The following is a 72089-nucleotide window of genomic DNA, read 5'->3' on the forward strand; positions in this document are numbered from 1 at the left end:
TTTGATATTTTATTTACAGTATATAATATACATTTGGTGTAATTTTTGATATTTTATGTACAGTATATTAAATATAATTACTGTAGTTTTTGACAGTTTATTTACAGTATATATAACACATATTTGGTGTACTTTTTGATATTTTAAGTACAGTGTGTAATATATATTTATTGTACTTTTTGATTTTTTTACAGTATATAAAATGTAGTTGGTGTACTTTTAGTTAATATTATATGTACAATATATGAAATATATTTGCTGTACTTTTTGATATCTTATGTATAGTATATAATATATAGTTGGTGCACTTTTGATATATTATGTAAATTATATAATATATAATTGGTGTAGTTTTTGATATTTTACGTAGAGTGTGTAATATACATGTACTATCCTTTTTGATATTTTATTTACAGTATATAATATACATTTGGTGTAATTTTTGATATTTTATGTACAGTATATTAAATATAATTACTGTAGTTTTTGACAGTTTATTTACAGTATATATAACACATATTTGGTGTACTTTTTGATATTTTAAGTACAGTGTGTAATATATATTAACTGTACTTTTTGATTTTTTTACAGTATATAAAATGTATTTGGTGTACTTTTAGTTAATATTATATGTACAATATATGAAATATATTTGCTGTACTTTTTGATATCTTATGTTTAGTATATAATATATATTTGGTGTACTTTTGATATATTATGTAAATTATATAATATATAATTGGTGTAGTTTTTGATATTTTACATAGAGTGTGTAATATACATGTACTATCCTTTTTGATATTTTATTTACAGTATATAATATACATTTGGTGTAATTTTTGATATTTTATGTACAGTATATTAAATATAATTACTGTAGTTTTTGATAGTTTATTTACAGTATATATAACACATATTTGGTGTACTTTTTGATATTTTAAGTACAGTGTGTAATATATATTTAGTGTACTTTTTGATTTTTTTTACAGTATATAAAATGTATTTGGTGCACTTTTAGTTAATATTATATGTACAATATATGAAATATATTTGCTGTACTTTTTGTTATTTTATGTACAGTATATAATATATATTTGGTGTACTTTTGATATATTATGTAAATTATATAATATATAATTGGTGTAGTTTTTCATATTTTACATAGTGTGTGTAATATATATCTACTATCCTTTTTGATATTTTATTTACAGTATATAATATACATTTGGTGTAATTTTTGATATTTTATGTACAGTATATTAAATATAATTACTGTAGTTTTTGACAGTTTATTTACAGTATATATAACACATATTTGGTGTACTTTTTGATATTTTAAGTACAGTGTGTAATATATATTTACTGTACTTTTTGATTTTATTTACAGTATATAAAATGTATTTGGTGTACTTTTAGTTAATATTATATGTACAATATATGAAATGTATTTGCTGTACTTTTTGACATTTTTTGTACAGTATATAATATATATTTGGTGTACTTTCGATATATTATGTAAATTATATAATATATAATTGGTGTAGTTTTTGATATTTTACATAGAGTGTGTAATATGTATGTACTATCCTTTTTGATATTTTATTTACAGTATATAATATACATTTGGTGTAATTTTTGATATTTTATGTACAGTATATTAAATATAATTACTGAAGTTTTTAACAGTTTATTTACAGTATATATAACACATATTTGGTGTACTTTTTGATATTTTAAGTACAGTGTGTAATATATATTTACTGTACTTTTTGATGTTTTTACAGTATATAAAATGTATTTGGTGTACTTTTAGTTAATATTATATGTACAATATATGAAATATATTTGCTGTACTTTTTGATATCTTATGTATAGTATATAATATATATTTGGTGTACTTTTGATATATTATGTAAATTATATAATATATAATTGGTGTAGTTTTTGATATTTTACATAGAGTGTGTAATATACATGTACTATCCTTTTTGATATTTTATTTACAGTATATAATATACATTTGGTGTAATTTTTGATATTTTATGTACAGTATATTAAATATAATTACTGTAGTTTTTGATAGTTTATTTACAGTATATATAACACATATTTGGTGTACTTTTTGATATTTTAAGTACAGTGTGTAATATATATTTAGTGTACTTTTTGATTTTTTTTTTACATTATATAAAATGTATTTGGTGTACTTTTAGTTAATATTATATGTACAATACATGAAATATATTTGCTGTACTTTTTGTTATTTTATGTACAGTATATAATATATATTTGGTGTACTTTTGATATATTATGTAAATTATATAATATATAATTGGTGTAGTTTTTCATATTTTACATAGTGTGTGTAATATATATCTACTATACTTTTTGATATTTTATTTACAGTATATAATATACATTTGGTGTAATTTTTGATATTTTATGTACAGTATATTAAATATAATTACTGTAGTTTTTGACAGTTTATTTACAGTATATATAACACATATTTGGTGTACTTTTTGATATTTTAAGTACAGTGTGTAATATATATTTAGTGTATTTTTGATGTTTTTACAGTATATAAAATGTATTTGGTGTACTTTTAGTTAATATTATAAGTACAATATATGAAATATATTTGCTGTACTTTTTGATATCTTATGTATAGTATATAATATATATTTGGTGTACTTTTGATATATTATGTAAATTATATAATATATAATCGGTGTAGTTTTTGATATTTTACAGAGTGTGAAATATACATGTACTATCCTTTTTGATATTTTATTTACAGTATATAATATACATTTGGTGTAATTTTTGATATTTTATGTACAGTATATTAAATATAATTACTGTAGTTTTTGATAGTTTATTTACAGTATATATAACACATATTTGGTGTACTTTTTGATATTTTAAGTACAGTGTGTAATATATATTTAGTGTACTTTTTGATTTTTTTTTACAGTATATAAAATGTATTTGGTGCACTTTTAGTTAATATTATATGTACAATACATGAAATATATTTGCTGTACTTTTTGTTATTTTATGTACAGTTTATAATATATATTTGGTGTAATTTTGATATATTATGTAAATTATATAATATATAATTGGTGTAGTTTTTCATATTTTACATAGTGTGTGTAATATATATCTACTATCCTTTTTGATATTTTATTTACAGTATATAATATACATTTGGTGTAATTTTTGATATTTTATGTACAGTATATTAAATATAATTACTATAGTTTTTGACAGTTTATTTACAGTATATATAACACATATTTGGTGTACTTTTTGATATTTTAAGTACAGTGTGTAATATAATTTACTGTACTTTTTGAATTTATTTACAGTATATAAAATGTATTTGGTGTACTTTTAGTTAATATTATATGTACAATATATGAAATGTATTTGCTGTACTTTTTGACATTTTTTGTACAGTATATAATATATATTTGGTGTACTTTTGATATATTATGTAAATTATATAATATATAATTGGTGTAGTTTTTGATATTTTACATAGAGTGTGTAATATGTATGTACTATCCTTTTTGATATTTTATTAACAGTATATAATATACATTTGGTGTAATTTTTGATATTTTATGTACAGTATATTAAATATAATTACTGTAGTTTTTGACAGTTTATTTACAGTATATATAACACATATTTGGTGTACTTTTTGATATTTTAAGTACAGTGTGTAATATATATTAACTGTACTTTTTGATTTTTTTACAGTATATAAAATGTATTTGGTGTACTTTTAGTTAATATTATATGTACAATATATGAAATATATTTGATGTACTTTTTGATATCGTATGTATATTATATAATATATATTTGGTGTACTTTTGATATATTATGTAAATTATATAATATATAATTGGTGTAGTTTTTGATATTTTACATAGAGTGTGTAATATACATGTACTATCCTTTTTGATATTTTATTTACAGTATATAATATACATTTGGTGTAATTTTTGATATTTTATGTACAGTATATTAAATATAATTACTGTAGTTTTTGATAGTTTATTTACAGTATATATAACACCTATTTGGTGTACTTTTTGATATTTTAAGTACAGTGTGTAATATATATTTAGTGTACTTTTTGATTTTTTTTTACAGTATATAAAATGTATTTGGTGCACTTTTAGTTAATATTATATGTACAATACATGAAATATATTTGCTGTACTTTTTGTTATTTTATGTACAGTATATAATATATATTTGGTATACTTTTGATATATTATGTAAATTATATAATATATAATTGGTGTAGTTTTTCATATTTTACATAGTGTGTGTAATATATATCTACTATCCTTTTTGATATTTTATTTACAGTATATAATACACATTTGGTGTAATTTTTGATATTTTATGTACAGTATATTAAATATAATTACTGCAGTTTTTGACAGTTTATTTACAGTATATATAACACATATTTGGTGTACTTTTTGATATTTTAAGTACAGTGTGTAATATATATTTACTGTACTTTTTGATTTTATTTACAGTATATAAAATGTATTTGGTGTACTTTTAGTTAATATTATATGTACAATATATGAAATGTATTTGCTGTACTTTTTGACATTTTTTGTACAGTATATAATATATATTTGGTGTACTTTTGATATATTATGTAAATTATATAATATATAATTGGTGTAGTTTTTGGTATTTTACATAGAGTGTGTAATATGTATGTACTATCCTTTTTGATATTTTATTTACAGTATATAATATACATTTGGTGTAATTTTTGATATTTTATGTACAGTATATTAAATATAATTACTGTAGTTTTTGACAGTTTATTTACAGTATATATAACACATATTTGGTGTACTTTTTGATATTTTAAGTACAGTGTGTAATATATATTTACTGTATTTTTGACGTTTTTACAGTATATAAAATGTATTTGGTGTACTTTTAGTTAATATTATAAGTAGAATATATGAAATATATTTGCTGTACTTTTTGATATCTTATGTATAGTATATAATATATATTTGGTGTACTTTTGATATATTATGTAAATTTTATAATATATAATTGGTGTAGTTTTTGATATTTTACATAGAGTGTGTAATATACATGTACTATCCTTTTTGATATTTTATTTACAGTATATAATATACATTTGGTGTAATTTTTGATATTTTATGTACAGTATATTAAATATAATTACTGTAGTTTTTGATAGTTTATTTACAGTATATATAACACCTATTTGGTGTACTTTTTGATATTTTAAGTACAGTGTGTAATATATATTTAGTGTACTTTTTGATTTTTTTTTACAGTATATAAAATGTATTTGGTGCACTTTTAGTTAATATTATATGTACAATACATGAAATATATTTGCTGTACTTTTTGTTATTTTATGTACAGTATATAATATATATTTGGTGTACTTTTGATATATTATGTAAATTATATAATATATAATTGGTGTAGTTTTTCATATTTTACATAGTGTGTGTAATATATATCTACTATCCTTTTTGATATTTTATTCACAGTATATAATATACTTTTGGTGTAATTTTTGATATTTTATGTACAGTATATTAAATATAATTACTGTAGTTTTTGATAGTTTATTTACAGTTTATATAACACATATTTGGTGTACTTTTTGATATTTTATGTACAGTGTGTAATATATATTTAGTGTACTTTTTGATTTTTTTTACAGTATATAAAATGTATTTGGTGCACTTTTAGTTAATATTATATGTACAATACATGAAATATATTTGCTGTACTTTTTGTTATTTTATGTACAGTTTATAATATATATTTGGTGTAATTTTGATATATTATGTAAATTATATAATATATAATTGGTGTAGTTTTTCATATTTTACATAGTGTGTGTAATATATATCTACTATCCTTTTTGATATTTTATTTACAGTATATAATATACATTTGGTGTAATTTTTGATATTTTATGTACAGTATATTAAATATAATTACTGTAGTTTTTGACAGTTTATTTACAGTATATATAACACATATTTGGTGTACTTTTTGATATTTTAAGTACAGTGTGTAATATATATTTACTGTACTTTTTGATTTTTTTTTACAGTATATAAAATGTATTTGGTGCACTTTTAGTTAATATTATATGTACAATACATGAAATATATTTGCTGTACTTTTTGTTATTTTATGTACAGTATATAATATATATTTGGTGTACTTTTGATATATTATGTAAATTATATAATATATAATTGGTGTAGTTTTTCATATTTTACATAGTGTGTGTAATATATATCTACTATCCTTTTTGATATTTTATTTACAGTATATAATATACATTTGGTGTAATTTTTGATATTTTATGTACAGTATATTAAATATTATTACTGTAGTTTTTGACAGTTTATTTACAGTATATATAACACATATTTGGTGTACTTTTTGATATTTTAAGTACAGTGTGTAATATATATTTACTGTACTTTTTGATTTTATTTACAGTATATAAAATGTATTTGGTGTACTTTTAGTTAATATTATATGTACAATATATGAAATGTATTTGCTGTACTTTTTGACATTTTTTGTACAGTATATAATATATATTTGGTGTACTTTTGATATATTATGTAAATTATATAATATATAATTGGTGTAGTTTTTGATATTTTACATAGAGTGTGTAATATGTATGTACTATCCTTTTTGATATTTTATTTACAGTATATAATATACATTTGGTGTAATTTTTGATATTTTATGTACAGTATATTAAATATAATTACTGAAGTTTTTAACAGTTTATTTACAGTATATATAACACATATTTGGTGTACTTTTTGATATTTTAAGTACAGTGTGTAATATATATTTACTGTACTTTTTGATGTTTTTACAGTATATAAAATGTATTTGGTGTACTTTTAGTTAATATTATATGTACAATATGTGAAATATATTTGCTGTACTTTTTGATATCTTATGTATAGTATATAATATATATTTGGTGTACTTTTGATATATTATGTAAATTATATAATATATAATTGGTGTAGTTTTTGATATTTTACATAGAGTGTGTAATATACATGTACTATCCTTTTTGACATTTTATTTACAGTATATAATATACATTTGGTGTAATTTTTGATATTTTATGTACAGTATATTAAATATAATTACTGTAGTTTTTGATAGTTTATTTACAGTATATATAACACATATTTGGTGTACTTTTTGATATTTTAAGTACAGTGTGTAATATATATTTAGTGTACTTTTTGATTTTTTTTTACAGTATATAAAATGTATTTGGTGCACTTTTAGTTAATATTATATGTACAATACATGAAATATATTTGCTGTACTTTTTGTTATTTTATGTACAGTATATAATATATATTTGGTGTACTTTTGATATATTATGTAAATTATATAATATATAATTGGTGTAGTTTTTCATATTTTACATAGTGTGTGTAATATATATCTACTATCCTTTTTGATATTTCATTTACAGTATATAATATACATTTGGTGTAATTTTTGATATTTTATGTACAGTATATTAAATATAATTACTGTAGTTTTTGACAGTTTATTTACAGTATATATAACACATATTTGGTGTACTTTTTGATATTTTAAGTACAGTGTGTAATATATATTTACTGTATTTTTGATGTTTTTACAGTATATAAAATGTATTTGGTGTACTTTTAGTTAATATTATAAGTACAATATATGAAATTTATTTGCTGTACTTTTTGATATCTTATGTATAGTATATAATATATATTTGGTGTACTTTTGATATATTATGTAAATTATATAATATATAATTGGTGTAGTTTTTGATATTTTACATAGAGTGTGTAATATACATGTACTGTCCTTTTTGATATTTTATTTACAGTATATAATATACATTTGGTGTAATTTTTGATATTTTATGTACTGTATATTAAATATAATTACTGTAGTTTTTGATAGTTTATTTACAGTATATATAACACATATTTGGTGTACTTTTTGATATTTTAAGTACAGTGTGTAATATATATTTAGTGTACTTTTTGACTTTTTTTTACAGTATATAAAATGTATTTGGTGCACTTTTAGTTAATATTATATGTACAATACATGAAATATATTTGCTGTACTTTTTGTTATTTTATGTACAGTATATAATATATATTTGGTGTACTTTTGATATATTATGTAAATTATATAATATATAATTGGTGTAGATTTTCATATTTTACATAGTGTGTGTAATATATATCTACTATCCTTTTTGATATTTTATTTACAGTATATAATATACATTTGGTGTAATGTTTGATATTTTATGTACAGTATATTAAATATAATTACTGTAGTTTTTGACAGTTTATTTACAGTATATATAACACATATTTGGTGTACTTTTTGATATTTTAAGTACAGTGTGTAATATATATATACTGTACTTTTTGATTTTATTTACAGTATATAAAATGTATTTGGTGTACTTTTAGTTAATATTATACGTACAATATATGAAATGTATTTGCTGTACTTTTTGACATTTTTTGTACAGTATATAATATATATTTGGTGTACTTTTGATATATTATGTAAATTATATAATATATAATTGGTGTAGTTTTTGATATTTTACATAGAGTGTGTAATATGTATGTACTATCCTTTTTGATATTTTATTTACAGTATATAATATACATTTGGTGTAATTTTTGATATTTTATGTACAGTATATTAAATATAATTACTGTAGTTTTTGACAGTTTATTTACAGTATATATAACACATATTTGGTGTACTTTTTGATATTTTAAGTACAGTGTGTAATATATATTTATTGTACTTTTTGATTTTTTTACAGTATATAAAATGTAGTTGGTGTACTTTTAGTTAATATTATATGTACAATATATGAAATATATTTGCTGTACCTTTTGATATCTTATGTATAGTATATAATATATAGTTGGTGCACTTTTGATATATTATGTAAATTATATAATATATAATTGGTGTAGTTTTTGATATTTTACGTAGAGTGTGTAATATACATGTACTATCCTTTTTGATATTTTATTTACAGTATATAATATACATTTGGTGTAATTTTTGATATTTTATGTACAGTATATTAAATATAATTACTGTAGTTTTTGACAGTTTATTTACAGTATATATAACACATATTTGGTGTACTTTTTGATATTTTAAGTACAGTGTGTAATATATATTAACTGTACTTTTTGATTTTTTTACAGTATATAAAATGTATTTGGTGTACTTTTAGTTAATATTATATGTACAATATATGAAATATATTTGATGTACTTTTTGATATCGTATGTATATTATATAATATATATTTGGTGTACTTTTGATATATTATGTAAATTATATAATATATAATTGGTGTAGTTTTTGATATTTTACATAGAGTGTGTAATATACATGTACTATCCTTTTTGATATTTTATTTACAGTATATAATATACATTTGGTGTAATTTTTGATATTTTATGTACAGTATATTAAATATAATTACTGTAGTTTTTGATAGTTTATTTACAGTATATATAACACCTATTTGGTGTACTTTTTGATATTTTAAGTACAGTGTGTAATATATATTTAGTGTACTTTTTGATTTTTTTTTACAGTATATAAAATGTATTTGGTGCACTTTTAGTTAATATTATATGTACAATACATGAAATATATTTGCTGTACTTTTTGTTATTTTATGTACAGTATATAATATATATTTGGTATACTTTTGATATATTATGTAAATTATATAATATATAATTGGTGTAGTTTTTCATATTTTACATAGTGTGTGTAATATATATCTACTATCCTTTTTGATATTTTATTTACAGTATATAATACACATTTGGTGTAATTTTTGATATTTTATGTACAGTATATTAAATATAATTACTGCAGTTTTTGACAGTTTATTTACAGTATATATAACACATATTTGGTGTACTTTTTGATATTTTAAGTACAGTGTGTAATATATATTTACTGTACTTTTTGATTTTATTTACAGTATATAAAATGTATTTGGTGTACTTTTAGTTAATATTATATGTACAATATATGAAATGTATTTGCTGTACTTTTTGACATTTTTTGTACAGTATATAATATATATTTGGTGTACTTTTGATATATTATGTAAATTATATAATATATAATTGGTGTAGTTTTTGGTATTTTACATAGAGTGTGTAATATGTATGTACTATCCTTTTTGATATTTTATTTACAGTATATAATATACATTTGGTGTAATTTTTGATATTTTATGTACAGTATATTAAATATAATTACTGTAGTTTTTGACAGTTTATTTACAGTATATATAACACATATTTGGTGTACTTTTTGATATTTTAAGTACAGTGTGTAATATATATTTACTGTATTTTTGACGTTTTTACAGTATATAAAATGTATTTGGTGTACTTTTAGTTAATATTATAAGTAGAATATATGAAATATATTTGCTGTACTTTTTGATATCTTATGTATAGTATATAATATATATTTGGTGTACTTTTGATATATTATGTAAATTATATAATATATAATTGGTGTAGTTTTTGATATTTTACATAGAGTGTGTAATATACATGTACTATCCTTTTTGATATTTTATTTACAGTATATAATATACATTTGGTGTAATTTTTGATATTTTATGTACAGTATATTAAATATAATTACTGTAGTTTTTGATAGTTTATTTACAGTATATATAACACCTATTTGGTGTACTTTTTGATATTTTAAGTACAGTGTGTAATATATATTTAGTGTACTTTTTGATTTTTTTTTACAGTATATAAAATGTATTTGGTGCACTTTTAGTTAATATTATATGTACAATACATGAAATATATTTGCTGTACTTTTTGTTATTTTATGTACAGTATATAATATATATTTGGTGTACTTTTGATATATTATGTAAATTATATAATATATAATTGGTGTAGTTTTTCATATTTTACATAGTGTGTGTAATATATATCTACTATCCTTTTTGATATTTTATTCACAGTATATAATATACTTTTGGTGTAATTTTTGATATTTTATGTACAGTATATTAAATATAATTACTGTAGTTTTTGATAGTTTATTTACAGTTTATATAACACATATTTGGTGTACTTTTTGATATTTTATGTACAGTGTGTAATATATATTTAGTGTACTTTTTGATTTTTTTTACAGTATATAAAATGTATTTGGTGCACTTTTAGTTAATATTATATGTACAATACATGAAATATATTTGCTGTACTTTTTGTTATTTTATGTACAGTTTATAATATATATTTGGTGTAATTTTGATATATTATGTAAATTATATAATATATAATTGGTGTAGTTTTTCATATTTTACATAGTGTGTGTAATATATATCTACTATCCTTTTTGATATTTTATTTACAGTATATAATATACATTTGGTGTAATTTTTGATATTTTATGTACAGTATATTAAATATAATTACTGTAGTTTTTGACAGTTTATTTACAGTATATATAACACATATTTGGTGTACTTTTTGATATTTTAAGTACAGTGTGTAATATATATTTACTGTACTTTTTGAGGTTTTTACAGTATATAAAATGTATTTGGTGTACTTTTAGTTAATATTATATGTACAATATATGAAATATATTTGCTGTACTTTTTGATATCTTATGTATATTATATAATATATATTTGGTGTACTTTTTGATATTTTAAGTACAGTGTGTAATATATATTTACTGTACTTTTTGATTTTATTTACAGTATATAAAATGTATTTGGTGTACTTTTAGTTAATATTATATGTACAATATATGAAATGTATTTGCTGTACTTTTTGACGTTTTTTGTACAGTATATAGTATATATTTGGTGTACTTTTGATATATTATGTAAATTATATAATATATAATTGGTGTAGTTTTTGATATTTTACATAGAGTGTGTAATATGTATGTACTATCCTTTTTGATATTTTATTTGCAGTATATAATATACATTTGGTGTAATTTTTGATATTTTATGTACAGTATATTAAATATAATTACTGTAGTTTTTGATAGTTTATTTACAGTATATATAACACATATTTGGTGTACTTTTTGATATTTTAAGTACAGTGTGTAATATATATTTACTGTACTTTTTGATTTTTTTACAGTATATAAAATGTATTTGGTGTACTTTTAGTTAATATTATATGTACAATAAATGAAATATATTTGCTGTACTTTTTGATATCTTATGTATAGTATATAATATATATTTGGTGTACTTTTGATATATTATGTAAATTATATAATATATAATTGGTGTAGTTTTTGATATTTTACATAGAGTGTGTAATATACATGTACTATCCTTTTTGATATTTTATTTACAGTATATAATATACATTTGGTGTAGTTTTTGATATTTTATGTACAGTATATTAAATATAATTACTGTAGTTTCTGATAGTTTATTTACAGTATATATAACACATATTTGGTGTACTTTTTGATATTTTAAGCACAGTGTGTAATATATATTTAGTGTACTTTTTGATTTTTTTTTACAGTATATAAAATGTATTTGGTGCACTTTTAGTTAATATTATATGTACAATACATGAAATATATTTGCTGTACTTTTTGTTATTTTATGTACAGTATATAATATATATTTGGTGTACTTTTGATATATTATGTAAATTATATAATATATAATTGGTGTAGTTTTTCATATTTTACATAGTGCGTGTAATATATATCTACTATGCTTTTTGATATTTTATTTACAGTATATAATATACATTTGGTGTAATTTTTGATATTTTATGTACAGTATATTAAATATAATTACTGTAGTTTTTGACAGTTTATTTTCAGTATATATAACACATATTTGGTGTACTTTTTGATATTTTAAGTACAGTGTGTAATATATATTTACTGTACTTTTTGATTTTATTTACAGTATATAAAATGTATTTGGTGTACTTTTAGTTAATATTATATGTACAATATATGAAATGTATTTGCTGTACTTTTTGACATTTTTTGTACAGTATATAATATATATTTGGTGTACTTTTGATATATTATGTAAATTATATAATATATAATTGGTGTAGTTTTTGATATTTTACGTAGAGTGTGTAATATGTATGTACTATCCTTTTTGATATTTTATTTACAGTATATAATATACATTTGGTGTAATTTTTGATATTGTATGTACAGTATATTAAATATAATTACTGTAGATTTGGTAGTTTATTTACAGTATATATAACACATATTTGGTGTACTTTTTGATATTTTAAGTACAGTGTGTAATATATATTTAGTGTACTTTTTGATTTTTTTTTACAGTATATAAAATGTATTTGGTGCACTTTTAGTTAATATTATATGTACAATACATGAAATATATTTGCTGTACTTTTTGTTATTTTATGTACAGTATATAATATATATTTGGTGTACTTTTGATATATTATGTAAATTATATAATATATAATTGGTGTAGTTTTTCATATTTTACATAGTGTGTGTAATATATATCTACTATCCTTTTTGATATTTTATTTACAGTATATAATATACATTTGGTGTAATTTTTGATATTTTATGTACAGTATATTAAATATTATTACTGTAGTTTTTGACAGTTTATTTACAGTATATATAACACATATTTGGTGTACTTTTTGATATTTTAAGTACAGTGTGTAATATATATTTACTGTACTTTTTGATTTTATTTACAGTATATAAAATGTATTTGGTGTACTTTTAGTTAATATTATATGTACAATATATGAAATGTATTTGCTGTACTTTTTGACATTTTTTGTACAGTATATAATATATATTTGGTGTACTTTCGATATATTATGTAAATTATATAATATATAATTGGTGTAGTTTTTGATATTTTACATAGAGTGTGTAATATGTATGTACTATCCTTTTTGATATTTTATTTACAGTATATAATATACATTTGGTGTAATTTTTGATATTTTATGTACAGTATATTAAATATAATTACTGAAGTTTTTAACAGTTTATTTACAGTATATATAACACATATTTGGTGTACTTTTTGATATTTTAAGTACAGTGTGTAATATATATTTACTGTACTTTTTGATGTTTTTACAGTATATAAAATGTATTTGGTGTACTTTTAGTTAATATTATATGTACAATATGTGAAATATATTTGCTGTACTTTTTGATATCTTATGTATAGTATATAATATATATTTGGTGTACTTTTGATATATTATGTAAATTATATAATATATAATTGGTGTAGTTTTTGATATTTTACATAGAGTGTGTAATATACATGTACTATCCTTTTTGACATTTTATTTACAGTATATAATATACATTTGGTGTAATTTTTGATATTTTATGTACAGTATATTAAATATAATTACTGTAGTTTTTGATAGTTTATTTACAGTATATATAACACATATTTGGTGTACTTTTTGATATTTTAAGTACAGTGTGTAATATATATTTAGTGTACTTTTTGATTTTTTTTTACAGTATATAAAATGTATTTGGTGCACTTTTAGTTAATATTATATGTACAATACATGAAATATATTTGCTGTACTTTTTGTTATTTTATGTACAGTATATAATATATATTTGGTGTACTTTTGATATATTATGTAAATTATATAATATATAATTGGTGTAGTTTTTCATATTTTACATAGTGTGTGTAATATATATCTACTATCCTTTTTGATATTTCATTTACAGTATATAATATACATTTGGTGTAATTTTTGATATTTTATGTACAGTATATTAAATATAATTACTGTAGTTTTTGACAGTTTATTTACAGTATATATAACACATATTTGGTGTACTTTTTGATATTTTAAGTACAGTGTGTAATATATATTTACTGTATTTTTGATGTTTTTACAGTATATAAAATGTATTTGGTGTACTTTTAGTTAATATTATAAGTACAATATATGAAATTTATTTGCTGTACTTTTTGATATCTTATGTATAGTATATAATATATATTTGGTGTACTTTTGATATATTATGTAAATTATATAATATATAATTGGTGTAGTTTTTGATATTTTACATAGAGTGTGTAATATACATGTACTGTCCTTTTTGATATTTTATTTACAGTATATAATATACATTTGGTGTAATTTTTGATATTTTATGTACTGTATATTAAATATAATTACTGTAGTTTTTGATAGTTTATTTACAGTATATATAACACATATTTGGTGTACTTTTTGATATTTTAAGTACAGTGTGTAATATATATTTAGTGTACTTTTTGACTTTTTTTTACAGTATATAAAATGTATTTGGTGCACTTTTAGTTAATATTATATGTACAATACATGAAATATATTTGCTGTACTTTTTGTTATTTTATGTACAGTATATAATATATATTTGGTGTACTTTTGATATATTATGTAAATTATATAATATATAATTGGTGTAGTTTTTCATATTTTACATAGTGTGTGTAATATATATCTACTATCCTTTTTGATATTTTATTTACAGTATATAATATACATTTGGTGTAATGTTTGATATTTTATGTACAGTATATTAAATATAATTACTGTAGTTTTTGACAGTTTATTTACAGTATATATAACACATATTTGGTGTACTTTTTGATATTTTAAGTACAGTGTGTAATATATATATACTGTACTTTTTGATTTTATTTACAGTATATAAAATGTATTTGGTGTACTTTTAGTTAATATTATACGTACAATATATGAAATGTATTTGCTGTACTTTTTGACATTTTTTGTACAGTATATAATATATATTTGGTGTACTTTTGATATATTATGTAAATTATATAATATATAATTGGTGTAGTTTTTGATATTTTACATAGAGTGTGTAATATGTATGTACTATCCTTTTTGATATTTTATTTACAGTATATAATATACATTTGGTGTAATTTTTGATATTTTATGTACAGTATATTAAATATAATTACTGTAGTTTTTGACAGTTTATTTACAGTATATATAACACATATTTGGTGTACTTTTTGATATTTTAAGTACAGTGTGTAATATATATTTATTGTACTTTTTGATTTTTTTACAGTATATAAAATGTAGTTGGTGTACTTTTAGTTAATATTATATGTACAATATATGAAATATATTTGCTGTACCTTTTGATATCTTATGTATAGTATATAATATATAGTTGGTGCACTTTTGATATATTATGTAAATTATATAATATATAATTGGTGTAGTTTTTGATATTTTACGTAGAGTGTGTAATATACATGTACTATCCTTTTTGATATTTTATTTACAGTATATAATATACATTTGGTGTAATTTTTGATATTTTATGTACAGTATATTAAATATAATTACTGTAGTTTTTGACAGTTTATTTACAGTATATATAACACATATTTGGTGTACTTTTTGATATTTTAAGTACAGTGTGTAATATATATTAACTGTACTTTTTGATTTTTTTACAGTATATAAAATGTATTTGGTGTACTTTTAGTTAATATTATATGTACAATATATGAAATATATTTGCTGTACTTTTTGATATCTTATGTTTAGTATATAATATATATTTGGTGTACTTTTGATATATTATGTAAATTATATAATATATAATTGGTGTAGTTTTTGATATTTTACATAGAGTGTGTAATATACATGTACTATCCTTTTTGATATTTTATTTACAGTATATAATATACATTTGGTGTAATTTTTGATATTTTATGTACAGTATATTAAATATAATTACTGTAGTTTTTGATAGTTTATTTACAGTATATATAACACATATTTGGTGTACTTTTTGATATTTTAAGTACAGTGTGTAATATATATTTAGTGTACTTTTTGATTTTTTTTACAGTATATAAAATGTATTTGGTGCACTTTTAGTTAATATTATATGTACAATATATGAAATATATTTGCTGTACTTTTTGTTATTTTATGTACAGTATATAATATATATTTGGTGTACTTTTGATATATTATGTAAATTATATAATATATAATTGGTGTAGTTTTTCATATTTTACATAGTGTGTGTAATATATATCTACTATCCTTTTTGATATTTTATTTACAGTATATAATATACATTTGGTGTAATTTTTGATATTTTATGTACAGTATATTAAATATAATTACTGTAGTTTTTGACAGTTTATTTACAGTATATATAACACATATTTGGTGTACTTTTTGATATTTTAAGTACAGTGTGTAATATATATTTACTGTACTTTTTGATTTTATTTACAGTATATAAAATGTATTTGGTGTACTTTTAGTTAATATTATATGTACAATATATGAAATGTATTTGCTGTACTTTTTGACATTTTTTGTACAGTATATAATATATATTTGGTGTACTTTCGATATATTATGTAAATTATATAATATATAATTGGTGTAGTTTTTGATATTTTACATAGAGTGTGTAATATGTATGTACTATCCTTTTTGATATTTTATTTACAGTATATAATATACATTTGGTGTAATTTTTGATATTTTATGTACAGTATATTAAATATAATTACTGAAGTTTTTAACAGTTTATTTACAGTATATATAACACATATTTGGTGTACTTTTTGATATTTTAAGTACAGTGTGTAATATATATTTACTGTACTTTTTGATGTTTTTACAGTATATAAAATGTATTTGGTGTACTTTTAGTTAATATTATATGTACAATATATGAAATATATTTGCTGTACTTTTTGATATCTTATGTATAGTATATAATATATATTTGGTGTACTTTTGATATATTATGTAAATTATATAATATATAATTGGTGTAGTTTTTGATATTTTACATAGAGTGTGTAATATACATGTACTATCCTTTTTGATATTTTATTTACAGTATATAATATACATTTGGTGTAATTTTTGATATTTTATGTACAGTATATTAAATATAATTACTGTAGTTTTTGATAGTTTATTTACAGTATATATAACACATATTTGGTGTACTTTTTGATATTTTAAGTACAGTGTGTAATATATATTTAGTGTACTTTTTGATTTTTTTTTACAGTATATAAAATGTATTTGGTGTACTTTTAGTTAATATTATATGTACAATACATGAAATATATTTGCTGTACTTTTTGTTATTTTATGTACAGTATATAATATATATTTGGTGTACTTTTGATATATTATGTAAATTATATAATATATAATTGGTGTAGTTTTTCATATTTTACATAGTGTGTGTAATATATATCTACTATACTTTTTGATATTTTATTTACAGTATATAATATACATTTGGTGTAATTTTTGATATTTTATGTACAGTATATTAAATATAATTACTGTAGTTTTTGACAGTTTATTTACAGTATATATAACACATATTTGGTGTACTTTTTGATATTTTAAGTACAGTGTGTAATATATATTTAGTGTATTTTTGATGTTTTTACAGTATATAAAATGTATTTGGTGTACTTTTAGTTAATATTATAAGTACAATATATGAAATATATTTGCTGTACTTTTTGATATCTTATGTATAGTATATAATATATATTTGGTGTACTTTTGATATATTATGTAAATTATATAATATATAATCGGTGTAGTTTTTGATATTTTACAGAGTGTGAAATATACATGTACTATCCTTTTTGATATTTTATTTACAGTATATAATATACATTTGGTGTAATTTTTGATATTTTATGTACAGTATATTAAATATAATTACTGTAGTTTTTGATAGTTTATTTACAGTATATATAACACATATTTGGTGTACTTTTTGATATTTTAAGTACAGTGTGTAATATATATTTAGTGTACTTTTTGATTTTTTTTTACAGTATATAAAATGTATTTGGTGCACTTTTAGTTAATATTATATGTACAATACATGAAATATATTTGCTGTACTTTTTGTTATTTTATGTACAGTTTATAATATATATTTGGTGTAATTTTGATATATTATGTAAATTATATAATATATAATTGGTGTAGTTTTTCATATTTTACATAGTGTGTGTAATATATATCTACTATCCTTTTTGATATTTTATTTACAGTATATAATATACATTTGGTGTAATTTTTGATATTTTATGTACAGTATATTAAATATAATTACTGTAGTTTTTGACAGTTTATTTACAGTATATATAACACATATTTGGTGTACTTTTTGATATTTTAAGTACAGTGTGTAATATAATTTACTGTACTTTTTGAATTTATTTACAGTATATAAAATGTATTTGGTGTACTTTTAGTTAATATTATATGTACAATATATGAAATGTATTTGCTGTACTTTTTGACATTTTTTGTACAGTATATAATATATATTTGGTGTACTTTTGATATATTATGTAAATTATATAATATATAATTGGTGTAGTTTTTGATATTTTACATAGAGTGTGTAATATGTATGTACTATCCTTTTTGATATTTTATTAACAGTATATAATATACATTTGGTGTAATTTTTGATATTTTATGTACAGTATATTAAATATAATTACTGTAGTTTTTGACAGTTTATTTACAGTATATATAACACATATTTGGTGTACTTTTTGATATTTTAAGTACAGTGTGTAATATATATTTACTGTACTTTTTGATTTTTTTACAGTATATAAAATGTATTTGGTGTACTTTTAGTTAATATTATATGTACAATATATGAAACATATTTGCTGTACTTTTTGATATCTTATGTATAGTATATAATATATATTTGGTGTACTTTTGATATATTATGTAAATTATATAATATATAATTGGTGTAGTTTTTGATATTTTACATAGAGTGTGTAATATACATGTACTATCCTTTTTGATATTTTATTTACAGTATATAATATACATTTGGTGTAATTTTTGATATTTTATGTACAGTATATTAAATATAATTACTGTAGTTTTTGATAGTTTATTTACAGTATATATAACACATATTTGGTGTACTTTTTGATATTTTAAGTACAGTGTGTAATATATATTTAGTGTACTTTTTGATTTTTTTTTACAGTATATAAAATGTATTTGGTGCACTTTTAGTTAATATTATATGTACAATACATGAAATATATTTGCTGTACTTTTTGTTATTTTATGTACAGTATATAATATATATTTGGTGTACTTTTGATATATTATGTAAATTATATAATATATAATTGGTGTAGTTTTTCATATTTTACATAGTGTGTGTAATATATATCTACTATCCTTTTTGATATTTTATTTACAGTATATAATATACATTTGGTGTAATTTTTGATATTTTATGTACAGTATATTAAATATAATTACTGTAGTTTTTGATAGTTTATTTACAGTATATATAACACATATTTGGTGTACTTTTTGATATTTTAAGTACAGTGTGTAATATATATTTAGTGTACTTTTTGATTTTTTTTACAGTATATAAAATGTATTTGGTGCACTTTTAGTTAATATTATATGTACAATACATGAAATATATTTGCTGTACTTTTTGTTATTTTATGTACAGTTTATAATATATATTTGGTGTAATTTTGATATATTATGTAAATTATATAATATATAATTGGTGTAGTTTTTCATATTTTACATAGTGTGTGTAATATATATCTACTATCCTTTTTGATATTTTATTTACAGTATATAATAAACATTTGGTGTAATTTTTGATATTTTATGTACAGTATATTAAATATAATTACTGTAGTTTTTGACAGTTTATTTACAGTATATATAACACATATTTGGTGTACTTTTTGATATTTTAAGTACAGTGTGTAATATAATTTACTGTACTTTTTGATTTTATTTACAGTATATAAAATGTATTTGGTGTACTTTTAGTTAATATTATATGTACAATATATGAAATGTATTTGCTGTACTTTTTGACATTTTTTGTACAGTATATAATATATATTTGGTGTACTTTTGATATATTATGTAAATTATATAATATATAATTGGTGTAGTTTTTGATATTTTACATAGAGTGTGTAATATGTATGTACTATCCTTTTTGATATTTTATTTACAGTATATAATATACATTTGGTGTAATTTTTGATATTTTATGTACAGTATATTAAATATAATTACTGTAGTTTTTGACAGTTTATTTACAGTATATATAACACATATTTGGTGTACTTTTTGATATTTTAAGTACAGTGTGTAATATATATTTACTGTACTTTTTGATGTTTTTACAGTATATAAAATGTATTTGGTGTACTTTTAGTTAATATTATATGTACAGTATATGAAATATATTTGCTGTACTTTTTGATATCTTATGTATAGTATATATTATATAGTTGGTGTACTTTTGATATATTATGTAAATTATATAATATATAATTGGTGTAGTTTTTGATATTTTACATAGAGTGTGTTATATACATGTACTATCTTTTTGATATTTTATTTACAGTATATAATATACATTTGGTGTAATTTTTGATATTTTATGTACAGTATATTAAATATAATTACTGTAGTTTTTGACAGTTTATTTACAGTATATATAACACATATTTGGTGTACTTTTTGATATTTTAAGTACAGTGTGTAATATATATTTAGTGTCCTTTTTGATTTTTTTTTACAGTATGTATAATGTATTTGGTGCACTTTTAGTTAATATTATATGTACAATACATGAAATATATTTGCTGTACTTTTTGTTATTTTATGTACAGTTTATAATATATATTTGGTGTAATTTTGATATATTATGTAAATTATATAATATATAATTGGTGTAGTTTTTCATATTTTACATAGTGTGTGTAATATATATCTACTATCCTTTTTGATATTTTATTTACAGTATATAATATACATTTGGTGTAATTTTTGATAATTTATGTACAGTATATTAAATATAATTACTGTAGTTTTTGACAGTTTACTTACAGTATATATAACACATATTTGGTGTACTTTTTGATATTTTAAGTACAGTGTGTAATATAATTTACTGTACTTTTTGATTTTATTTACAGTATATAAAATGTATTTGGTGCACTTTTAGTTAATACTATATGTACAATATATGAAATGTATTTGCTGTACTTTTTGACATTTTTTGTACAGTATATAATATATATTTGGTGTACTTTTGATATATTATGTAAATTATTTAATATATAATTGGTGTAGTTTTTGATATTTTACATAGTGTGTGTAATATACATGTACTATCCTTTTTGATATTTTATTTACAGTATATAATATACATTTGGTGTAATTTTTGATATTTTATGTACAGTATATTAAATATAATTACTGTAGTTTTTGATAGATTATTTACAGTATATATAACACATATTTGGTGTACTTTTTGATATTTTAAGTACAGTGTGTAATATATATTTACTGTACTTTTTGATTTTATTTACAGTATATAAAATGTATTTGGTGTACTTTTAGTTAATATTATATGTACAATATATGAAATGTATTTGCTGTACTTTTTGACATTTTTTGTACAGTATATAATATATATTTGGTGTACTTTTGATATATTATGTAAATTATATAATATATAATTGGTGTAGTTTTTGATATTTTACATAGAGTGTGTAATATGTATGTACTATCCTTTTTGATATTTTATTTACAGTATATAATATACATTTGGTGTAATTTTTGATATTTTATGTAAAGTATATTAAATATAATTACTGTAGTTTTTGACAGTTTATTTACAGTATATATAACACATATTTGGTGTACTTTTTGACATTTTAAGTACAGTGTGTAATATATATTTACTGTACTTTTTGAGGTTTTTACAGTATATAAAATGTATTTGGTGTACTTTTAGTTAATATTATATGTACAATATATGAAATATATTTGCTGTACTTTTTGATATCTTATGTATAGTATATATTATATAGTTGGTGTACTTTTGATATATTATGTAAATTATATAATATATAATTGGTGTAGTTTTTGATATTTTACATAGAGTGTGTAATATACATGTACTATCCTTTTTGATATTTTATTTACAGTATATAATATACATTTGGTGTAATTTTTGATATTTTATGTACAGTATATTAAATATAATTACTGTAGTTTTTGACAGTTTATTTACAGTATATATAACACATATTTGGTGTACTTTTTGATATTTTAAGTACAGTGTGTAATATATATTTAGTGTCCTTTTTGATTTTTTTTTACAGTATGTATAATGTATTTGGTGCACTTTTAGTTAATATTATATGTACAATACATGAAATATATTTGCTGTACTTTTTGTTATTTTATGTACAGTTTATAATATATATTTGGTGTAATTTTGATATATTATGTAAATTATATAATATATAATTGGTGTAGTTTTTCATATTTTACATAGTGTGTGTAATATATATCTACTATCCTTTTTGATATTTTATTTACAGTATATAATATACATTTGGTGTAATTTTTGATATTTTATGTACAGTATATTAAATATAATTACTGTAGTTTTTGACAGTTTACTTACAGTATATATAACACATATTTGGTGTACTTTTTGATATTTTAAGTACAGTGTGTAATATAATTTACTGTACTTTTTGATTTTATTTACAGTATATAAAATGTATTTGGTGCACTTTTAGTTAATACTATATGTACAATATATGAAATGTATTTGCTGTACTTTTTGACATTTTTTGTACAGTATATAATATATATTTGGTGTACTTTTGATATATTATGTAAATTATTTAATATATAATTGGTGTAGTTTTTGATATTTTACATAGTGTGTGTAATATACATGTACTATCCTTTTTGATATTTTATTTACAGTATATAATATACATTTGGTGTAATTTTTGATATTTTATGTACAGTATATTAAATATAATTACTGTAGTTTTTGATAGATTATTTACAGTATATATAACACATATTTGGTGTACTTTTTGATATTTTAAGTACAGTGTGTAATATATATTTACTGTACTTTTTGATGTTTTTACAGTATATAAAATGTATTTGGTGTACTTTTAGTTAATATTATATGTACAATATATGAAATATATTTGCTGTACTTTTTGATATCTTATGTATAGTATATAATATATATTTGGTGTACTTTTGATATATTATGTAAATTATATAATATATAATTGGTGTAGTTTTTGATATTTTACATAGAGTGTGTAATATACATGTACTATCCTTTTTGATATTTTATTTACAGTATATAATATACATTTGGTGTAATTTTTGATATTTTATGTACAGTATATTAAATATAATTACTGTAGTTTTTGATAGTTTATTTACAGTATATATAACACATATTTGGTGTACTTTTTGATATTTTAAGTACAGTGTGTAATATATATTTAGTGTACTTTTTGATTTTTTTTTACAGTATATAAAATGTATTTGGTGTACTTTTAGTTAATATTATATGTACAATACATGAAATATATTTGCTGTACTTTTTGTTATTTTATGTACAGTATATAATATATATTTGGTGTACTTTTGATATATTATGTAAATTATATAATATATAATTGGTGTAGTTTTTCATATTTTACATAGTGTGTGTAATATATATCTACTATACTTTTTGATATTTTATTTACAGTATATAATATACATTTGGTGTAATTTTTGATATTTTATGTACAGTATATTAAATATAATTACTGTAGTTTTTGACAGTTTATTTACAGTATATATAACACATATTTGGTGTACTTTTTGATATTTTAAGTACAGTGTGTAATATATATTTAGTGTATTTTTGATGTTTTTACAGTATATAAAATGTATTTGGTGTACTTTTAGTTAATATTATAAGTACAATATATGAAATATATTTGCTGTACTTTTTGATATCTTATGTATAGTATATAATATATATTTGGTGTACTTTTGATATATTATGTAAATTATATAATATATAATCGGTGTAGTTTTTGATATTTTACAGAGTGTGAAATATACATGTACTATCCTTTTTGATATTTTATTTACAGTATATAATATACATTTGGTGTAATTTTTGATATTTTATGTACAGTATATTAAATATAATTACTGTAGTTTTTGATAGTTTATTTACAGTATATATAACACATATTTGGTGTACATTTTGATATTTTAAGTACAGTGTGTAATATATATTTACTGTACTTTTTGATTTTTTTTTACAGTATATAAAATGTATTTGGTGCACTTTTAGTTAATATTATATGTACAATACATGAAATATATTTGCTGTACTTTTTGTTATTTTATGTACAGTTTATAATATATATTTGGTGTAATTTTGATATATTATGTAAATTATATAATATATAATTGGTGTAGTTTTTCATATTTTACATAGTGTGTGTAATATATATCTACTATCCTTTTTGATATTTTATTTACAGTATATAATATACATTTGGTGTAATTTTTGATATTTTATGTACAGTATATTAAATATAATTACTGTAGTTTTTGACAGTTTATTTACAGTATATATAACACATATTTGGTGTACTTTTTGATATTTTAAGTACAGTGTGTAATATAATTTACTGTACTTTTTGAATTTATTTACAGTATATAAAATGTATTTGGTGTACTTTTAGTTAATATTATATGTACAATATATGAAATGTATTTGCTGTACTTTTTGACATTTTTTGTACAGTATATAATATATATTTGGTGTACTTTTGATATATTATGTAAATTATATAATATATAATTGGTGTAGTTTTTGATATTTTACATAGAGTGTGTAATATGTATGTACTATCCTTTTTGATATTTTATTAACAGTATATAATATACATTTGGTGTAATTTTTGATATTTTATGTACAGTATATTAAATATAATTACTGTAGTTTTTGACAGTTTATTTACAGTATATATAACACATATTTGGTGTACTTTTTGATATTTTAAGTACAGTGTGTAATATATATTTACTGTACTTTTTGATTTTTTTACAGTATATAAAATGTATTTGGTGTACTTTTAGTTAATATTATATGTACAATATATGAAACATATTTGCTGTACTTTTTGATATCTTATGTATAGTATATAATATATATTTGGTGTACTTTTGATATATTATGTAAATTATATAATATATAATTGGTGTAGTTTTTGATATTTTACATAGAGTGTGTAATATACATGTACTATCCTTTTTGATATTTTATTTACAGTATATAATATACATTTGGTGTAATTTTTGATATTTTATGTACAGTATATTAAATATAATTACTGTAGTTTTTGATAGTTTATTTACAGTATATATAACACATATTTGGTGTACTTTTTGATATTTTAAGTACAGTGTGTAATATATATTTAGTGTACTTTTTGATTTTTTTTTACAGTATATAAAATGTATTTGGTGCACTTTTAGTTAATATTATATGTACAATACATGAAATATATTTGCTGTACTTTTTGTTATTTTATGTACAGTATATAATATATATTTGGTGTACTTTTGATATATTATGTAAATTATATAATATATAATTGGTGTAGTTTTTCATATTTTACATAGTGTGTGTAATATATATCTACTATCCTTTTTGATATTTTATTTACAGTATATAATATACATTTGGTGTAATTTTTGATATTTTATGTACAGTATATTAAATATAATTACTGTAGTTTTTGATAGTTTATTTACAGTATATATAACACATATTTGGTGTACTTTTTGATATTTTAAGTACAGTGTGTAATATATATTTAGTGTACTTTTTGATTTTTTTTACAGTATATAAAATGTATTTGGTGCACTTTTAGTTAATATTATATGTACAATACATGAAATATATTTGCTGTACTTTTTGTTATTTTATGTACAGTTTATAATATATATTTGGTGTAATTTTGATATATTATGTAAATTATATAATATATAATTGGTGTAGTTTTTGATATTTTACATAGAGTGTGTAATATGTATGTACTATCCTTTTTGATATTTTATTTACAGTATATAATATACATTTGGTGTAATTTTTGATATTTTATGTACAGTATATTAAATATAATTACTGTAGTTTTTGACAGTTTATTTACAGTATATATAACACATATTTGGTGTACTTTTTGATATTTTAAGTACAGTGTGTAATATATATTTACTGTACTTTTTGATGTTTTTACAGTATATAAAATGTATTTGGTGTACTTTTAGTTAATATTATATGTACAGTATATGAAATATATTTGCTGTACTTTTTGATATCTTATGTATAGTATATATTATATAGTTGGTGTACTTTTGATATATTATGTAAATTATATAATATATAATTGGTGTAGTTTTTGATATTTTACATAGAGTGTGTTATATACATGTACTATCCTTTTTGATATTTTATTTACAGTATATAATATACATTTGGTGTAATTTTTGATATTTTATGTACAGTATATTAAATATAATTACTGTAGTTTTTGACAGTTTATTTACAGTATATATAACACATATTTGGTGTACTTTTTGATATTTTAAGTACAGTGTGTAATATATATTTAGTGTCCTTTTTGATTTTTTTTTACAGTATGTATAATGTATTTGGTGCACTTTTAGTTAATATTATATGTACAATACATGAAATATATTTGCTGTACTTTTTGTTATTTTATGTACAGTTTATAATATATATTTGGTGTAATTTTGATATATTATGTAAATTATATAATATATAATTGGTGTAGTTTTTCATATTTTACATAGTGTGTGTAATATATATCTACTATCCTTTTTGATATTTTATTTACAGTATATAATATACATTTGGTGTAATTTTTGATATTTTATGTACAGTATATTAAATATAATTACTGTAGTTTTTGACAGTTTACTTACAGTATATATAACACATATTTGGTGTACTTTTTGATATTTTAAGTACAGTGTGTAATATAATTTACTGTACTTTTTGATTTTATTTACAGTATATAAAATGTATTTGGTGCACTTTTAGTTAATACTATATGTACAATATATGAAATGTATTTGCTGTACTTTTTGACATTTTTTGTACAGTATATAATATATATTTGGTGTACTTTTGATATATTATGTAAATTATTTAATATATAATTGGTGTAGTTTTTGATATTTTACATAGTGTGTGTAATATACATGTACTATCCTTTTTGATATTTTATTTACAGTATATAATATACATTTGGTGTAATTTTTGATATTTTATGTACAGTATATTAAATATAATTACTGTAGTTTTTGATAGATTATTTACAGTATATATAACACATATTTGGTGTACTTTTTGATATTTTAAGTACAGTGTGTAATATATATTTACTGTACTTTTTGATTTTATTTACAGTATATAAAATGTATTTGGTGTACTTTTAGTTAATATTATATGTACAATATATGAAATGTATTTGCTGTACTTTTTGACATTTTTTGTACAGTATATAATATATATTTGGTGTACTTTTGATATATTATGTAAATTATATAATATATAATTGGTGTAGTTTTTGATATTTTACATAGAGTGTGTAATATGTATGTACTATCCTTTTTGATATTTTATTTACAGTATATAATATACATTTGGTGTAATTTTTGATATTTTATGTACAGTATATTAAATATAATTACTGTAGTTTTTGACAGTTTATTTACAGTATATATAACACATATTTGGTGTACTTTTTGATATTTTAAGTACAGTGTGTAATATATATTTACTGTACTTTTTGATGTTTTTACAGTATATAAAATGTATTTGGTGTACTTTTAGTTAATATTATATGTACAGTATATGAAATATATTTGCTGTACTTTTTGATATCTTATGTATAGTATATATTATATAGTTGGTGTACTTTTGATATATTATGTAAATTATATAATATATAATTGGTGTAGTTTTTGATATTTTACATAGAGTGTGTTATATACATGTACTATCCTTTTTGATATTTTATTTACAGTATATAATATACATTTGGTGTAATTTTTGATATTTTATGTACAGTATATTAAATATAATTACTGTAGTTTTTGACAGTTTATTTACAGTATATATAACACATATTTGGTGTACTTTTTGATATTTTAAGTACAGTGTGTAATATATATTTAGTGTCCTTTTTGATTTTTTTTTACAGTATGTATAATGTATTTGGTGCACTTTTAGTTAATATTATATGTACAATACATGAAATATATTTGCTGTACTTTTTGTTATTTTATGTACAGTTTATAATATATATTTGGTGTAATTTTGATATATTATGTAAATTATATAATATATAATTGGTGTAGTTTTTCATATTTTACATAGTGTGTGTAATATATATCTACTATCCTTTTTGATATTTTATTTACAGTATATAATATACATTTGGTGTAATTTTTGATATTTTATGTACAGTATATTAAATATAATTACTGTAGTTTTTGACAGTTTACTTACAGTATATATAACACATATTTGGTGTACTTTTTGATATTTTAAGTACAGTGTGTAATATAATTTACTGTACTTTTTGATTTTATTTACAGTATATAAAATGTATTTGGTGCACTTTTAGTTAATACTATATGTACAATATATGAAATGTATTTGCTGTACTTTTTGACATTTTTTGTACAGTATATAATATATATTTGGTGTACTTTTGATATATTATGTAAATTATTTAATATATAATTGGTGTAGTTTTTGATATTTTACATAGTGTGTGTAATATACATGTACTATCCTTTTTGATATTTTATTTACAGTATATAATATACATTTGGTGTAATTTTTGATATTTTATGTACAGTATATTAAATATAATTACTGTAGTTTTTGATAGATTATTTACAGTATATATAACACATATTTGGTGTACTTTTTGATATTTTAAGTACAGTGTGTAATATATATTTACTGTACTTTTTGATTTTATTTACAGTATATAAAATGTATTTGGTGTACTTTTAGTTAATATTATATGTACAATATATGAAATGTATTTGCTGTACTTTTTGACATTTTTTGTACAGTATATAATATATATTTGGTGTACTTTTGATATATTATGTAAATTATATAATATATAATTGGTGTAGTTTTTGATATTTTACATAGAGTGTGTAATATGTATGTACTATCCTTTTTGATATTTTATTTACAGTATATAATATACATTTGGTGTAATTTTTGATATTTTATGTACAGTATATTAAATATAATTACTGTAGTTTTTGACAGTTTATTTACAGTATATATAACACATATTTGGTGTACTTTTTGACATTTTAAGTACAGTGTGTAATATATATTTACTGTACTTTTTGAGGTTTTTACAGTATATAAAATGTATTTGGTGTACTTTTAGTTAATATTATATGTACAATATATGAAATATATTTGCTGTACTTTTTGATATCTTATGTATAGTATATATTATATAGTTGGTGTACTTTTGATATATTATGTAAATTATATAATATATAATTGGTGTAGTTTTTGATATTTTACATAGAGTGTGTAATATACATGTACTATCCTTTTTGATATTTTATTTACAGTATATAATATACATTTGGTGTAATTTTTGATATTTTATGTACAGTATATTAAATATAATTACTGTAGTTTTTGACAGTTTATTTACAGTATATATAACACATATTTGGTGTACTTTTTGATATTTTAAGTACAGTGTGTAATATATATTTAGTGTCCTTTTTGATTTTTTTTTACAGTATGTATAATGTATTTGGTGCACTTTTAGTTAATATTATATGTACAATACATGAAATATATTTGCTGTACTTTTTGTTATTTTATGTACAGTTTATAATATATATTTGGTGTAATTTTGATATATTATGTAAATTATATAATATATAATTGGTGTAGTTTTTCATATTTTACATAGTGTGTGTAATATATATCTACTATCCTTTTTGATATTTTATTTACAGTATATAATATACATTTGGTGTAATTTTTGATATTTTATGTACAGTATATTAAATATAATTACTGTAGTTTTTGACAGTTTACTTACAGTATATATAACACATATTTGGTGTACTTTTTGATATTTTAAGTACAGTGTGTAATATAATTTACTGTACTTTTTGATTTTATTTACAGTATATAAAATGTATTTGGTGCACTTTTAGTTAATACTATATGTACAATATATGAAATGTATTTGCTGTACTTTTTGACATTTTTTGTACAGTATATAATATATATTTGGTGTACTTTTGATATATTATGTAAATTATTTAATATATAATTGGTGTAGTTTTTGATATTTTACATAGTGTGTGTAATATACATGTACTATTCTTTTTGATATTTTATTTACAGTATATAATATACATTTGGTGTAATTTTTGATATTTTATGTACAGTATATTAAATATAATTACTGTAGTTTTTGATAGTTTATTTACAGTATATATAACACATATTTGGTGTACTTTTTGATATTTTAAGTACAGTGTGTAATATATATTTACTGTACTTTTTGATTTTATTTACAGTATATAAAATGTATTTGGTGTACTTTTAGTTAATATTATATGTACAATATATGAAATGTATTTGCTGTACTTTTTGACATTTTTTGTACAGTATATAATATATATTTGGTGTACTTTTGATATATTATGTAAATTATATAATATATAATTGGTGTAGTTTTTGATATTTTACATAGAGTGTGTAATATGTATGTACTATCCTTTTTGATATTTTATTTACAGTATATAATATACATTTGGTGTAATTTTTGATATTTTATGTACAGTATATTAAATATAATTACTGTAGTTTTTGACAGTTTATTTACAGTATATATAACACATATTTGGTGTACTTTTTGATATTTTAAGTACAGTGTGTAATATATATTTACTGTACTTTTTGATTTTTTTACAGTATATAAAATGTATTTGGTGTACTTTTAGTTAATATTATATGTACAATATATGAAATATATTTGCTGTACTTTTTGATATCTTATGTATAGTATATAATATAGAGTTGGTGTACTTTTGATATATTATGTAAATTATATAATATATAATTTGTGTAGTTTTTGATATTTTACATAGAGTGTGTAATATACATGTACTATCCTTTTTGATATTTTATTTACAGTATATAATATACATTTGGTGTAATTTTTGATATTTTATGTACAGTATATTAAATATAATTACTGTAGTTTTTGACAGTTTATTTACAGTATATATAACACATATTTGGTGTACTTTTTGATATTTTAAGTACAGTGTGTAATCTATATTTAGTGTCCTTTTTGATTTTTTTTACAGTATATAAAATGTATTTGGTGCACTTTTAGTTAATATTATATGTACAATACATGAAATATATTTGCTGTACTTTTTGTTATTTTATGTACAGTATATAATATATATTTGGTGTACTTTTGATATATTATGTAAATTATATAATATATAATTGGTGTAGTTTTTCATATTTTACATAGTGTGTGTAATATATATCTACTATCGTTTTTGATATTTTATTTACAGTATATAATATACATTTGGTGTAATTTTTGATATTTTATGTACAGTATATTAAATATAATTACTGTAGTTTTTGACAGTTTATTTACAGTATATATAACACATATTTGGTGTACTTTTTGATATTTTAAGTACAGTGTGTAATATATATTTACTGTATTTTTGACGTTTTTACAGTATATAAAATGTATTTGGTGTACTTTTAGTTAATATTATAAGTACAATATATGAAATATATTTGCTGTACTTTTTGATATCTTATGTATAGTATATAATATACATTTGGTGTACTTTTGATATATTATGTAAATTATATAATATATAATTGGTGTAGTTTTTGATATTTTACATAGAGTGTGGAATATACATGTACTATCCTTTTTGATATTTTATTTACAGTATATAATATACATTTGGTGTAATTTTTGATATTTTATGTACAGTATATTAAATATAATTACTGTAGTTTTTGATAGTTCATTTACAGTATATATAACACATATTTGGTGTACTTTTTGATATTTTAAGTACAGTGTGTAATATATATTTAGTGTCCTTTTTGATTTTTTTTTACAGTATATAAAATGTATTTGGTGCACTTTTAGTTAATATTATATGTACAATACATGAAATATATTTGCTGTACTTTTTGTTATTTTATGTACAGTATATAATATATATTTGGTGTACTTTTGATATATTATGTAAATTATATAATATATAATTGGTGTAGTTTTTCATATTTTACATAGTGTGTGTAATATATATCTACTATCGTTTTTGATATTTTATTTACAGTATATAATATACATTTGGTGTAATTTTTGATATTTTATGTACAGTATATTAAATATAATTACTGTAGTTTTTGACAGTTTATTTACAGTATATATAACACATATTTGGTGTACTTTTTGATATTTTAAGTACAGTGTGTAATATATATTTAGTGTACTTTTTGATTTTTTTTTACAGTATATAAAATGTATTTGGTGCACTTTTAGTTAATATTATATGTACAATACATGAAATATATTTGCTGTACTTTTTGTTATTTTATGTACAGTATATAATATATATTTGGTGTACTTTTGATGTATTATGTAAATTATATAATATATAATTGGTGTAGTTTTTCATATTTTACATAGTGTGTGTAATATATATCTACTATCCTTTTTGATATTTTATTTACAGTATATAATATACATTTGGTGTAATTTTTGATATTTTATGTACAGTATATTAAATATAATTACTGTAGTTTTTGACAGTTTATTTACAGTATATATAACACATATTTGGTGTACTTTTTGATATTTTAAGTACAGTGTGTAATATATATTTACTGTACTTTTTGATTTTATTTACAGTATATAAAATGTATTTGGCGTACTTTTAGTTAATATTATATGTACAATATATGAAATGTATTTGCTGTACTTTTTGACATTTTTTGTACAGTATATAATATATATTTGGTGTACTTTTGGTATATTATGTAAATTATATAATATATAATTGGTGTAGTTTTTGATATTTTACATAGAGTGTGTAATATGTATGTACTATCCTTTTTGATATTTTATTTACAGTATGTAATATACATTTGGTGTAATTTTTGATATTTTATGCACAGTATATTAAATATAATTACTGTAGTTTTTGACAGTTTATTTTCAGTATACATAACACATATTTGGTGTACTTTTTGATATTTTAAGTACAGTGTGTAATATATATTTACTGTACTTTTTGATTTTTTTACAGTATATAAAATGTATTTGGTGTACTTTTAGTTAATATTATATGTAGAATATATGAAATATATTTGCTGTACTTTTTGATATCTTATGTATAGTATATAATATATATTTGGTGTACTTTTGATATATTATGTAAATTATATAATATATAATTGGTGTAGTTTTTGATATTTTACATAGAGTGTGGAATATACATGTACTATCCTTTTTGATATTTTATTTACAGTATATAATATACATTTGGTGTAATTTTTGATATTTTATGTACAGTATATTAAATATAATTACTGTAGTTTTTGATAGTTCATTTACAGTATATATAACACATATTTGGTGTACTTTTTGATATTTTAAGTACAGTGTGTAATATATATTTACTGTACTTTTTGATTTTTTTACAGTATATAAAATGTATTTGGTACACTTTTAGTTAATATTATATGTACAATACATGAAATATATTTGCTGTACTTTTTGTTATTTTATGTACAGTATATAATATATATTTGGTGTATTTTTGATATATTATGTAAATTATATAATATATAATTGGTGTAGTTTTTGATATTTTACATAGTGTGTGTAATATAAATCTACTATCCTTTTTGATATTTTATTTACAGTATATAATATGCATTTGGTGTAATTTTTGATATTTTATGTACAGTATATTAAATATAATTACTGTAGTTTTTGACAGTTTATTTACAGTATATATAACACATATTTGGTGTACTTTTTGATATTTTAAGTACAGTGTGTAATATATATTTAGTGTACTTTTTGCTTTTTTTTTACAGTATATAAAATGTATTTGGTGCACTTTTAGTTAATATTATATGTACAATACATGAAATATATTTGCTGCACTTTTTGTTATTTTCTGTACAGTATATAATATATATTTGGTGTACTTTTGATATATTATGTAAATTATATAATATATAATTTGTGTAGTTTTTCATATTTTACATAGTGTGTGTAATATATATCTACTATCGTTTTTGATATTTTATTTACAGTATATAATATACATTTGGTGTAATTTTTGATATTTTATGTACAGTATATTAAATATAATTACTGTAGTTTTTGACAGTTTATTTACAGTATATATAACACATATTTGGTGTACTTTTTGATATTTTAAGTAAGTGTGTAATATATATTTACTGTACTTTTTGATTTTATTTACTGTATATAAAATGTATTTCGTGTACTTTTAGTTAATATTATATATACAATATATGAAATGTATTTGCTGTACTTTTTGACATTTTTTGTACAGTATATAATATATATTTGGTGTACTTTTGATATATTATGTAAATTATATAATATATAATTGGTGTAGTTTTTGATATTTTACATAGAGTGTGTAATATACATGTACTATCCTTTTTGATATTTTATTTACAGTATATAATATACATTTGGTGTAATTTTTGATATTTTATATACAGTATATTAAATATAATTACTGTAGTTTTTGATAGTTTATTTACAGTATATATAACACATATTTGGTGTACTTTTTGATATTTTAAGTACAGTGTGTAATATATATTTACTGTACTTTTTGATTTTTTTTTACAGTATATAAAATGTATTTGGTGCACTTTTAGTTAATATTATATGTACAATACATGAAATATATTTGCTGTACTTTTTGTTATTTTATGTACAGTATATAATATATATTTGGTGTACTTTTGATATATTATGTAAATTATATAATATATAATTGGTGTAGTTTTTCATATTTTACATAGTGTGTGTAATATATATCTACTATCCTTTTTGATATTTTATTTACAGTATATAATATACATTTGGTGTAATTTTTGATATTTTATGTACAGTATATTAAATATAATTACTGTAGTTTTTGATAGTTTATTTACAGTATATATAACACATATTTGGTGTACTTTTTGATATTTTAAGTACAGTGTGTAATATATATTTAGTGTACTTTTTGATTTTTTTTACAGTATATAAAATGTATTTGGTGCACTTTTAGTTAATATTATATGTACAATACATGAAATATATTTGCTGTACTTTTTGTTATTTTATGTACAGTTTATAATATATATTTGGTGTAATTTTGATATATTATGTAAATTATATAATATATAATTGGTGTAGTTTTTCATATTTTACATAGTGTGTGTAATATATATCTACTATCCTTTTTGATATTTTATTTACAGTATATAATATACATTTGGTGTAATTTTTGATATTTTATGTACAGTATATTAAATATAATTACTGTAGTTTTTGACAGTTTATTTACAGTATATATAACACATATTTGGTGTACTTTTTGATATTTTAAGTACAGTGTGTAATATAATTTACTGTACTTTTTGATTTTATTTACAGTATATAAAATGTATTTGGTGTACTTTTAGTTAATATTATATGTACAATATATGAAATGTATTTGCTGTACTTTTTGACATTTTTTGTACAGTATATAATATATATTTGGTGTACTTTTGATATATTATGTAAATTATATAATATATAATTGGTGTAGTTTTTGATATTTTACATAGAGTGTGTAATATGTATGTAGTATCCTTTTTGATATTTTATTTACAGTATATAATATACATTTGGTGTAATTTTTGATATTTTATGTACAGTATATTAAATATAATTACTGTAGTTTTTGACAGTTTATTTACAGTATATATAACACATATTTGGTGTACTTTTTGATATTTTAAGTACAGTGTGTAATATATATTTACTGTACTTTTTGATGTTTTTACAGTATATAAAATGTATTTGGTGTACTTTTAGTTAATATTATATGTACAGTATATGAAATATATTTGCTGTACTTTTTGATATCTTATGTATAGTATATATTATATAGTTGGTGTACTTTTGATATATTATGTAAATTATATAATATATAATTGGTGTAGTTTTTGATATTTTTCATAGAGTGTGTTATATACATGTACTATCCTTTTTGATATTTTATTTACAGTATATAATATACATTTGGTGTAATTTTTGATATTTTATGTACAGTATATTAAATATAATTACTGTAGTTTTTGACAGTTTATTTACAGTATATATAACACATATTTGGTGTACTTTTTGATATTTTAAGTACAGTGTGTAATATATATTTAGTGTCCTTTTTGATTTTTTTTTACAGTATGTATAATGTATTTGGTGCACTTTTAGTTAATATTATATGTACAATACATGAAATATATTTGCTGTACTTTTTGTTATTTTATGTACAGTTTATAATATATATTTGGTGTAATTTTGATATATTATGTAAATTATATAATATATAATTGGTGTAGTTTTTCATATTTTACATAGTGTGTGTAATATATATCTACTATCCTTTTTGATATTTTATTTACAGTATATAATATACATTTGGTGTAATTTTTGATATTTTATGTACAGTATATTAAATATAATTACTGTAGTTTTTGACAGTTTACTTACAGTATATATAACACATATTTGGTGTACTTTTTGATATTTTAAGTACAGTGTGTAATATAATTTACTGTACTTTTTGATTTTATTTACAGTATATAAAATGTATTTGGTGCACTTTTAGTTAATACTATATGTACAATATATGAAATGTATTTGCTGTACTTTTTGACATTTTTTGTACAGTATATAATATATATTTGGTGTACTTTTGATATATTATGTAAATTATTTAATATATAATTGGTGTAGTTTTTGATATTTTACATAGTGTGTGTAATATACATGTACTATCCTTTTTGATATTTTATTTACAGTATATAATATACATTTGGTGTAATTTTTGATATTTTATGTACAGTATATTAAATATAATTACTGTAGTTTTTGATAGTTTATTTACAGTATATATAACACATATTTGGTGTACTTTTTGATATTTTAAGTACAGTGTGTAATATATATTTACTGTATTTTTGATTTTATTTACAGTATATAAAATGTATTTGGTGTACTTTTAGTTAATATTATATGTACAATATATGAAATGTATTTGCTGTACTTTTTGACATTTTTTGTACAGTATATAATATATATTTGGTGTACTTTTGATATATTATGTAAATTATATAATATATAATTGGTGTAGTTTTTGATATTTTACATAGAGTGTGTAATATGTATGTACTATCCTTTTTGATATTTTATTTACAGTATATAATATACATTTGGTGTAATTTTTGATATTTTATGTACAGTATATTAAATATAATTACTGTAGTTTTTGACAGTTTATTTACAGTATATATAACACATATTTGGTGTACTTTTTGACATTTTAAGTACAGTGTGTAATATATATTTACTGTACTTTTTGATGTTTTTACAGTATATAAAATGTATTTGGTGTACTTTTAGTTAATATTATATGTACAGTATATGAAATATATTTGCTGTACTTTTTGATATCTTATGTATAGTATATATTATATAGTTGGTGTACTTTTGATATATTATGTAAATTATATAATATATAATTGGTGTATTTTTTGATATTTTACATAGAGTGTGTTATATACATGTACTATCCTTTTTGATATTTTATTTACAGTATATAATATACATTTGGTGTAATTTTTGATATTTTATGTACAGTATATTAAATATAATTACTGTAGTTTTTGACAGTTTATTTACAGTATATATAACACATATTTGGTGTACTTTTGATATTTTAAGTACAGTGTGTAATATATATTTAGTGTCCTTTTTGATTTTTTTTTACAGTATGTATAATGTATTTGGTGCACTTTTAGTTAATATTATATGTACAATACATGAAATATATTTGCTGTACTTTTTGTTATTTTATGTACAGTTTATAATATATATTTGGTGTAATTTTGATATATTATGTAAATTATATAATATATAATTGGTGTAGTTTTTCATATTTTACATAGTGTGTGTAATATATATCTACTATCCTTTTTGATATTTTATTTACAGTATATAATATACATTTGGTGTAATTTTTGATATTTTATGTACAGTATATTAAATATAATTACTGTAGTTTTTGACAGTTTACTTACAGTATATATAACACATATTTGGTGTACTTTTTGATATTTTAAGTACAGTGTGTAATATAATTTACTGTACTTTTTGATTTTATTTACAGTATATAAAATGTATTTGGTGCACTTTTAGTTAATACTATATGTACAATATATGAAATGTATTTGCTGTACTTTTTGACATTTTTTGTACAGTATATAATATATATTTGGTGTACTTTTGATATATTATGTAAATTATTTAATATATAATTGGTGTAGTTTTTGATATTTTACATAGTGTGTGTAATATACATGTACTATCCTTTTTGATATTTTATTTACAGTATATAATATACATTTGGTGTAATTTTTGATATTTTATGTACAGTATATTAAATATAATTACTGTAGTTTTTGATAGATTATTTACAGTATATATAACACATATTTGGTGTACTTTTTGATATTTTAAGTACAGTGTGTAATATATATTTACTGTACTTTTTGATTTTATTTACAGTATATAAAATGTATTTGGTGTACTTTTAGTTAATATTATATGTACAATATATGAAATGTATTTGCTGTACTTTTTGACATTTTTTGTACAGTATATAATATATATTTGGTGTACTTTTGATATATTATGTAAATTATATAATATATAATTGGTGTAGTTTTTGGTATTTTACATAGAGTGTGTAATATGTATGTACTATCCTTTTTGATATTTTATTTACAGTATATAATATACATTTGGTGTAATTTTTGATATTTTATGTACAGTATATTAAATATAATTACTGTAGTTTTTGACAGTTTATTTACAGTATATATAACACATATTTGGTGTACTTTTTGACATTTTAAGTACAGTGTGTAATATATATTTACTGTAATTTTTGAGGTTTTTACAGTATATAAAATGTATTTGGTGTACTTTTAGTTAATATTATATGTACAATATATGAAATATATTTGCTGTACTTTTTGATATCTTATGTATAGTATATATTATATAGTTGGTGTACTTTTGATATATTATGTAAATTATATAATATATAATTGGTGTAGTTTTTGATATTTTACATAGAGTGTGTAATATACATGTACTATCCTTTTTGATATTTTATTTACAGTATATAATATACATTTGGTGTAATTTTTGATATTTTATGTACAGTATATTAAATATAATTACTGTAGTTTTTGACAGTTTATTTACAGTATATATAACACCTATTTGGTGTACTTTTTGATATTTTAAGTACAGTGTGTAATATATATTTAGTGTCGTTTTTGATTTTTTTTTACACTATGTATAATGTATTTGGTGCACTTTTAGTTAATATTATATGTACAATACATGAAATATATTTGCTGTACTTTTTGTTATTTTATGTACAGTTTATAATATATATTTGGTGTAATTTTGATATATTATGTAAATTATATAATATATAATTGGTGTAGTTTTTCATATTTTACATAGTGTGTGTAATATATATCTACTATCCTTTTTGATATTTTATTTACAGTATATAATATACATTTGGTGTAATTTTTGATATTTTATGTACAGTATATTAAATATAATTACTGTAGTTTTTGACAGTTTACTTACAGTATATATAACACATATTTGGTGTACTTTTTGATATTTTAAGTACAGTGTGTAATATAATTTACTGTACTTTTTGATTTTATTTACAGTATATAAAATGTATTTGGTGCACTTTTAGTTAATAATATATGTACAATATATGAAATGTATTTGCTGTACTTTTTGACATTTTTTGTACAGTATATAATATATATTTGGTGTACTTTTGATATATTATGTAAATTATTTAATATATAATTGGTGTAGTTTTTGATATTTTACATAGTGTGTGTAATATACATGTACTATTCTTTTTGATATTTTATTTACAGTATATAATATACATTTGGTGTAATTTTTGATATTTTATGTACAGTATATTAAATATAATTACTGTAGTTTTTGATAGTTTATTTACAGTATATATAACACATATTTGGTGTACTTTTTGATATTTTAAGTACAGTGTGTAATATATATTTACTGTACTTTTTGATTTTATTTACAGTATATAAAATGTATTTGGTGTACTTTTAGTTAATATTATTTGTACAATATATGAAATGTATTTGCTGTACTTTTTGACATTTTTTGTACAGTATATAATATATATTTGGTGTACTTTTGATATATTATGTAAATTATATAATATATAATTGGTGTAGTTTTTGGTATTTTACATAGAGTGTGTAATATGTATGTACTATCCTTTTTGATATTTTATTTACAGTATATAATATACATTTGGTGTAATTTTTGATATTTTATGTACAGTATATTAAATATAATTACTGTAGTTTTTGACAGTTTATTTACAGTATATATAACACATATTTGGTGTACTTTTTGATATTTTAAGTACAGTGTGTAATATATATTTACTGTATTTTTGACGTTTTTACAGTATATAAAATGTTATTGGTGTACTTTTAGTTAATATTATAAGTAGAATATATGAAATATATTTGCTGTACTTTTTGATATCTTATGTATAGTATATAATATATATTTGGTGTACTTTTGATATATTATGTAAATTATATAATATATAATTGATTTATTTTTTGATATTTTACATAGAGTGTGTAATATACATGTACTATCCTTTTTGATATTTTATTTACAGTATATAATATACATTTGGTGTAATTTTTGATATTTTATGTACAGTATATTAAATATAATTACTGTAGTTTTTGATAGTTTATTTACAGTATATATAACACCTATTTGGTGTACTTTTTGATATTTTAAGTACAGTGTGTAATATATATTTAGTGTACTTTTTGATTTTTTTTTACAGTATATAAAATGTATTTGGTGCACTTTTAGTTAATATTATATGTACAATACATGAAATATATTTGCTGTACTTTTTGTTATTTTATGTACAGTATATAATATATATTTGGTGTACTTTTGATATATTATGTAAATTATATAATATATAATTGGTGTAGTTTTTCATATTTTACATAGTGTGTGTAATATATATCTACTATCCTTTTTGATATTTTATTCACAGTATATAATATACTTTTGGTGTAATTTTTGATATTTTATGTACAGTATATTAAATATAATTACTGTAGTTTTTGATAGTTTATTTACAGTTTATATAACACATATTTCGTGTACTTTTTGATATTTTATGTACAGTGTGTAATATATATTTAGTGTACTTTTTGATTTTTTTTACAGTATATAAAATGTATTTGGTGCACTTTTAGTTAATATTATATGTACAATACATGAAATATATTTGCTGTACTTTTTGTTATTTTATGTACAGTTTATAATATATATTTGGTGTAATTTTGATATATTATGTAAATTATATAATATATAATTGGTGTAGTTTTTCATATTTTACATAGTGTGTGTAATATATATCTACTATCCTTTTTGATATTTTATTTACAGTATATAATATACATTTGGTGTAATTTTTGATATTTTATGTACAGTATATTAAATATAATTACTGTAGTTTTTGACAGTTTATTTACAGTATATATAACACATATTTGGTGTACTTTTTGATATTTTAAGTACAGTGTGTAATATATATTTACTGTACTTTTTGAGGTTTTTACAGTTTATAAAATGTATTTGGTGTACTTTTAGTTAATATTATATGTACAATATATGAAATATATTTGCTGTACTTTTTGATATCTTATGTATATTATATAATATATATTTGGTGTACTTTTTGATATTTTAAGTACAGTGTGTAATATATATTTACTGTACTTTTTGATTTTATTTACAGTATATAAAATGTATTTGGTGTACTTTTAGTTAATATTATATGTACAATATATGAAATGTATTTGCTGTACTTTTTGACGTTTTTTGTACAGTATATAGTATATATTTGGTGTACTTTTGATATATTATGTAAATTATATAATATATAATTGGTGTAGTTTTTGATATTTTACATAGAGTGTGTAATATGTATGTACTATCCTTTTTGATATTTTATTTGCAGTATATAATATACATTTGGTGTAATTTTTGATATTTTATGTACAGTATATTAAATATAATTACTGTAGTTTTTGACAGTTTATTTACAGTATATATAACACATATTTGGTGTACTTTTTGATATTTTAAGTACAGTGTGTAATATATATTTACTGTACTTTTTGATTTTTTTACAGTATATAAAATGTATTTGGTGTACTTTTAGTTAATATTATATGTACAATAAATGAAATATATTTGCTGTACTTTTTGATATCTTATGTATAGTATATAATATATATTTGGTGTACTTTTGATATATTATGTAAATTATATAATATATAATTGGTGTAGTTTTTGATATTTTACATAGAGTGTGTAATATACATGTACTATCCTTTTTGATATTTTATTTACAGTATATAATATACATTTGGTGTAGTTTTTGATATTTTATGTACAGTATATTAAATATAATTACTGTAGTTTCTGATAGTTTATTTACAGTATATATAACACATATTTGGTGTACTTTTTGATATTTTAAGCACAGTGTGTAATATATATTTAGTGTACTTTTTGATTTTTTTTTACAGTATATAAAATGTATTTGGTGCACTTTTAGTTAATATTATATGTACAATACATGAAATATATTTGCTGTACTTTTTGTTATTTTATGTACAGTATATAATATATATTTGGTGTACTTTTGATATATTATGTAAATTATATAATATATAATTGGTGTAGTTTTTCATATTTTACATAGTGCGTGTAATATATATCTACTATGCTTTTTGATATTTTATTTACAGTATATAATATACATTTGGTGTAATTTTTGATATTTTATGTACAGTATATTAAATATAATTACTGTAGTTTTTGACAGTTTATTTTCAGTATATATAACACATATTTGGTGTACTTTTTGATATTTTAAGTACAGTGTGTAATATATATTTACTGTACTTTTTGATTTCTTTACAGTATAAAATGTATTTGGTGTACTTTTAGTTAATATTATATGTACAATATATGAAATGTATTTGCTGCACTTTTTGACATTTTTTGTACAGTATATAATATATATTTGGTGTACTTTTGATATATTATGTAAATTATATAATATATAATTGGTGTAGTTTTTGATATTTTACGTAGAGTGTGTAATATGTATGTACTATCCTTTTTGATATTTTATTTACAGTATATAATATACATTTGGTGTAATTTTTGATATTGTATGTACAGTATATTAAATATAATTACTGTAGATTTGGTAGTTTATTTACAGTATATATAACACATATTTGGTGTACTTTTTGATATTTTAAGTACAGTGTGTAATATATATTTAGTGTACTTTTTGATTTTTTTTTACAGTATATAAAATATATTTGGTGCACTTTTAGTTAATATTATATGTACAATACATGAAATATATTTGCTGTACTTTTTGTTATTTTATGTACAGTATATAATATATATTTGGTGTACTTTTGATATATTATGTAAATTATATAATATATAATTGGTGTAGTTTTTCATATTTTACATAGTGTGTGTAATATATATCTACTATCCTTTTTGATATTTTATTTACAGTATATAATATACATTTGGTGTAATTTTTGATATTTTATGTACAGTATATTAAATATTATTACTGTAGTTTTTGACAGTTTATTTACAGTATATATAACACATATTTGCTGTACTTTTTGATATTTTAAGTACAGTGTGTAATATATATTTACTGTACTTTTTGATTTTATTTACAGTATATAAAATGTATTTGGTGTACTTTTAGTTAATATTATATGTACAATATATGAAATGTATTTGCTGTACTTTTTGACATTTTTTGTACAGTATATAATATATATTTGGTGTACTTTCGATATATTATGTAAATTATATAATATATAATTGGTGTAGTTTTTGATATTTTACATAGAGTGTGTAATATGTATGTACTATCCTTTTTGATGTTTTATTTACAGTATATAATATACATTTGGTGTAATTTTTGATATTTTATGTACAGTATATTAAATATAATTACTGAAGTTTTTAACAGTTTATTTACAGTATATATAACACATATTTGGTGTACTTTTTGATATTTTAAGTACAGTGTGTAATATATATTTACTGTACTTTTTGATGTTTTTACAGTATATAAAATGTATTTGGTGTACTTTTAGTTAATATTATATGTACAATATATGAAATATATTTGCTGTACTTTTTGATATCTTATGTATAGTATATAATATATATTTGGTGTACTTTTGATATATTATGTAAATTATATAATATATAATTGGTGTAGTTTTTGATATTTTACATAGAGTGTGTAATATACATGTACTATCCTTTTTGACATTTTATTTACAGTATATAATATACATTTGGTGTAATTTTTGATATTTTATGTACAGTATATTAAATATAATTACTGTAGTTTTTGATAGTTTATTTACAGTATATATAACACATATTTGGTGTACTTTTTGATATTTTAAGTACAGTGTGTAATATATATTTAGTGTACTTTTTGATTTTTTTTTACAGTATATAAAATGTATTTGGTGCACTTTTAGTTAATATTATATGTACAATACATGAAATATATTTGCTGTACTTTTTGTTATTTTATGTACAGTATATAATATATATTTGGTGTACTTTTGATATATTATGTAAATTATATAATATATAATTGGTGTAGTTTTTCATATTTTACATAGTGTGTGTAATATATATCTACTATCCTTTTTGATATTTCATTTACAGTATATAATATACATTTGGTGTAATTTTTGATATTTTATGTACAGTATATTAAATATAATTACTGTAGTTTTTGACAGTTTATTTACAGTATATATAACACATATTTGGTGTACTTTTTGATATTTTAAGTACAGTGTGTAATATATATTTACTGTATTTTTGATGTTTTTACAGTATATAAAATGTATTTGGTGTACTTTTAGTTAATATTATAAGTACAATATATGAAATTTATTTGCTGTACTTTTTGATATCTTATGTATAGTATATAATATATATTTGGTGTACTTTTGATATATTATGTAAATTATATAATATATAATTGGTGTAGTTTTTGATATTTTACATAGAGTGTGTAATATACATGTACTGTCCTTTTTGATATTTTATTTACAGTATATAATATACATTTGGTGTAATTTTTGATATTTTATGTACTGTATATTAAATATAATTACTGTAGTTTTTGATAGTTTATTTACAGTATATATAACACATATTTGGTGTACTTTTTGATATTTTAAGTACAGTGTGTAATATATATTTAGTGTACTTTTTGACTTTTTTTTACAGTATATAAAATGTATTTGGTGCACTTTTAGTTAATATTATATGTACAATACATGAAATATATTTGCTGTACTTTTTGTTATTTTATGTACAGTATATAATATATATTTGGTGTACTTTTGATATATTATGTAAATTATATAATATATAATTGGTGTAGTTTTTCATATTTTACATAGTGTGTGTAATATATATCTACTATCCTTTTTGATATTTTATTTACAGTATATAATATACATTTGGTGTAATTTTTGATATTTTATGTACAGTATATTAAATATAATTACTGTAGTTTTTGACAGTTTATTTACAGTATATGTAACACATATTTGGTGTACTTTTTGATATTTTAAGTACAGTGTGTAATATATATATACTGTACTTTTTGATTTTATTTACAGTATATAAAATGTATTTGGTGTACTTTTAGTTAATATTATACGTACAATATATGAAATGTATTTGCTGTACTTTTTGACATTTTTTGTACAGTATATAATATATATTTGGTGTACTTTTGATATATTATGTAAATTATATAATATATAATTGGTGTAGTTTTTGATATTTTACATAGAGTGTGTAATATGTATGTACTATCCTTTTTGATATTTTATTTACAGTATATAATATACATTTGGTGTAATTTTTGATATTTTATGTACAGTATATTAAATATAATTACTGTAGTTTTTGACAGTTTATTTACAGTATATATAACACATATTTGGTGTACTTTTTGATATTTTAAGTACAGTGTGTAATATATATTTATTGTACTTTTTGATTTTTTTACAGTATATAAAATGTAGTTGGTGTACTTTTAGTTAATATTATATGTACAATATATGAAATATATTTGCTGTACTTTTTGATATCTTATGTATAGTATATAATATATAGTTGGTGCACTTTTGATATATTATGTAAATTATATAATATATAATTGGTGTAGTTTTTGATATTTTACGTAGAGTGTGTAATATACATGTACTATCCTTTTTGATATTTTATTTACAGTATATAATATACATTTGGTGTAATTTTTGATATTTTATGTACAGTATATTAAATATAATTACTGTAGTTTTTGACAGTTTATTTACAGTATATATAACACATATTTGGTGTACTTTTTGATATTTTAAGTACAGTGTGTAATATATATTAACTGTACTTTTTGATTTTTTTACAGTATATAAAATGTATTTGGTGTACTTTTAGTTAATATTATATGTACAATATATGAAATATATTTGCTGTACTTTTTGATATCTTATGTTTAGTATATAATATATATTTGGTGTACTTTTGATATATTATGTAAATTATATAATATATAATTGGTGTAGTTTTTGATATTTTACATAGAGTGTGTAATATACATGTACTATCCTTTTTGATATTTTATTTACAGTATATAATATACATTTGGTGTAATTTTTGATATTTTATGTACAGTATATTAAATATAATTACTGTAGTTTTTGATAGTTTATTTACAGTATATATAACACATATTTGGTGTACTTTTTGATATTTTAAGTACAGTGTGTAATATATATTTAGTGTACTTTTTGATTTTTTTTACAGTATATAAAATGTATTTGGTGCACTTTTAATTAATATTATATGTACAATATATGAAATATATTTGCTGTACTTTTTGTTATTTTTTGTACAGTATATAATATATATTTGGTGTACTTTTGATATATTATGTAAATTATATAATATATAATTGGTGTAGTTTTTCATATTTTACATAGTGTGTGTAATATATATCTACTATCCTTTTTGATATTTTATTTACAGTATATAATATACATTTGGTGTAATTTTTGATATTTTATGTACAGTATATTAAATATAATTACTGTAGTTTTTGACAGTTTATTTACAGTATATATAACACATATTTGGTGTACTTTTTGATATTTTAAGTACAGTGTGTAATATATATTTACTGTACTTTTTGATGTTTTTACAGTATATAAAATGTATTTGGTGTACTTTTAGTTAATATTATATGTACAATATATGAAATATATTTGCTGTACTTTTTGATATCTTATGTATAGTATATAATATATATTTGGTGTACTTTTGATATATTATGTAAATTATATAATATATAATTGGTGTAGTTTTTGATATTTTACATAGAGTGTGTAATATACATGTACTATCCTTTTCGATATTTTATTTACAGTATATAATATACATTTGGTGTAATTTTTGATATTTTATGTACAGTATATTAAATATAATTACTGTAGTTTTTGATAGTTTATTTACAGTATATATAACACATATTTGGTGTACTTTTTGATATTTTAAGTACAGTGTGTAATATATATTTAGTGTACTTTTTGATTTTTTTTTACAGTATATAAAATGTATTTGGTGTACTTTTAGTTAATATTATATGTACAATACATGAAATATATTTGCTGTACTTTTTGTTATTTTATGTACAGTATATAATATATATTTGGTGTACTTTTGATATATTATGTAAATTATGTAATATATAATTGGTGTAGTTTTTCATATTTTACATAGTGTGTGTAATATATATCTACTATCCTTTTTGATATTTTATTTACAGTATATAATATACATTTGGTGTAATTTTTGATATTTTATGTACAGTATATTAAATATAATTACTGTAGTTTTTGACAGTTTATTTACAGTATATATAACACATATTTGGTGTACTTTTTGATATTTTAAGTACAGTGTGTAATATATATTTAGTGTATTTTTGATGTTTTTACAGTATATAAAATGTATTTGGTGTACTTTTAGTTAATATTATAAGTACAATATATGAAATATATTTGCTGTACTTTTTGATATCTTATGTATAGTATATAATATATATTTGGTGTACTTTTGATATATTATGTAAATTATATAATATATAATCGGTGTAGTTTTTGATATTTGCAGAGTGTGAAATATACATGTACTATCCTTTTTGATATTTTATTTACAGTATATAATATACATTTGGTGTAATTTTTGATATTTTATGTACAGTATATTAAATATAATTACTGTAGTTTTTGATAGTTTATTTACAGTATATATAACACATATTTGGTGTACTTTTTGATATTTTAAGTACAGTGTGTAATATATATTTAGTGTACTTTTTGATTTTTTTTTACAGTATATAAAATGTATTTGGTGCACTTTTAGTTAATATTATATGTACAATACATGAAATATATTTGCTGTACTTTTTGTTATTTTATGTACAGTTTATAATATATATTTGGTGAAATTTTGATATATTATGTAAATTATATAATATATAATTGGTGTAGTTTTTCATATTTTACATAGTGTGTGTAATATATATCTACTATCCTTTTTGATATTTTATTTACAGTATATAATATACATTTGGTGTAATTTTTGATATTTTATGTACAGTATATTAAATATAATTACTGTAGTTTTTGACAGTTTATTTACAGTATATATAACACATATTTGGTGTACTTTTTGATATTTTAAGTACAGTGTGTAATATAATTTACTGTACTTTTTGAATTTATTTACAGTATATAAAATGTATTTGGTGTACTTTTAGTTAATATTATATGTACAATATATGAAATGTATTTGCTGTACTTTTTGACATTTTTTGTACAGTATATAATATATATTTGGTGTACTTTTGATATATTATGTAAATTATATAATATATAATTGGTGTAGTTTTTGATATTTTACATAGAGTGTGTAATATGTATGTACTATCCTTTTTGATATTTTATTAACAGTATATAATATACATTTGGTGTAATTTTTGATATTTTATGTACAGTATATTAAATATAATTACTGTAGTTTTTGACAGTTTATTTACAGTATATATAACACATATTTGGTGTACTTTTTGATATTTTAAGTACAGTGTGTAATATATATTTACTGTACTTTTTGATTTTTTTACAGTATATAAAATGTATTTGGTGTACTTTTAGTTAATATTATATGTACAATATATGAAATATATTTGCTGTACTTTTTGATATCTTATGTATAGTATATAATATATATTTGGTGTACTTTTGATATATTATGTAAATTATATAATATATAATTGGTGTAGTTTTTGATATTTTACATAGAGTGTGTAATATACATGTACTATCCTTTTTGATATTTTATTTACAGTATATAATATACATTTGGTGTAATTTTTGATATTTTATGTACAGTATATTAAATATAATTACTGTAGTTTTTGATAGTTTATTTACAGTATATATAACACATATTTGGTGTACTTTTTGATATTTTAAGTACAGTGTGTAATATATATTTAGTGTACTTTTTGATTTTTTTTACAGTATATAAAATGTATTTGGTGCACTTTTAGTTAATATTATATGTACAATACATGAAATATATTTGCTGTACTTTTTGTTATTTTATGTACAGTTTATAATATATATTTGGTGTAATTTTGATATATTATGTAAATTATATAATATATAATTGGTGTAGTTTTTCATATTTTACATAGTGTGTGTAATATATATATACTATCCTTTTTGATATTTTATTTACAGTATATAATAAACATTTGGTGTAATTTTTGATATTTTATGTACAGTATATTAAATATAATTACTGTAGTTTTTGACAGTTTATTTACAGTATATATAACACATATTTGGTGTACTTTTTGATATTTTAAGTACAGTGTGTAATATAATTTACTGTACTTTTTGATTTTATTTACAGTATATAAAATGTATTTGGTGTACTTTTAGTTAATATTATATGTACAATATATGAAATGTATTTGCTGTACATTTTGACATTTTTTGTACAGTATATAATATATATTTGGTGTACTTTTGATATATTATGTAAATTATATAATATATAATTGGTGTAGTTTTTGATATTTTACATAGAGTGTGTAATATGTATGTACTATCCTTTTTGATATTTTATTTACAGTATATAATATACATTTGGTGTAATTTTTGATATTTTATGTACAGTATATTAAATATAATTACTGTAGTTTTTGACAGTTTATTTACAGTATATATAACACATATTTGGTGTACTTTTTGATATTTTAAGTACAGTGTGTAATATATATTTACTGTACTTTTTGATGTTTTTACAGTATATAAAATGTATTTGGTGTACTTTTAGTTAATATTATATGTACAGTATATGAAATATATTTGCTGTACTTTTTGATATCTTATGTATAGTATATATTATATAGTTGGTGTACTTTTGATAGATTATGTAAATTATATAATATATAATTGGTGTAGTTTTTGATATTTTACATAGAGTGTGTTATATACATGTACTATCCTTTTTGATATTTTATTTACAGTATATAATATACATTTGGTGTAATTTTTGATATTTTATGTACAGTATATTAAATATAATTACTGTAGTTTTTGACAGTTTATTTACAGTATATATAACACATATTTGGTGTACTTTTTGATATTTTAAGTACAGTGTGTAATATATATTTAGTGTCCTTTTTGATTTTTTTTTACAGTATGTATAATGTATTTGGTGCACTTTTAGTTAATATTATATGTACAATACATGAAATATATTTGCTGTACTTTTTGTTATTTTATGTACAGTTTATAATATATATTTGGTGTAATTTTGATATATTATGTAAATTATATAATATATAATTGGTGTAGTTTTTCATATTTTACATAGTGTGTGTAATATATATCTACTATCCTTTTTGATATTTTATTTACAGTATATAATATACATTTGGTGTAATTTTTGATATTTTATGTACAGTATATTAAATATAATTACTGTAGTTTTTGACAGTTTATTTACAGTATATATAACACATATTTGGTGTACTTTTCGATATTTTAAGTACAGTGTGTAATATATATTTACTGTACTTTTTGATGTTTTTACAGTATATAAAATGTATTTGGTGTACTTTTAGTTAATATTATATGTACAATATATGAAATATATTTGCTGTACTTTTTGATATCTTATGTATAGTATATAATATATATTTGGTGTACTTTTGATATCTTATGTAAATTATATAATATATAATTGGTGTAGTTTTTGATATTTTACATAGAGTGTGTAATATACATGTACTATCCTTTTTGATATTTTATTTACAGTATATAATATACATTTGGTGTAATTTTTGATATTTTATGTACAGTATATTAAATATAATTACTGTAGTTTTTGATAGTTTATTTACAGTATATATAACACATATTTGGTGTACTTTTTGATATTTTAAGTACAGTGTGTAATATATATTTAGTGTACTTTTTGATTTTTTTTTACAGTATATAAAATGTATTTGGTGTACTTTTAGTTAATATTATATGTACAATACATGAAATATATTTGCTGTACTTTTTGTTATTTTATGTACAGTATATAATATATATTTGGTGTACTTTTGATATATTATGTAAATTATATAATATATAATTGGTGTAGTTTTTCATATTTTACATAGTGTGTGTAATATATATCTACTATCCTTTTTGATATTTTATTTACAGTATATAATATACATTTGGTGTAATTTTTGATATTTTATGTACAGTATATTAAATATAATTACTGTAGTTTTTGACAGTTTATTTACAGTATATATAACACATATTTGGTGTACTTTTTGATATTTTAAGTACAGTGTGTAATATATATTTAGTGTATTTTTGATGTTTTTACAGTATATAAAATGTATTTGGTGTACTTTTAGTTAATATTATAAGTACAATATATGAAATATATTTGCTGTACTTTTTGATATCTTATGTATAGTATATAATATATATTTGGTGTACTTTTGATATATTATGTAAATTATATAATATATAATCGGTGTAGTTTTTGATATTTTACAGAGTGTGAAATATACATGTACTATCCTTTTTGATATTTTATTTACAGTATATAATATACATTTGGTGTAATTTTTGATATTTTATGTACAGTATATTAAATATAATTACTGTAGTTTTTGATAGTTTATTTACAGTATATATAACACATATTTGGTGTACTTTTTGATATTTTAAGTACAGTGTGTAATATATATTTAGTGTACTTTTTGATTTTTTTTTACAGTATATAAAATGTATTTGGTGCACTTTTAGTTAATATTATATGTACAATACATGAAATATATTTGCTGTACTTTTTGTTATTTTATGTACAGTTTATAATATATATTTGGTGTAATTTTGATATATTATGTAAATTATATAATATATAATTGGTGTAGTTTTTCATATTTTACATAGTGTGTGTAATATATATCTACTATCTTTTGATATTTTATTTACAGTATATAATATACATTTGGTGTAATTTTTGATATTTTATGTACAGTATATTAAATATAATTACTGTAGTTTTTGACAGTTTATTTACAGTATATATAACACATATTTGGTGTACTTTTTGATATTTTAAGTACAGTGTGTAATATAATTTACTGTACTTTTTGAATTTATTTACACTATATAAAATGTATTTGGTGTACTTTTAGTTAATATTATATGTACAATATATGAAATGTATTTGCTGTACTTTTTGACATTTTTTGTACAGTATATAATATATATTTGGTGTACTTTTGATATATTATGTAAATTATATAATATATAATTGGTGTAGTTTTTGATATTTTACATAGAGTGTGTAATATGTATGTACTATCCTTTTTGATATTTTATTAACAGTATATAATATACATTTGGTGTAATTTTTGATATTTTATGTACAGTATATTAAATATAATTACTGTAGTTTTTGACAGTTTATTTACAGTATATATAACACATATTTGGTGTACTTTTTGATATTTTAAGTACAGTGTGTAATATATATTTACTGTACTTTTTGATTTTTTTACAGTATATAAAATGTATTTGGTGTACTTTTAGTTAATATTATATGTACAATATATGAAATATATTTGCTGTACTTTTTGATATCTTATGTATAGTATATAATATATATTTGGTGTACTTTTGATATATTATGTAAATTATATAATATATAATTGGTGTAGTTTTTGATATTTTACATAGAGTGTGTAATATACATGTACTATCCTTTTTGATATTTTATTTACAGTATATAATATACATTTGGTGTAATTTTTGATATTTTATGTACAGTATATTAAATATAATTACTGTAGTTTTTGATAGTTTATTTACAGTATATATAACACATATTTGGTGTACTTTTTGATATTTTAAGTACAGTGTGTAATATATATTTAGTGTACTTTTTGATTTTTTTTTACAGTATATAAAATGTATTTGGTGCACTTTTAGTTAATATTATATGTACAATACATGAAATATATTTGCTGTACTTTTTGTTATTTTATGTACAGTATATAATATATATTTGGTGTACTTTTGATATATTATGTAAATTATATAATATATAATTGGTGTAGTTTTTCATATTTTACATAGTGTGTGTAATATATATCTACTATCCTTTTTGATATTTTATTTACAGTATATAATATACATTTGGTGTAATTTTTGATATTTTATGTACAGTATATTAAATATAATTACTGTAGTTTTTGATAGTTTATTTACAGTATATATAACACATATTTGGTGTACTTTTTGATATTTTAAGTACAGTGTGTAATATATATTTAGTGTACTTTTTGATTTTTTCTACAGTATATAAAATGTATTTGGTGCAATTTTAGTTAATATTATATGTACAATACATGAAATATATTTGCTGTACTTTTTGTTATTTTATGTACAGTTTATAATATATATTTGGTGTAATTTTGATATATTATGTAAATTATATAATATATAATTGGTGTAGTTTTTCATATTTTACATAGTGTGTGTAATATATATCTACTATCCTTTTTGATATTTTATTTACAGTATATAATAAACATTTGGTGTAATTTTTGATATTTTATGTACAGTATATTAAATATAATTACTGTAGTTTTTGACAGTTTATTTACAGTATATATAACACATATTTGGTGTACTTTTTGATATTTTAAGTACAGTGTGTAATATAATTTACTGTACTTTTTGATTTTATTTACAGTATATAAAATGTATTTGGTGTACTTTTAGTTAATATTATATGTACAATATATGAAATGTATTTGCTGTACTTTTTGACATTTTTTGTACAGTATATAATATATATTTGGTGTACTTTTGATATATTATGTAAATTATATAATATATAATTGGTGTAGTTTTTGATATTTTACATAGAGTGTGTAATATGTATGTACTATCCTTTTTGATATTTTATTTACAGTATATAATATACATTTGGTGTAATTTTTGATATTTTATGTACAGTATATTAAATATAATTACTGTAGTTTTTGACAGTTTATTTACAGTATATATAACACATATTTGGTGTACTTTTTGATATTTTAAGTACAGTGTGTAATATATATTTACTGTACTTTTTGATGTTTTTACAGTATATAAAATGTATTTGGTGTACTTTTAGTTAATATTATATGTACAGTATATGAAATATATTTGCTGTACTTTTTGATATCTTATGTATAGTATATATTATATAGTTGGTGTACTTTTGATATATTATGTAAATTATATAATATATAATTGGTGTAGTTTTTGATATTTTACATAGAGTGTGTTATATACATGTACTATCCTTTTTGATATTTTATTTACAGTATATAATATACATTTGGTGTAATTTTTGATATTTTATGTACAGTATATTAAATATAATTACTGTAGTTTTTGACAGTTTATTTACAGTATATATAACACATATTTGGTGTACTTTTTGATATTTTAAGTACAGTGTGTAATATATATTTAGTGTCGTTTTTGATTTTTTTTTACAGTATGTATAATGTATTTGGTGCACTTTTAGTTAATATTATATGTACAATACATGAAATATATTTGCTGTACTTTTTGTTATTTTATGTACAGTTTATAATATATATTTGGTGTAATTTTGATATATTATGTAAATTATATAATATATAATTGGTGTAGTTTTTCATATTTTACATAGTGTGTGTAATATATATCTACTATCCTTTTTGATATTTTATTTACAGTATATAATATACATTTGGTGTAATTTTTGATATTTTATGTACAGTATATTAAATATAATTACTGTAGTTTTTGACAGTTTACTTACAGTATATATAACACATATTTGGTGTACTTTTTGATATTTTAAGTACAGTGTGTAATATAATTTACTGTACTTTTTGATTTTATTTACAGTATATAAAATGTATTTGGTGCACTTTTAGTTAATACTATATGTACAATATATGAAATGTATTTGCTGTACTTTTTGACATTTTTTGTACAGTATATAATATATATTTGGTGTACTTTTGATATATTATGTAAATTATTTAATATATAATTGGTGTAGTTTTTGATATTTTACATAGTGTGTGTAATATACATGTACTATTCTTTTTGATATTTTATTTACAGTATATAATATACATTTGGTGTAATTTTTGATATTTTATGTACAGTATATTAAATATAATTACTGTAGTTTTTGATAGTTTATTTACAGTATATATAACACATATTTGGTGTACTTTTTGATATTTTAAGTACAGTGTGTAATATATATTTACTGTACTTTTTGATTTTATTTACAGTATATAAAATGTATTTGGTGTACTTTTAGTTAATATTATATGTACAATATATGAAATGTATTTGCTGTACTTTTTGACATTTTTTGTACAGTATATAATATATATTTGGTGTACTTTTGATATATTATGTAAATTATATAATATATAATTGGTGTAGTTTTTGATATTTTACATAGAGTGTGTAATATGTATGTACTATCCTTTTTGATATTTTATTTACAGTATATAATATACATTTGGTGTAATTTTTGATATTTTATGTACAGTATATTAAATATAATTACTGTAGTTTTTGACAGTTTATTTACAGTATATATAACACATATTTGGTGTACTTTTTGATATTTTAAGTACAGTGTGTAATATATATTTACTGTACTTTTTGATTTTTTTACAGTATATAAAATGTATTTGGTGTACTTTTAGTTAATATTATATGTACAATATATGAAATATATTTGCTGTACTTTTTGATATCTTATGTATAGTATATAATATAGAGTTGGTGTACTTTTGATATATTATGTAAATTATATAATATATAATTTGTGTAGTTTTTGATATTTTACATAGAGTGTGTAATATACATGTACTATCCTTTTTGATATTTTATTTACAGTATATAATATACATTTGGTGTAATTTTTGATATTTTATGTACAGTATATTAAATATAATTACTGTAGTTTTTGACAGTTTATTTACAGTATATATAACACATATTTGGTGTACTTTTTGATATTTTAAGTACAGTGTGTAATCTATATTTAGTGTCCTTTTTGATTTTTTTTACAGTATATAAAATGTATTTGGTGCACTTTTAGTTAATATTATATGTACAATATATGAAATATATTTGCTGTACTTTTTGTTATTTTATGTACAGTATATAATATATATTTGGTGTACTTTTGATATATTATGTAAATTATATAATATATAATTGGTGTAGTTTTTCATATTTTACATAGTGTGTGTAATATATATCTACTATCGTTTTTGATATTTTATTTACAGTATATAATATACATTTGGTGTAATTTTTGATATTTTATGTACAGTATATTAAATATAATTACTGTAGTTTTTGACAGTTTATTTACAGTATATATAACACATATTTGGTGTACTTTTTGATATTTTAAGTACAGTGTGTAATATATATTTACTGTATTTTTGACGTTTTTACAGTATATAAAATGTATTTGGTGTACTTTTAGTTAATATTATAAGTACAATATATGAAATATATTTGCTGTACTTTTTGATATCTTATGTATAGTATATAATATACATTTGGTGTACTTTTGATATATTATGTAAATTATATAATATATAATTGGTGTAGTTTTTGATATTTTACATAGAGTGTGGAATATACATGTACTATCCTTTTTGATATTTTATTTACAGTATATAATATACATTTGGTGTAATTTTTGATATTTTATGTACAGTATATTAAATATAATTACTGTAGTTTTTGATAGTTTATTTACAGTATATATAACACATATTTGGTGTACTTTTTGATATTTTAAGTACAGTGTGTAATATATATTTAGTGTCCTTTTTGATTTTTTTTTACAGTATATAAAATGTATTTGGTGCACTTTTAGTTAATATTATATGTACAATACATGAAATATATTTGCTGTACTTTTTGTTATTTTATGTACAGTATATAATATATATTTGGTGTACTTTTGATATATTATGTAAATTATATAATATATAATTGGTGTAGTTTTTCATATTTTACATAGTGTGTGTAATATATATCTACTATCGTTTTTGATATTTTATTTACAGTATATAATATACATTTGGTGTAATTTTTGATATTTTATGTACAGTATATTAAATATAATTACTGTAGTTTTTGACAGTTTATTTACAGTATATATAACACATATTTGGTGTACTTTTTGATATTTTAAGTACAGTGTGTAATATATATTTAGTGTACTTTTTGATTTTTTTTTACAGTATATAAAATATATTTGGTGCACTTTTAGTTAATATTATATGTACAATACATGAAATATATTTGCTGTACTTTTTGTTATTTTATGTACAGTTTATAATATATATTTGGTGTACTTTTGATGTATTATGTAAATTATATAATATATAATTGGTGTAGTTTTTCATATTTTACATAGTGTGTGTAATATATATCTACTATCCTTTTTGATATTTTATTTACAGTATATAATATACATTTGGTGTAATTTTTGATATTTTATGTACAGTATATTAAATATAATTACTGTAGTTTTTGACAGTTTATTTACAGTATATATAACACATATTTGGTGTACTTTTTGATATTTTAAGTACAGTGTGTAATATATATTTACTGTACTTTTTGATTTTATTTACAGTATATAAAATGTATTTGGCGTACTTTTAGTTAATATTATATGTACAATATATGAAATGTATTTGCTGTACTTTTTGACATTTTTTGTACAGTATATAATATATATTTGGTGTACTTTTGGTATATTATGTAAATTATATAATATATAATTGGTGTAGTTTTTGATATTTTACATAGAGTGTGTAATATGTATGTACTATCCTTTTTGATATTTTATTTACAGTATGTAATATACATTTGGTGTAATTTTTGATATTTTATGCACAGTATATTAAATATAATTACTGTAGTTTTTGACAGTTTATTTTCAGTATACATAACACATATTTGGTGTACTTTTTGATATTTTAAGTACAGTGTGTAATATATATTTACTGTACTTTTTGATTTTTTTACAGTATATAAAATGTATTTGGTGTACTTTTAGTTAATATTATATGTACAATATATGAAATATATTTGCTGTACTTTTTGATATCTTATGTATAGTATATAATATATATTTGGTGTACTTTTGATATATTATGTAAATTATATAATATATAATTGGTGTAGTTTTTGATATTTTACATAGTGTGTGTAATATACATGTACTATCCTTTTTGATATTTTATTTACAGTATATAATATACATTTGGTGTAGTTTTTGATATTTTATGTACAGTATATTAAATATAATTACTTTAGTTTTTGATAGTTTATTTACAGTATATATAACACATATTTGGTGTACTTTTTGATATTTTAAGTACAGTGTGTAATATATATTTACTGTACTTTTTGATTTTTTTACAGTATATAAAATGTATTTGGTACACTTTTAGTTAATATTATATGTACAATACATGAAATATATTTGCTGTACTTTTTGTTATTTTATGTACAGTATATAATATATATTTGGTGTATTTTTGATATATTATGTAAATTATATAATATATAATTGGTGTAGTTTTTCATATTTTACATAGTGTGTGTAATATAAATCTACTATCCTTTTTGATATTTTATTTACAGTATATAATATACATTTGGTGTAATTTTTGATATTTTATGTACAGTATATTAAATATAATTACTGTAGTTTTTGACAGTTTATTTACAGTATATATAACACATATTTGGTGTACTTTTTGATATTTTAAGTACAGTGTGTAATATATATTTAGTGTACTTTTTGATTTTTTTTTACAGTATATAAAATGTATTTGGTGCACTTTTAGTTAATATTATATGTACAATACATGAAATATATTTGCTGCACTTTTTGTTATTTTCTGTACAGTATATAATATATATTTGGTGTACTTTTGATATATTATGTAAATTATATAATATATAATTTGTGTAGTTTTTCATATTTTACATAGTGTGTGTAATATATATCTACTATCCTTTTTGATATTTTATTTACAGTATATAATATACATTTGGTGTAATTTTTGATATTTTATGTACAGTATATTAAATATAATTACTGTAGTTTTTGACAGTTTATTTACAGTATATATAACACATATTTGGTGTACTTTTTGATATTTTAAGTAAGTGTGTAATATATATTTACTGTACTTTTTGATTTTATTTACTGTATATAAAATGTATTTCGTGTACTTTTAGTTAATATTATATATACAATATATGAAATGTATTTGCTGTACTTTTTGACATTTTTTGTACAGTATATAATATATATTTGGTGTACTTTTGATATATTATGTAAATTATATAATATATAATTGGTGTAGTTTTTGATATTTTACATAGAGTGTGTAATATACATGTACTATCCTTTTTGATATTTTATTTACAGTATATAATATACATTTGGTGTAATTTTTGATATTTTATATACAGTATATTAAATATAATTACTGTAGTTTTTGATAGTTTATTTACAGTATATATAACACATATTTGGTGTACTTTTTGATATTTTAAGTACAGTGTGTAATATATATTTAGTGTACTTTTTGATTTTTTTTACAGTATATAAAATATATTTGGTGCACTTTTAGTTAATATTATATGTACAATACATGAAATATATTTGCTGTACTTTTTGTTATTTTATGTACAGTTTATAATATATATTTGGTGTAATTTTGATATATTATGTAAATTATATAATATATAATTGGTGTAGTTTTTCATATTTTACATAGTGTGTGTAATATATATCTACTATCCTTTTTGATATTTTATTTACAGTATATAATATACATTTGGTGTAATTTTTGATATTTTATGTACAGTATATTAAATATAATTACTGTAGTTTTTGACAGTTTATTTACAGTATATATAACACATATTTGGTGTACTTTTTGATATTTTAAGTACAGTGTGTAATATATATTTACTGTACTTTTTGATTTTATTTACAGTATATAAAATGTATTTGGTGTACTTTTAGTTAATATTATATGTACAATATATGAAATGTATTTGCTGTACTTTTTGACATTTTTTGTACAGTATATAATATATATTTGGTGTACTTTTGATATATTATGTAAATTATATAATATATAATTGGTGTAGTTTTTGATATTTTACATAGAGTGTGTAATATGTATGTACTATCCTTTTTGATATTTTATTTACAGTATATAATATACATTTGGTGTAATTTTAGATATTTTACGTACAGTATATTAAATATAATTACTGTAGTTTTTGACAGTTTATTTACAGTATATATAACACATATTTGGTGTACTTTTTGATATTTTAAGTACAGTGTGTAATATATATTTACTGTACTTTTTGATGTTTTTACAGTATATAAAATGTATTTGGTGTACTTTTAGTTAATATTATATGTACAGTATATGAAATATATTTGCTGTACTTTTTGATATCTTATGTATAGTATATATTATATAGTTGGTGTACTTTTGATATATTATGTAAATTATATAATATATAATTGGTGTAGTTTTTGATATTTTACATAGAGTGTGTTATATACATGTACTATCCTTTTTGATATTTTATTTACAGTATATAATATACATTTGGTGTAATTTTTGATATTTTATGTACAGTATATTAAATATAATTACTGTAGTTTTTGACAGTTTATTTACAGTATATATAACACATATTTGGTGTACTTTTTGATATTTTAAGTACACTGTGTAATATATATTTAGTGTCCTTTTTGATTTTTTTTTACAGTATGTATAATGTATTTGGTGCACTTTTAGTTAATATTATATGTACAATACATGAAATATATTTGCTGTACTTTTTGTTATTTTATGTACAGTTTATAATATATATTTGGTGTAATTTTGATATATTATGTAAATTATATAATATATAATTGGTGTAGTTTTTCATATTTTACATAGTGTGTGTAATATATATCTACTATCCTTTTTGATATTTTATTTACAGTATATAATATACATTTGGTGTAATTTTTGATATTTTATGTACAGTATATTAAATATAATTACTGTAGTTTTTGACAGTTTACTTACAGTATATATAACACATATTTGGTGTACTTTTTGATATTTTAAGTACAGTGTGTAATATAATTTACTGTACTTTTTGATTTTATTTACAGTATATAAAATGTATTTGGTGCACTTTTAGTTAATACTATATGTACAATATATGAAATGTATTTGCTGTACTTTTTGACATTTTTTGTACAGTATATAATATATATTTGGTGTACTTTTGATATATTATGTAAATTATTTAATATATAATTGGTGTAGTTTTTGATATTTTACATAGTGTGTGTAATATACATGTACTATCCTTTTTGATATTTTATTTACAGTATATAATATACATTTGGTGTAATTTTTGATATTTTATGTACAGTATATTAAATATAATTACTGTAGTTTTTGATAGTTTATTTACAGTATATATAACACATATTTGGTGTACTTTTTGATATTTTAAGTACAGTGTGTAATATATATTTACTGTATTTTTGATTTTATTTACAGTATATAAAATGTATTTGGTGTACTTTTAGTTAATATTATATGTACAATATATGAAATGTATTTGCTGTACTTTTTGACATTTTTTGTACAGTATATAATATATATTTGGTGTACTTTTGATATATTATGTAAATTATATAATATATAATTGGTTTAGTTTTTGATATTTTACATAGAGTGTGTAATATTTATGTACTATCCTTTTTGATATTTTATTTACAGTATATAATATACATTTGGTGTAATTTTTGATATTTTATGTACAGTATATTAAATATAATTACTGTAGTTTTTGACAGTTTATTTACAGTATATATAACACATATTTGGTGTACTTTTTGACATTTTAAGTACAGTGTGTAATATATATTTACTGTACTTTTTGATGTTTTTACAGTATATAAAATGTATTTGGTGTACTTTTAGTTAATATTATATGTACAGTATATGAAATATATTTGCTGTACTTTTTGTTATTTTATGTACAGTTTACAATATATATTTGGTGTAATTTTGATATATTATGTAAATTATATAATATATAATTGGTGTAGTTTTTCATATTTTACATAGTGTGTGTAATATATATCTACTATCCTTTTTGATATTTTATTTACAGTATATAATATACATTTGGTGTAATTTTTGATATTTTATGTACAGTATATTAAATATAATTACTGTAGTTTTTGACAGTTTACTTACAGTATATATAACACATATTTGGTGTACTTTTTGATATTTTAAGTACAGTGTGTAATATAATTTACTGTACTTTTTGATTTTATTTACAGTATATAAAATGTATTTGGTGCACTTTTAGTTAATACTATATGTACAATATATGAAATGTATTTGCTGTACTTTTTGACATTTTTTGTACAGTATATAATATATATTTGGTGTACTTTTGATATATTATGTAAATTATTTAATATATAATTGGTGTAGTTTTTGATATTTTACATAGTGTGTGTAATATACATGTACTATCCTTTTTGATATTTTATTTACAGTATATAATATACATTTGGTGTAATTTTTGATATTTTATGTACAGTATATTAAATATAATTACTGTAGTTTTTGATAGTTTATTTACAGTATATATAACACATATTTGGTGTACTTTTTGATATTTTAAGTACAGTGTGTAATATATATTTACTGTACTTTTTGATTTTATTTACAGTATATAAAATGTATTTGGTGTACTTTTAGTTAATATTATATGTACAATATATGAAATGTATTTGCTGTACTTTTTGACATTTTTTGTACAGTATATAATATATATTTGGTGTACTTTTGATATATTATGTAAATTATATAATATATAATTGGTGTAGTTTTTGATATTTTACATAGAGTGTGTAATATGTATGTACTATCCTTTTTGATATTTTATTTACAGTATATAATATACATTTGGTGTAATTTTTGATATTTTATGTACAGTATATTAAATATAATTACTGTAGTTTTTGACAGTTTATTTACAGTATATATAACACATATTTGGTGTACTTTTTGATATTTTAAGTACAGTGTGTAATATATATTTACTGTACTTTTTGATTTTTTTACAGTATATAAAATGTATTTGGTGTACTTTTAGTTAATATTATATGTACAATATATGAAATACATTTGCTGTACTTTTTGATATCTTATGTATAGTATATAATATAGAGTTGGTGTACTTTTGATATATTATGTAAATTATATAATATATAATTGGTGTAGTTTTTGATATTTTACATAGAGTGTGTAATATACATGTACTATCCTTTTTGATATTTTATTTACAGTATATAATATACATTTGGTGTAATTTTTGATATTTTATGTACAGTATATTAAATATAATTACTGTAGTTTTTGACAGTTTATTTACAGTATATATAACACATATTTGGTGTACTTTTTGATATTTTAAGTACAGTGTGTAATCTATATTTAGTGTTCTTTTTGATTTTTTTTACAGTATATAAAATGTATTTGGTGCACTTTTAGTTAATATTATATGTACAATACATGAAATATATTTGCTGTACTTTTTGTTATTTTATGTACAGTATATAATATATATTTGGTGTACTTTTGATATATTATGTAAATTATATAATATATAATTGGTGTAGTTTTTCATATTTTACATAGTGTGTGTAATATATATCTACTATCGTTTTTGATATTTTATTTACAGTATATAATATACATTTGGTGTAATTTTTGATATTTTATGTACAGTATATTAAATATAATTACTGTAGTTTTTGACAGTTTATTTACAGTATATATAACACATATTTGGTGTACTTTTTGATATTTTAAGTACAGTGTGTAATATATATTTACTGTATTTTTGACGTTTTTACAGTATATAAAATGTATTTGGTGTACTTTTAGTTAATATTATAAGTACAATATATGAAATATATTTGCTGTACTTTTTGATATCTTATGTATAGTATATAATATACATTTGGTGTACTTTTGATATATTATGTAAATTATATAATATATAATTGGTGTAGTTTTTGATATTTTACATAGAGTGTGGAATATACATGTACTATCCTTTTTGATATTTTATTTACAGTATATAATATACATTTGGTGTAATTTTTGATATTTTATGTACAGTATATTAAATATAATTACTGTAGTTTTTGATAGTTTATTTACAGTATATATAACACATATTTGGTGTACTTTTTGATATTTTAAGTACAGTGTGTAATATATATTTAGTGTCCTTTTTGATTTTTTTTTACAGTATATAAAATGTATTTGGTGCACTTTTAGTTAATATTATATGTACAATACATGAAATATATTTGCTGTACTTTTTGTTATTTTATGTACAGTATATAATATATATTTGGTGTACTTTTGATATATTATGTAAATTATATAATATATAATTGGTGTAGTTTTTCATATTTTACATAGTGTGTGTAATATATATCTACTATCCTTTTTGATATTTTATTTACAGTATATAATATACATTTGGTGTAATTTTTGATATTTTATGTACAGTATATTAAATATAATTACTGTAGTTTTTGACAGTTTACTTACAGTATATATAACACATATTTGGTGTACTTTTTGATATTTTAAGTACAGTGTGTAATATAATTTACTGTACTTTTTGATTTTATTTACAGTATATAAAATGTATTTGGTGCACTTTTAGTTAATACTATATGTACAATATATGAAATGTATTTGCTGTACTTTTTGACATTTTTTGTACAGTATATAATATATATTTGGTGTACTTTTGATATATTATGTAAATTATTTAATATATAATTGGTGTAGTTTTTGATATTTTACATAGTGTGTGTAATATACATGTACTATCCTTTTTGATATTTTATTTACAGTATATAATATACATTTGGTGTAATTTTTGATATTTTATGTACAGTATATTAAATATAATTACTGTAGTTTTTGATAGTTTATTTACAGTATATATAACACATATTTGGTGTACTTTTTGATATTTTAAGTACAGTGTGTAATATATATTTACTGTACTTTTTGATTTTATTTACAGTATATAAAATGTATTTGGTGTACTTTTAGTTAATATTATATGTACAATATATGAAATGTATTTGCTGTACTTTTTGACATTTTTTGTACAGTATATAATATATATTTGGTGTACTTTTGATATATTATGTAAATTATATAATATATAATTGGTGTAGTTTTTGATATTTTACATAGAGTGTGTAATATGTATGTACTATCCTTTTTGATATTTTATTTACAGTATATAATATACATTTGGTGTAATTTTTGATATTTTATGTACAGTATATTAAATATAATTACTGTAGTTTTTGACAGTTTATTTACAGTATATATAACACATATTTGGTGTACTTTTTGATATTTTAAGTACAGTGTGTAATATATATTTACTGTACTTTTTGATTTTTTTACAGTATATAAAATGTATTTGGTGTACTTTTAGTTAATATTATATGTACAATATATGAAATACATTTGCTGTACTTTTTGATATCTTATGTATAGTATATAATATAGAGTTGGTGTACTTTTGATATATTATGTAAATTATATAATATATAATTGGTGTAGTTTTTGATATTTTACATAGAGTGTGTAATATACATGTACTATCCTTTTTGATATTTTATTTACAGTATATAATATACATTTGGTGTAATTTTTGATATTTTATGTACAGTATATTAAATATAATTACTGTAGTTTTTGACAGTTTATTTACAGTATATATAACACATATTTGGTGTACTTTTTGATATTTTAAGTACAGTGTGTAATCTATATTTAGTGTTCTTTTTGATTTTTTTTACAGTATATAAAATGTATTTGGTGCACTTTTAGTTAATATTATATGTACAATACATGAAATATATTTGCTGTACTTTTTGTTATTTTATGTACAGTATATAATATATATTTGGTGTACTTTTGATATATTATGTAAATTATATAATATATAATTGGTGTAGTTTTTCATATTTTACATAGTGTGTGTAATATATATCTACTATCGTTTTTGATATTTTATTTACAGTATATAATATACATTTGGTGTAATTTTTGATATTTTATGTACAGTATATTAAATATAATTACTGTAGTTTTTGACAGTTTATTTACAGTATATATAACACATATTTGGTGTACTTTTTGATATTTTAAGTACAGGGTGTAATATATATTTACTGTATTTTTGACGTTTTTACAGTATATAAAATGTATTTGGTGTACTTTTAGTTAATATTATAAGTACAATATATGAAATATATTTGCTGTACTTTTTGATATCTTATGTATAGTATATAATATACATTTGGTGTACTTTTGATATATTATGTAAATTATATAATATATAATTGGTGTAGTTTTTGATATTTTACATAGAGTGTGGAATATACATGTACTATCCTTTTTGATATTTTATTTACAGTATATAATATACATTTGGTGTAATTTTTGATATTTTATGTACAGTATATTAAATATAATTACTGTAGTTTTTGATAGTTTATTTACAGTATATATAACACATATTTGGTGTACTTTTTGATATTTTAAGTACAGTGTGTAATATATATTTAGTGTCCTTTTTGATTTTTTTTTACAGTATATAAAATGTATTTGGTGCACTTTTAGTTAATATTATATGTACAATACATGAAATATATTTGCTGTACTTTTTGTTATTTTATGTACAGTATATAATATATATTTGGTGTACTTTTGATATATTATGTAAATTATATAATATATAATTGGTGTAGTTTTTCATATTTTACATAGTGTGTGTAATATATATCTACTATCGTTTTTGATATTTTATTTACAGTATATAATATACATTTGGTGTAATTTTTGATATTTTATGTACAGTATATTAAATATAATTACTGTAGTTTTTGACAGTTTATTTACAGTATATATAACACATATTTGGTGTACTTTTTGATATTTTAAGTACAGTGTGTAATATATATTTAGTGTACTTTTTGATTTTTTTTTACAGTATATAAAATGTATTTGGTGCACTTTTAGTTAATATTATATGTACAATACATGAAATATATTTGCTGTACTTTTTGTTATTTTATGTACAGTATATAATATATATTTGGTGTACTTTTGATGTATTATGTAAATTATATAATATATAATTGGTGTAGTTTTTCATATTTTACATAGTGTGTGTAATATATATCTACTATCCTTTTTGATATTTTATTTACAGTATATAATATACATTTGGTGTAATTTTTGATATTTTATGTACAGTATATTAAATATAATTACTGTAGTTTTTGACAGTTTATTTACAGTATATATAACACATATTTGGTGTACTTTTTGATATTTTAAGTACAGTGTGTAATATATATTTACTGTACTTTTCGATTTTATTTACAGTATATAAAATGTATTTGGCGTACTTTTAGTTAATATTATATGTACAATATATGAAATGTATTTGCTGTACTTTTTGACATTTTTTGTACAGTATATAATATATATTTGGTGTACTTTTGTTATATTATGTAAATTATATAATATATAATTGGTGTAGTTTTTGATATTTTACATAGAGTGTGTAATATGTATGTACTATCCTTTTTGATATTTTATTTACAGTATGTAATATACATTTGGTGTAATTTTTGATATTTTATGTACAGTATATTAAATATAATTACTGTAGTTTTTGACAGTTTATTTTCAGTATACATAACACATATTTGGTGTACTTTTTGATATTTTAAGTAAGTGTGTAATATATATTTACTGTACTTTTTGATTTTATTTACTGTATATAAAATGTATTTCGTGTACTTTTAGTTAATATTATATGTACAATATATGAAATGTATTTGCTGTACTTTTTGACATTTTTTGTACAGTATATAATATATATTTGGTGTACTTTTGATATATTATGTAAATTATATAATATATAATTGGTGTAGTTTTTGATATTTTACATAGAGTGTGTAATATACATGTACTATCCTTTTTGATATTTTATTTACAGTATATAATATACATTTGGTGTAATTTTTGATATTTTATGTACAGTATATTAAATATAATTACTGTAGTTTTTGATAGTTTATTTACAGTATATATAACACATATTTGGTGTACTTTTTGATATTTTAAGTACAGTGTGTAATATATATTTACTGTACTTTTTGATTTTTTTTTACAGTATATAAAATGTATTTGGTGCACTTTTAGTTAATATTATATGTACAATACATGAAATATATTTGCTGTACTTTTTGTTATTTTATGTACAGTATATAATATATATTTGGTGTACTTTTGATATATTATGTAAATTATATAATATATAATTGGTGTAGTTTTTCATATTTTACATAGTGTGTGTAATATATATCTACTATCCTTTTTGATATTTTATTTACAGTATATAATATACATTTGGTGTAATTTTTGATATTTTATGTACAGTATATTAAATATAATTACTGTAGTTTTTGATAGTTTATTTACAGTATATATAACACATATTTGGTGTACTTTTTGATATTTTAAGTACAGTGTGTAATATATACTTAGTGTATTTTTGATTTTTTTTTACAGTATATAAAATATATTTGGTGCAATTTTAGTTAATATTATATGTACAATACATGAAATATATTTGCTGTACTTTTTGTTATTTTATGTACAGTATATAATATATATTTGGTGTACTTTTGATATATCATGTAAATTATATAATATATAATTGGTGTAGTTTTTCATATTTTACATAGTGTGTGTAATATATATCTACTATCCTTTTTGATATTTTATTTACAGTATATAATATACATTTGGTGTAATTTTTGATATTTTATGTACAGTATATTAAATATAATTACTGTAGTTTTTGATAGTTTATTTACAGTATATATAACACATATTTGGTGTACTTTTTGATATTTTAAGTACAGTGTGTAATATATATTTAGTGTACTTTTTGATTTTTTTTACAGTATATAAAATGTATTTGGTGCACTTTTAGTTAATATTATATGTACAATACATGAAATATATTTGCTGTACTTTTTGTTATTTTATGTACAGTATATAATATATATTTGGTGTACTTTTGATATATTATGTAAATTATATAATATATAATTGGTGTAGTTTTTCATATTTTACATAGTGCGTGTAATATATATCTACTATCCTTTTTGATATTTTATTTACAGTATATAATATACATTTGGTGTAATTTTTGATATTTTATGTACAGTATATTAAATATAATTACTGTAGTTTTTGACAGTTTATTTACAGCATATATAACACATATTTGGTGTACTTTTTGATATTTTAAGTACAGTGTGTAATATA

This window comes from Pan troglodytes, chromosome 15, assembly GCF_028858775.2.
Source record: "Pan troglodytes isolate AG18354 chromosome 15, NHGRI_mPanTro3-v2.0_pri, whole genome shotgun sequence".
Classification (NCBI taxonomy): domain Eukaryota; kingdom Metazoa; phylum Chordata; class Mammalia; order Primates; family Hominidae; genus Pan; species Pan troglodytes.